This window comes from Myotis yumanensis, unplaced genomic scaffold (genome assembly GCF_028538775.1).
Source record: "Myotis yumanensis isolate MYYU_CA2020_CCGP unplaced genomic scaffold, mMyoYum1.0.hap1 SCAF_2, whole genome shotgun sequence".
Taxonomy (NCBI): domain Eukaryota; kingdom Metazoa; phylum Chordata; class Mammalia; order Chiroptera; family Vespertilionidae; genus Myotis; species Myotis yumanensis.
This window is the reverse complement of record NW_027223753.1, coordinates 95731886-95803974: the sequence shown is the minus strand read 5'-3', so window position 1 is coordinate 95803974 and position 72089 is coordinate 95731886. Positions and strand designations below refer to the sequence as shown.

Genomic DNA, 72089 nt, shown 5'->3' with positions numbered 1-72089 from the left:
AACTCCTTTAGCTTTTCCTTATCTGTGAAGCTCTTTATCTGACCTTCAATTCTGAATGATAGCTTTGCTGGATAAAGTAATCTTAGTTGTAGGTTCTTGCTGTTCATTACTTTGAATATTTCTTGCCACTCCCTTCTGGCCTGCAAAGTTTCTGTTGAGAAATCAGCCGACAGTCGTATGGGTACTCCCTTGTAGGTAACTGACTTTCTTTCTCTTGCTGCTTTTAGGATACTCTCTTTGTCTTTTGCTCTTGGCATTTTAATCATGATGTGTCTTGGTGTGGTCCTCTTTGGATTCCTTTTGTTTGGGGTTCTCTGCGCTTCCTGGACTTGTAAGTCTATTTCTTTGACCAGGTAGGGGAAGTTTTCTGTCATTATTTCTTCAAATAGGTTTTCAATATCTTGCTCTCTCTCTTCTTCTGGCACCCCCATAATTCGGATGTTGGTACGCTTGAAGTTGTCCCAGAGGCTCCTTACACTATCGTCATATTTTTGGATTCTTTTTCTTTTTGTTTTTCCGGTTGATTGTTTTTTGCTTCTTCGTATTTCAAATCTTTGACTTGATTCTTGGGATCCTCTAGTCTGCTGTTGGATCTCTGTATAATATTCTTTATTTCAGTCAGTGTATGCTTAATTTCTAGTTGGCCCTTTTTCATATCCTCAAGGGTCTCACTAGATTTATGGAGGGTCTCACTAAATTTATCGGTGGTTTCTAGAAAATTCTTGAAAAACCTTATAACTGTGGTTTTGAACTCTATATCCAGTAGTTTGCTTTCCTCCATTTCTGTCATTTGTGACCTGTTTCTTTGTCTCCGCATTTTGGCTGCTTCCCTGTGTTGGTAGAGTGGCTTTCTGTCTAGGTGTCCTATAGGGCCCAGTGGCTAGCCCCCCTCCCCCCCAATTACCTGAGGTGGACACTCTTGGTGAACCCCTTTGTGGGCTTTGTGCACAATCTTGTTGTGGTTAAGCCTTGATTGTTGTAGGTATCACTGGGAGGAATTGACCTCCAGGCCAATTGTCTGTGAGAATCAGCTGTGTCTATGGTGGGAGAACTTCTGTCCTGGAAACACCCTTCTGGGGCAAGACTTGCTTCAGTGGGGCTTTGGTGCTCACTGAGTCTGCCCCCTGATTTTGTCCCTTATGGATCTGAGGAGTTGTAATCTGGATGGTCCCACTCTGACCACTGGGTACACTGGCTCTTAGATCTAAGGAGGTGCTAATTTAGCCTCTGCCTGAGGCTACCCAGCAGGAGCTACAGAGAGATCTGCAGATTCCTTTTCTTTGTTTGGAGTTTGGAGGTGCCTAGATGAGGCCCAGCTGTGAAGCAATGCAAGCTGCTGTGGGGCCTTGGGCCTTCTTTTGGATGTTCTGGGTCTCTCAGACCCAGCTGCAGTTTGTTAGGTAATTTTAGATTGCAAAGGGCCAGGGCATTCATATGCAAAAGCCTCTGCACACAGCTTGGGTGGGGCGGAGTCTCAGAGAATCAACAGGTCGAAGCAAACAGCTATGGCTGATCCTCAGTCCTACCCTAAGAGGGCCCGGGTCTCACTGTTCTGTGGTAATCACTGCAAGCGCTTCTGAGAGAAAGTTGCCCTAGAGTTCTGCCCGCTGCCAGACAGTCCAGTTTCTCCCCATATAAGTCTGGGTCCCCAGAGACTCACCCGGAACTGGAATTCAGAGCAGTCGGGAGCTTGTGTCTCCCTCCTGATTGAAAAAGACAACAGTGTCCTCAGTTGCCAGCCCTTTCCGCACGCGCCTCCGTACCTCTGCACTTTACTTCCACACCACACCTCCTCTGAGTCTCAGTGTGCTTTTCTCTTTCCTTCTAGTTGTAGAATTTCCACTCAGCCAGCCTTCCTGTGGTTCTGGATGATGTCCATTTTGTCTTTTAGTTGTTTTTTTGAAGTGGCTGTGCTAGGCAGCAATTTCCGGTGTTTACCTATGCTGCCATCTTGGTTTTTCGAGAATAACCCAATTTTTAAATTATTATTAATAATTGATTGTTCTGTACAACTATTTCCTTTTGTCACAGGCCTTTGTCCATGATGAAGCCCTACAGGAATTTACTCCTACTATGGTTCACACACTTCTGCTCTGATTTTTCTAAGAACGTAGGCTTACTCACTACATCCAAAGGTATATCAAATACCAGTGCTACCCTCCTGTCCTTGTTTCTTCTTATGTCTCTTTTTTCTATATATGTGTGTATATATGTACAGAAATATACATATGTGTATATAGATGTATATATCACAAATTCAGAATAGCTAGTATATCATTTTTCTGTTATCTACACTTTTCACCTCTAGATCAGTAGGGCTTAGACTTTGGCTTGCATCAGAACCCCCTGGAGAACTTGTGAAAACACACATTTCTGGGTTCCAATGCAAAAATTATAATTCTTTAGCTCTTGGGTAGGGCTCGAACACTTGAATTTCAAACATGTTCAAGGTGATGCAGATGATGCTGGCCCAGAGCTCGCACTTTGAAAGCCATTGCCTGAGAAGAATGACTTCAAACTCTGCCAATGAATCACAATTTTAAACAGACAATTTTTTTAAAAGTCCAAACTATATTCAACTGCAGAAAAACCACTGTCTTAACAATAAAAATGATAAAATAGGACAAACACTTTAGTAGACGGGCTTTGTGGTGAACTTCCAAAATCACTCTCACAGTAATCACTGCTGGGTGGTTTGGAATAAGGACATCTTTGGCTTATAGAAGTAACAGGAAAAGTGTTTAAAATTGGCACTAATGTTATAAACTGCCACATATAGTTGTCCCGCCCACAGATTTCCAAATCCTGAGGGCAGCCCTGCTCATGAGAGATGTGTCACTGAGTTGCCTGCTGACACTATAAAATGTGATCACTGTCATGAGAGAAAACATGTGGACCTCATTAGTTGTTCAGCTAGGACAACAGCTGGCAAATGGCATAGACTCTGCCCCAAAGGTTGCTAACATGGTCACAACTCCAGTGACCTGCCAAATTCTTCAGGTAGAGAATGGGCAGCTCTGACGTCCTCATGGTCCTCCAGGCTCAACACAGGCCTGAGTCACCATCCCAGCACGTTCACATCTGAACTGCAGCCCTCACATGCTGGCACTGTGAATCTCTCCAGAGAAGGGGTGACTTGGAATGTGTCCTTAACTCACATCCTATCAGTAGCAGCATCACAGCCCACCCTTCTCAGCACCTCTCAATTTCACAACAGTGTTTATGATTAAAAACTTGATCCAGGCAATGTAATGGACAGTGTGATTGTCTTGAATGTAGCACCATTTAAATAGTGTATTTGCTGTAACCAAAAGAAAAGAATGTGTGACCTTGAAGGGAAAAGAGATACAAAAAGTGGTAAGAGAAACAGCATTACAGAGCAACAGCATGGAGCACAGCCCTCAAAAGACAGCGCCATGCCCGGATGCTGCAGTGAGATTTCCGGGGGACAGTGAGCATGCCGGGTCTGTCAGGACCCATACACACCTGCCAAGGAGCAGATCCATCCGTGCAGAGTGGACTTGGTGTCGGGAAAGCAGAGACTGATCAGGGCTTCCCAGTGACAGCCAGGCAGGTGTAGCAGGAGCCTCAGGTATGCAGGGGCTGCTCTCCAGCTCTTCTCCCTGGAGCCCCTCCTGGAGCCTGTCAGTCTCCAGCACAGGCAGGGCCCCCACATAGTAAAGCAGGGGCAGGGCAGGGCAGCACAGCACCCTGGGCTTCCCTGTAACCTCCTCTCAAGAGTCAAGTGCATCTCTTTGAGGGCTTGACTAAATATTTTAGATGGTCACTTGAAGGCTGAGTACACAGGACAAGGCAATGTCCTGCAGTAATCCAGCAAGACCTCCACAGCACAAGCCAGACCTCTGTGAACAGCCCTCCCTTCCCGTCATTGCATCCTGAAGATTCCCGGTGCCTGGAAGGCAGCACTGGGTGCAAGAGGCCCTGCCAATTGTTCAGGCCGTCTCTGCTGTACTGGGAGCACCGCTGGGCACCAACTGAATAGCTCATCTCTCTTGAGTCTAAAAAATAGTCTTAACAAACATGGAGAACCAGTACAACGTGTAGTTTTTTGAACTATGAAATCTTTGGAGATACATTAATAATAATAATACCATGAAAAAGTATTGATATGGATATAACAGAGAAAATGTTAAATGTAAAACCCCTTAGGATTGTAGAATAATGGATAGCTTTATCCTTATAAATACTTGTTAAGATAATATTCTCTTTAGAAATGGCAAATGTAAACACATGCTCCCCACGGCCTCTGAAAGAATGCAAAACTAATAGAAAGTTAATAAGCTGTCTCACTGCAGTCAATTTCGACATCCCCACTGTCCTCATACAGATGGCCCCACACTCAGAGGAAGATACAGACTCATACCTAGGGACTTTAGGTTGTTATGATTTCCAAAAAAAAAAAAAAAAAAAAAAAGATAAATGGATACCAACATACATACATAAACACATGGATTCATTCTGTCTCCAACTTTTCTAATTTAAAACATCACGAGAAGCAGCTTTTTGGCTTCTTCTCGAATCTCTGTATGGTTCAGTCTGCTCTCCTCTATTCCAGCCTCCACCATGTCCACATGGGTGACCCAGAAGACCTACAAGGTGTCCATCTCTGGCCCCGGGCCTTCAGTAGCCAGTGGGCCCGGCACCTTCATCAGCTCCTCGGCCTTTTCCCGGGTTGGCAGCAGCTACCGGAGTGTCCTGGGCACCAGTCTGAGTCTGGCTTGGGGTTATGGTGGGGCTGGGAGTATGGGGAGCATCACAGCTGTACAAGTGAACCAGAGCCTGCTAAGCTCCCTGAAGCTGGAGGTGGACCCCAACATCCAGGCCATGCACAACCAGGAAAAGGAGCAGATCAAGACCCTCAACAACGAGTTTGCTTCCTTCATCAATAAGGTACAGAGCCTGGAGCAGCAGAATAAGATTCTGGAGGCCAAATGAAACTTCCTGCAGCAGCAGAAAAGGACTCACAGTAACATGGACAATACGTCCAAGAGCTACATCAACAACCTTCAGCGGCAGCTGGACACGCTAGGTCAGGAGAAACTGAGGCTGGAGGCAGAGTTTGGCAACATTCAGGGACTGGTGGAGGACTTGAAGAATAAGTACGAGAATGAGATCAACAAGCGCACAGAGATGGAGAATAAATGTGTCCTCATCAAGAAGGATGTGGATGAAGCATACACGAACAAGGTAGAGCTGGAGTCCTGCCTGGAAAGGCTGACCAATGAGATCAACTTCTACAGGCAGCTGTATGAAGAGGAGATTCGTGAACTGCAGTCCCAGATCTCCGACACATCTGTGGTGCTGTTCACGGACATCTGCTCTCTGGACCTCCACAGCATCATCCCTGAGGTCAAGGCCCAGTGGGAGGACATCGCCAACTGCAGCCAGGCTAAGGCTGAGACCATTACCAGATCAAGAATGAGGAGCTGCAGACATTGGCTGGGAGGCACGGGGATGACCTGCATCACATGAAGACTGAGATTTCTGAGATGAACTGGAACATCAGTCAACTCCAGGCTGAGATCGAGGGCCTCAAAGACCAGAGGGCTTCCCTGGAGGCTGCCAATTGCTAATGCCGAGCAGCGTGGGGAGCCATCAAGGATGCTCAGTCCAAGGTCGCTGAGCTGGAGGCCGCTCTGAGAAACACCACGCAGGACATGGCCCTGCAGCTGCATGAGTACTAGGAGCTCGTGAACGTCAAGCTGACCCTGGACGTGGAGATCGCTACATATTGCAAGCTGCTGGAGGGTGAGAACAGGCTGGAATCTGGGGTGCAGAACATGAGTATCCACACCAAGACCACCAGCAGCTACTCAGGTGGGCTGATGAACCCATCTTATGGGAACCTCAACTATGGCCTGGGCTTCCAGGCCCACCTGGGCTCTGGCAGGAGCTTTGGCTCCTTCCACTGCACCGGCTCCTCCAAGACGGTGGTTGTGAAGAAGATTGAGACCCGTGATGGGAAGCTGGTGTCTGAATCATCATTTGTTTGTTTTTCAAAATAAAGTCTCAGCTGGTTCTGCCAAAAAAAACAAATAAATAAATAAATAAAAATAAAACATCATGAACACCCCTCTAAGGCAAGAGACATAGCTCTAACACATTCTTCTGCGAGGTTTCCCAATAGCCTGTGATATAGATGTTCATGGCATATCACTCTTGTTGATGAGCCATCATCAAAAGAGTATGATATTGTAAGGTTGTTTTCAGGTTTTTGCTGTTAAAAACAATGTAGACATCAATATGAATGGCAGAGCAATGACCTCCAAATACCCTCTCCTTCATAACAGCAACAAAAACACTTGCAAAAAAAATAGTCATTATCAACATTGTTTGACCTCTGGAAATCAGCCAAGGTTTGAAATCATTCAGGCATCCTTTATTCAGCAGAATCTCAGTAAGAAAAGAGAGGTTCATGGCGTTTTAAACTGTCCTTTTCCGCCAGAACCGGTTTGGCTCAGTGGATAGAGCGTCAGCCTGTGGACTCAAGGGTCCTGGGTTCGATTCCTGTCAAGGGCATGTACCTTGGTTGCGGGCACATCCCCAGTAAGGGGCATGCAGGAGGCAGCTGATCAATGTTTCTCTCTCATTGATGTTTCTGGCTCTCTATCCCTCTCCCTTACTCTCTGTAAAAAATCAATAAAATATATTTTAAAAATAAATAAATAAATAAACTGTCCTTTTCCTCCTCCTTATATTCATGCAGCCTTGAAAACAAACAGCTCCAAATCATGGTGAAACAGGCAGCCTGGCAACTGCTGACTGAGGCTGAAACTCCTTCAGAGTTCCAGTCTCAGAGAATTGACATCATGGGGCTTCTTGGGTGATTCTCTGAAACTTTTTCCTGGGGTCATTTGTGAAAGACAAATCAGTAGCAATTCTATAACATCATGACTGCCCGAAATAGTGGTAAAAAGTGGAGCAAAAATCAGACAAACTAAAAAATTAAAAGGAAACGCTGGAGACTGAGTTGTCTGTGGGAGGCTTTGAAAAGCTCTAATGTATTCCAGAAATGACCTGAGAAGTTCCTAAATTCTCAGCTCTGCTGACCTTGAGGCTCTTTGCGAGCAGCGAGCGATGGCAAAGACAGAGATGTAATTGGCTCTATTGGTATTAAAGGTGTGCCCCAACACACACAAAATGCCCCTAGACCAGCGGTTCTCAACCTGTGGGTCGCGACCCCTTTGGGAGTCGAATGACCCTTTCACAGGGGTTGCCTAAATACATCCTGCATATCAGATATTTACATTACAATTCATAACAGTAGCAAAATTACAGTTATGAAGTAGGAACGAAAATAATTTTATGGTTGGGGGTCACCACAACATGAGGAACTGTATTAAAGGGTCGCGGCATTAAGAAGGTTGAGAACCCCTGCAAACGGGAAGACTTCTTGCTTGGAGGCACTTACAAAATTGCTATTCAACGGTAACCTGATCACTGAGCCAAGATTTCAGTGGCTACACAAGACAGAGAATACCAATTTTACAGAATAAGCACAGAAATTCACTAAACAAACAAACAACAAACCCTAGCCAGGGGAGAATTTTACTTATAGCGTTGCCACATTGTATTTAAAAATATCTAGTTTTGAAAAAAAAATTACAAGGCATAAAAGAAACAAGAAATTATGGCTCTCACACAGGGAGAAAAAGCAATCAAAAGAAATAATATCTGAGGAAGCCAGACAGTAAACTTACCAGACAAAGGCTTTATTTTATTTGTTAATTACAGTTGACATTTCATATTATTTCATATTGGTTTCAGAGGTATGGCATAGTGGTTAGAGTATAACTTATGAAGTGATCCCGCTGATAGATAATTCTAGCACCCACCAGGCACCATACATAGGTATTACAATATTATTAACTATATTCCCTGTGCTATACTTTACATTCCCGTGATTATTTGTAACTGCCAATTTATATTTCTTAATCCCTTCCCACTTATCACCTAGTCTCCCGACCCCTCTCCAATCTGGCAACCATCAGTTTGTTCTCTGTATCTATGAGTCTGTTTTGTTTGTTTATTTATTCCGTTCTTTAGAATGCACATATAAGTGAAATAATAAGGTGTTTGTCTTTCTATGTCTGCCTTATTTCATCTAGCATAATACTCTCCAGGTCCATCCATGTTATTGCAAATGGTAAGATTTCATTCTTTTTTTATGGCTGAGTAGTATTCCATTGTATGTGTGTACCACATTATTATCCACTTGTTGATTGATGGGCACTTGGGTTACTTCCATTTCTTGGCTTTTGTAAATAACACTGCAATGAACATATATCTTTTCAAATTAGTGTTTTGTATTCCTTCAGATATATACCCAGAAGTGGAATTGCCAGGTCATAAGGCAGTTCTATTTTTAATTTTTTGAGGAACCTCCATACTGTTTTTCATAGTGGCTGCACCAATTTGCAATCCCACCAACAGTGCCCCAGGGTTCCCTTTTCTCCACATCCTTGCCAATATTTGTTGTTTACTGATTTATTGATGAGATCCATTCTGATAGGTGTAAGTTGATATCTCATTGTGGTTTTAATTTGTATTTCTGATGATTAGTGATGTTGAGCATCTTCTTGTATGTCTATTGGCCATCTGTATGTCCTCTTTGGAGAAGAGTCTATTGAGGTCCTGTGCCCATTTTTTAATTGGATTGTTTGTCTTCCTGTGTTAAGTTGTATGAGTTCTTTAAATATTTTGGAAATTAACCCCTTATCAGATGCATTATTGGCGAATATGTTCTCCCATACAGTGGGTTCCCCTTTCTTTTATTTTTTAAATACGAGTTTATTGATTTTTAGAGATAGAGGAAGGGAGAGAAAAGAAAGATAGGACATTGATGCAAGAGAAACATCAATCAACTGCCACTTGAACTTTCCCCACTGGGGATTAAGCCTGCAACCCGGGCATGTGCCCTGACCGAGAATCAAGTGGAGACTTCTTGGTGTATGAGATGATGCTCCACCAACTGAGTGACATGGGCCATGGCCCTTTTCATTTTGTTGATGGTTTCGTTTGCTGTGCAGAAGTGTGTTAGTAGTCCCATTTGTTTATTTTTCCCTTTGTTTCTCTTGCCCTAAGAGATGTATCAGTGAAAATACTGCTATGTGAGATGTCTGAGATTTTTACTGCCTATGTTTTCTTCTAGGATTTTTATGGTTTTGCAACTTACATTTAAGTCTTTTATCCATTTTGAGTTTATTCTTGTATATGGCGTAAGTTGGTGGTCTAGTTTCACTTTTTGCATTTACCTATCCAATTTTCTCAATACCATTTATTGAAGACACTACCTTACTCCATTGTATGCTATTGCCTCCTTTGTCAAATATTTTTTTTTATTTTTATATTTCTTTATTGATTTCAGAGAGGAAGGGAGGAGAGAGAGATAGAAACATCAATGATGAGAGAGAACCACCGATCGGCTGCCTCCTGCACACCCCCCAGTGGGGATGGAGCCCGCAACCCAGGCATGTGCCCTTGGCTGGAATCAAACCTGGGACCCCTCAGTCCACAGGCCGACGCTCTATCCACTGAGCCAAGCCAGCTGGGGCCTTTGTCAAATATTAATTGATCATAATGGCATGGGTCAATATCTGGGGTCTCTGTTCTGTTCCATTAGGATATATATCTGTTCTTCTGGCAGAATCAGACTGTTTCGACTATGGTGGCTTTGTAGTTAGTTTGATATCTGGTATTGTGATCTCTCCAACTTTGGTCTTCCTTCTCAAGATTGCTAAGGCTATTTGGGGTATTTTTTGTTTCATATAAATTTTTGAAATATTTGTTCTAGATCTGTGAAATATGCTATTGTTATTTTAATAGGAATTGCATTGGATTTGTAGATTGCTTTCAGTAGTATGGTCATTTTAATGATATTAATTCTTCCAATCGATGAACACATTGTATGCTCCCAGTTGTTTGTATTTTCCTCTGTTTCTTTGATTCAATGTCCTATAGTTTTCTGAGTACAGATATTTTACCTCCTTAGTTAACTTTATTACAAGGTATCTTATTTTTCTGTTGCAATGGTAAATTGGGTTGTTATATTAGTTTCTCTTTCTGAGAAACTAATTGGTATATAAAAATGATATTGATTTCTGAATTGTTATTGTTTAATAACATGCTATTTAGCCTGGTGTATTTGAATGTTTTCTGGATGTTAGTTTTGTATCCAGCTATATTGCCCTATTTATTTATTAAATCTAGCTGGGTTTTTTTGTAGAGTCCTTAGGGTTTTCTATGTACAATATCATGTCATCTGCAAATAACAACAGTTTACTTCCTCCTTTCAAATTTGGTTGCCCTTTATCTTTGCTTCTTGTCTGATCACTGTGGCTAGGACTTGCAGTACTATGTTGAATGAGAGTGGTGAATGTGGACATTTCTCACTTGTTCCTGTTCTTAGGGGAAAGGGTTTTAGTTTTTGCCCATTGAGTGTGATGTTCGCTGTAGGTTTGTCATATATGGCCTTTATTATGTTGAGGTATGATCCCTATATTCCCACTTTAATGAGAGTCTTTCTCATAAATCAGTGCTAAATTTTGTCAAATGCTTTTACGCATCTATTGATATTATCATGTGACTTTTGTCTTCCAGTTTGTTTATGTGATGTATCCTATTTATTGATTTCTGAATATTGTACCAGCCTTGCATCCCTGAAATAAATCCCACATGGTCATGGATATAATCTTTTTAATGTATTGCTAGATCTGATTTGCTAATATTTTGTTAAGGATTTTAGCATTTATGTTCACCAGGGATACTGGCCTATAATTTTCTTTCTTTGTAGTGTCTTTATCTGGTTTTGAAATTGGGATAATGTTGGCCTCATAAAAATACCTTAGAAGTCTTCCCTCTTCTTAAATTTTTTTGAAATAGTTTGAGAAGAATAGGTGTTAATTCTTTTTCTTTTTCTTTTAGGTGATAATTCTTCATTGGCTATTTGGTAAAACTTCCCTGTGGAGACATCAAGTCCAGGACTTTTGTTTCATGTGAGATTTTTTCTTTAATTACTGCTTCAGTTTTGTTAATTATTACCAGCCTATTCAGGTTTTCTGATTCTTCCTGATTCAGTTTTAGAAAATTACATGTTTTTAAGAATTTCTTCAATAAACCCAGGTTGTTCAATTTGTTGGCATGCAGTTGCTCATAGTATTTTCTTACATTCCTGTTCTGCCAGTTATTACTTCAACTCTTTCATTTTTTATTTTATTTGAGTCCTCTCTCTTTGTTTCTTGATAAATCTGGATACAGGTTCATCAATCTTATTTATCTTTTCAAAGAACTAACACTTGGTCTCGCTGATCTTTTGTATTGTTTCTAGATTGTCTCTATGTCATTTATTTCCACTCTGATCTTTATTATTTCCTTTTTTCTACTTACTCTGGCATTTTCCTGGTTTTTGTTTGTTTGTTTGTTTGTTTTCTAATTTTTTAGGTTTGGAGTTAGGTAGTTTATTAGAGATTTTTCTTGTTTCATGAGGTAAGCCTGTAATGCTATGAACTTCCTTCTCAGGACTGCTTTTGCTGTGCCCTATAGATTTTGGGTTGTTTTGTGTTCATTTTCATTTTTTTTCCAGGAAGTTTTTAATTTCTTCCTTGATTTCATTGGTAATCCATTCATTGTTGAATAACATGCTATTAAGCCTCCATGTGTTTGAATGTTTTTGAGTGTTTTTATTATAGTTGATTTCTACTTTCCTGCCATGGTAATCTGAGAAGATAATTGATATTATTTCAATCTTCCTGAATTTGTTAAAACTTATTTTGTGTCCTGACATGTGTTCTATCTTTGAAAATTTTCAATGTGCACTTGAGAAGAATATATATTCTGCAGCTTTGGATGAAATGTTTGGTAAATATCAATTAAATCCATCCTATCGAGTGAGTCATTTAAGGCCTCTGATTCCTTGTTGATTTTTCTTTGTCTGGAAGATCTACCCAATGATGTTGGTGGGGTGTTAAAGTCCTCCATTCTGACTGTATTGCTGTCAATCTCTCCCTTAAAGTGTGCCAAGAGTTTTCTTAATACACAGGATATCCCAAGAAAGTGTATATACACACTATGAATAATTATAAAGGCAGTGTTTATTAAAATGCATTTCATTTTCATTTAATAGCTATTAGCTGTTAAAGTATGTCTACATTTTGGGGACACCCTGTATTTAGGTGCTTTTATAATGAGTGCATATATGTTTACAATGGTTATATTTTCCTGTTGGAGTAATCCCTTTAGTATTATAAAGTGACCTTCTTTGTCTCTTTTAGGGCCTTTTTTTTTTTTTTGGAAGTCTGTTTCATCAAATATGAGTATTGCTGCTGCCCTAGCTCATTTTTTATTTCCATTGGTAGGGAATATTTTTTCCCATCCTTTCATTTTCAGTTTGTGTGAATCTTTTGCTTTGAGATGGGTCTCTTGTATAAGTCATGATTTCTTATCCAATCAGCTACCCTATATCCTTTGAAGCATTTAATTCACTTACATATAAGGATATTATTGATAGGCACTGCTTTATTGCCATTTTTACCCTTTATATTATGTTCCTCTCTCTCCATTTCTTCTTCTTCTTAAAGAAGTCCTTTAACATTACTTATATTGCTGGTTTAGTGGTAATGTATTCCTTTAGCCTGTTTTTTTTTTTTTTTCTTTTTTCTGGGAAGCTCTTGATTTTACCTTCAATTTTAAATGATAGCCTTGCTAGATAGTGCAATCTTGGATTCAGATCCTTTCTTTTTTTTTTTTTTAAATATATTTTTATTGATTTTTTACAGAGAGGAAGGGAGAGAGATAGATAGTTAGAAACATCGATGGGAGAGAAACATCGATCAGCTGCCTCCTGCACATCTCCCACTGGGGATGTGCCCGCAACCCAGGCACATGCCCCTGACCGGAATCGAACCTGGGACCCCCTAGTCCACAGGCCGACGCTCTATCCACTGAGCCAAACCGGTTTCGGCTCAGATCCTTTCTTATCATTACTTTGAATAATTCATGCCACTCCCTTCTGCCCTGAAGTGTTTCCTATGAGAAACCAGCTGACAATCTAATGGGAACTCCCTTACAGGTAACTTTGTGTCCCTCTCTTGCTGCTTTTAAGATTTTTTCTTTGTTTTTAATCTTTGTCATTTTAATTATGATGTGTCGTGATGTGGCTCTCTTTGTGTTCATCTTGACTTGGACTCTGTGCTTCCTGAGCTAGTGTGAATTTTTCCTTCACCAAGTTAGGGAAGTTTTCTATCATTATTTGTTAAAACAGGTTCTCATTTCTTAGCTCACTTTCTTCTCCTTCTGGTACCCTATGATGTGGATGTTTTTATGCTGTCCCAAAATTCTCTTAAACTATCCTCCAGTTTTTAAAATTCTTTTTCTGCCCTGCCTTCCAAGTCACTGATTTGATCATCCGTTTTATCCAATCTATTTTTTTTAAATATATTTTATTGATTTTAGAGAGGAAGGGAGAGGGAGAGAGAGATAGAAACATCAATGATGAGAGAGAATCATTGATTGGTTGCCTCCCGCACACTCCCTACTGGAGATCAAGCCTGCAACCCAGGCATGTGCCCTTGGCCGGAGTCAATCCTGGGACCCTTCAATCTGCAGGCCAATGCTCTATCCATTGAGCCAAACCAGCTAGGGCTATCCAATCTATTTTTAATTCCTTCCAGTGTATTCTTGATGTCAGATATGGTATTATTCATTTCCAACTGGTTCTTGTTGGTTTCTATTTCCTTTATATGCTGTTGAAGTTCTCAGTAAGTTTCTGTAATTCTCACTAAGTTCTGTCAGCATTTTTATAACCATTACTTTGACCTCTATATCTTATAAATTGCTTGTGTCCATTCCATTTAACATCTCCCATGACTTTCCCTGGAAAGTGGGGGGGATGGTCCAAGCTGAAAGCAAGTCACTAACAACCCCTGAGACTGCCCTGCCTTTTAAGCCCCAGCCTATGCTGCTGACTCTTCAGTTGGGACTTAAAATGCAAGGAGGGGCAAGGAGGATTCCAGATGGCTGGGTGAGAGGAATGCTGAAGGGTAGGAATAGTTGCTTTCCCACTAGCTGATGCTGCTTGGAGTGAATTGATTGTTCCTCCCCCAAAAAATGGCTGCTGTGGTATTAAAGGATGATCTAACACAGCAATCCTGGTGGTTGCTCCCCCATGCCTTTCCCCAAAGCCAGCCACCCACACTCTCCTCAGGTGACTTTAGTCCTTTCCACCCTCCCTTCACCTGTGCCCAAGGTGAGTATCTTGGAACAAAAGTTTTGCATGTGTGGACCCTTTAAATGAATGGTTTTGACTCCAGTGGCTCTTGACTCTCCTTGACAAACAATAACCCTGCCACCTTTCACAGCTGGATGCTACATGGATGCATGTTCCTGGCTCCAGATACTCCAGGCTGAGGAGCCCAGGCTGGGGACTAGGCTCCCCGCCTCTCAGAAAAAACCTTCTGCAGCTGAGGTACCCCTCCATAGCCTCAGCAGGTGTCCTGGGGGTGGGGCTGGCCTGTTTTGTGACTGCCATTCCAACTGGTCTTGATGTGGCTTCTACAGTCTTTGGTTCAAGATCTCCTCCTCAGTTTCCAGTTAGTGTTTCAAGGAGATTTTTTTCCCCCAATTTAGCTGTAACTTACAGTTTGATTCTGGGAGGCACTGTGAGCAAGATTCCCCTACTTCATTGCAATCTTGTACCCCCTAGAAATAAATTTAACCATAGAGGTAAAAAACTGAACTCAGAAAAATTTAAGACATTGAAGGAAAAAATGAAGAAGCAAATAAATGGAAGCATATACCATACTCAAGTATAGGAATAATTAACATATTAAAATGTTTATACTTCACAAAGCAATCTATAGATTCAATGAAATCCCTATCAAAATACCAACAGCATTTTTCACAAACAGTAACAAATAATCCTAAAATTTATATAGAACCACAAAACACCCCAAATAGCTAAAGAAATCTTGAGAAAAAAGAACAAAGTTGTAGATATCACAGTACCTGATATCAAGCATATTACAAGGCTATAGTAATCAAAACAGCATAGTACTGGCATAAAAACAGACATAAAGATCAATGGAACAGAACAGAGAGCCCAGATATAAATCCATATCTATGTGGTCAATTAATCTATGTATGACAAATAAGGCAAGAACATACAATAGGGTAAAGACGCCCTAACCAGTTTGGCTCAGTGGATAGAGCATCGGCCTGCTGACTGAAGGGTCCCAGGTTCGATTCCAGTCAAGGGCATGTACTTTGGTTGTGGGCACATTCCCAGTGGGGCATGTGCAGGAGGCAGCTGATCAATGTCTCTCTCTCATCAATGTTTCTAACTCTCTATCCCTCTCCCTTCCTCTCTGTAAAAAATCAATAAAAATATATTTTAAAAAAATAGGGTAAAGACAGTCTCCAATAAATGTCCTGGGGAAATTGAACAGATATTTACCAATAAAATTAAACTGGGCCACATTTTTTTTTACCATTTACAAGAATAAACTCAAAATGGGTTAAGACTTAATTATAAGACCCGAAACCTTAAAATTCTTAGAAGAAAACATAGGCAGTAAAGCCTTTGGCATTGCTTTTAGTAATTATTTTTTGCATATATCTCCTTGGGCAAGGGAAACAAACAAACAAAATAAACAAATGAGACTACATCATACTAAAATGTTTTTGCACAGCAAAATAAAACCATCAACAAAATGAAAAAAAAAACAATCAACTGAATGGGAGATGGTATTCTTTGAAGATACATCTGATACGGGATAAATATCCAAAATGTATAAAGACGTCATACAACTTAACATTAAATAAAATCCAATTATAAAATGGGCAGAGGACCTGAGTAGATATTTAATCAACTAGGACATACAGATGGCCAATAGACAAAAAGATGCTCAACCTCACTAATCATCAGAGAAATGCAAATTAAAACCATAATGAGATATCACCTTAAACCTATCAGAATAGCTCTCATTAATACAATAAGCAACAAATGCTTATTGTGCAGAAAATGCAAGAATGTGCAGAAAATGGAACCCTTGGGCACTTTTGGTGAGGTTGCAAATTGGTGCAGCCACTATGGAAAACAGTATGGAGGTTCCTCAAAAAAATTGAACTCCCATTTGACCCAGTAATCCCACTTCTAGGTATATATCCCAAGAAATCAGAAACACCAATCAGAAAGGATATATGCACCCCTGTGTTCATAGCAGCACAATTTATAATAGCTAAGATTTGGAGACAGCCTAAGTGCCCATCAGCAGATGAGTGGATTAAAAAACTGTGGTACATTTATATAATGGAATACTACACTGCTATAAAAAAGAAGGAACTCTTACCATTTGCAACAGCATGTATGGACCTGGAGAACATTATGCTAAGTGAAATAAGCCAGTCAGAGAAAGATGAATATCACATGATCTCACTCATTTGTGGAATATAATGAACAACATAAACTGAGGAACAAAAATAGAGCCAGAGAAAAAAATATTTTAGAATATAATAGACTTAATCCTGTTATTTGCAGATTTTTAATATGTCCTACAACTTTTGTGATATTATATTATGTTAGTACAGTTTTGGTCATATTATTATATTTAAAATCTTTTTTTCTTGAAATACTAATGTTTATTGCATGTAAATGGCTAATTATTTTGTATCTACAATCTGATATTAGATTCATTTTGTATATTAAAAAATAAAATTAAATAAAGAAAAAAAAAGAAGAAAGCCATTGAGGGCTTAAATACAGGAACAAAAAAGAAAAAGAAATATTAAAAAAATGAACAAACGAAACAGAAACAAACTCATAGATACAGAGAACAAACTATTGGTAGCCAGATGAAAGGGAGATAGGGAGCTGGGGGGAAACGGTGAAAGGATTAAGTTAAATTAGCAGTTACAAAATAGTCAGGGATATAAGTACAGCAAGCATGTCAAACTTGCGGTCCATGGACTGCATAAGGCCCACAATGAATATTTTTGTGACCCAGCCAATATAATGGTATGTAAGAAATGACTTTATAAAAATTTCATAACTTAATTTTTGCAATATCTTGTTATATGTAATTATTAGTAATGAAATACAACATTCACAAATGACTGATTACTATCATCATGTTGCATTCATTTCCCTTACGAGCCTTACGCACAGGCACACCATTTCTCTCCACTAATACTAGCAGCGAATATTTTAGCAGCCGATTGCCAGGTCATTAGTCTTGTACTGACTTGTTTGGTGTGAGCAACAGGAAATATTTCACTTTAGGAGAACAAAAAATAGGTTTATTTGCATTATGCTTATTAATTTGTGCAGTTATTCAGTGTCTGGTAAGTTAATGTTCAAGAAAAAATATTAATTTTTATTAAAACGTTTTATTATTTTATGTTAATGATTACTCATTTATTTCAGCCCTTTGTATTCAGCATGTCTCTATTGAAATAAACCTATGTTTCTATGAAAATTGAAGCTTTTGTTTTTTTGGCCCATGTTAGTGTTTGAGTTTGACATGCTTGAAGTACAGCATAGGGAATATGGTCAATAATATTGTAATAATGTATTACAATATTAAATTATCAGGGGGTCACTTTATAAGTTATGTAAATGTCTAGCCTCTATACTGTATATCTAAAACTGATATAATATTGAATGTCAACTGTAATTTAAAATGTTTTAAGTTTAATTTTAAAAAGTCAAACATGTTTAACAAGTAAAAAAAATCACTGAAATGTACACTTTAAAATGTATGGGAATAGAATGTGAATTGTGTCTCAATAAAAGGAGAAATGCAGTAATAAGTATTGTTATACACATCATGTATTGTTACATACTGTGGATTTCTTTTTTTTTTTTATTAAATTTTTATTGTTCAGATTACATTTGTTCCTCTTCCCCCCGCCCCCCATAACTCCCCTCCTTCCAGTTCCCGCCCCACCCTCCGCCCTACTGTGGATTTCTTTGTTGTTGTTGTTAATCCTCACCTGAAGATATCTTTTTTCCATTGATTTGTAGAAGGATCCAGGGAAGGGGTGGGGGCAGGGGGGGAGAGAGAGAGAGACAGAGAGAGAGAGAGAAATATCTATGTGAGAGAGACACATTGATTGGTTGCCTCCTGCATGTGCCCTGACCAGGACCAGGGATAAGACCTGCAACCCTGATACATGCCCTTGACTGGGAATTGAACCCCCCAACCTTAGGTCTACAGGCTGATGCTCTAACCACTGAGAACACTGGCCAGGGTTGTATTTTCTTTAAGGATAGATTCCAAAATATGGGATTGTTGTGACAAAGTTTGTGAGTTTTCCCCTAATTTTGGATATTGCCAAGTTGTTTTTCAAAAGTGGTGCACTAATTCACACTCTGAGCAACAATGTATTACAGAATTTATTTCTGTGAGTTCTGTCTCACTCTTTCAATGTTTGCCAAGCTGATGGGTTGAAAAAAAATCATTATTTAAACTACATTTTCCGAAAGAGAGAAACCAAGATGGCAGCATAGGTAAACACCGGAGTTTGCTGCCTTGAACAACCACTTCAAAAATACAACTAAAAGACGGAGCAGACATCATCCAGAACCACAGGAAGGCTGGCTGAGTGGAAATTCTACAACTAGAAGGAAAGAGAAAAGCATACGGAGACTCAGAGGAGGCGCAGTGCAGAAGTAAAATACTAAGGTGCAGAGTGCAAGCGGAGCAGGCTGGCGGCTGAGGACGCAGTTGTCGTTTTCAATCTGGAGGGAGTCTCAGGCTCTGAGCTCAAGTTCCCAGCGAGTCTCTAGAGATCCAGACTCATACGGGAGAAGCAGGACTGTCTGGCATCGGTCGGAACCCGAGGGCAGCTTTCTCTCCGAGGGGCTGGCAGCGATTACTGGGACACTGAGAAGCAGAGTCTCTGAGGGCAAGTCTGAGAGCAGCCATAACTGCTAGCCCCACCCTGTTGATCCCCGTGGGACCCGCACGGCCCAAGCCCTGCAGGGAGGCTTTTGCTGGATAGCCGCAGGAAAAGGCTAGATTAGCACCTCCCTAGAGATCCAGGAGCCAGGAAGCCCAGAGGTCAGAGTGGAACCATCCAGTTTGCATAAAGGACACACTCAGGGGGCAGACTCAGTGAGCACCAAAGCCCCATTGAAGCAAGTCTTGCCCCAGAGGGGTGTCTCCAGCACAGAAGTTCTCCCACTGCAGACACCGCTGATTCTCACAGCCAATTGGCCTGGAGGTCAATTCCTCCCAGTGATAACTACAACAATCAAGGCTTAACTGCAACAAGACTGTGCACAAAGACCACAAGGGGGTGCACCAAGAGTGTCCTCAGGTAATTGGGGAGGCTGAACCACTGGGCCCTAGAGGACACGAAGCACAGAAGACCACTTTTTCAACACAGGGAAGCATAAAAAATGCCAAGACAAAGAAACAGGACACAAAAGAAAGAAATGGAGGAAAACAAACTGCTGGATATAGAATTCAAAACCACACTTTTAAGGTCTTTAAAGAACTGTCTAGAAGCCACCGATAAATATAGTGAGATCCTCAAGAAATCTAGTGAGACTCTCGATGTTGTGATAAAGAACCAACTAGAAATTAAGCATACACTGACTGAAATAAAGAATATTATACAGACTCCCAACCAGACCAGAGGATCGCAAGAATCAAGTCAAAGATTTGAAATACGAAGAAGCAAAAAACACCCAACCAGAAAAGCAAAATGAAAAAAGAATCCAAAAATACGAAGATAGTGTAAGGAGCCTCTGGGACAGCTTCAAGCATACCAACATCTGAATTATAGGGGTGCCAGAAGAAGAGAGAGAGCAAGATATTGAAAACCTATTTGAAGAAATAATGACAGAAAACTTCCCCTACCTGGTGAAAGAAATAGACTTCCAAGTCCAAGAAGCGCATAGAACCCCAAACAAAAGGAATCCAAAGAGGACCACACCAAGACACATCATAATTAAAATGCCAAGAGCAAAAGACAAAGAGAGTATCCTAAAAGCAGCAAGAGAAAGAAAGTCAGTTACCTACAAGGGAGTACCCATACGACTGTCGGCTGATTTCTCAACAGAAACTTTGCAGGCCAGAAGGGAGTGGCAAGAAATATTCAAAGTGATGAACAGCAAGAACCTACAACTAAGATTACTTTATCCAGCAAAGCTATCATTCAGAATTGAAGGTCAGATAAAGAGCTTCACAGATAAGGAAAAGCTAAAGGAGTTCATCACCACCAAACCAGTATTATATGAAATGCTAAAAGGTATCCTTTAAGAAGAGGAAGAAGAAGAAAAAGGTAAAGATACAAATTATGAACAACAAATACACATCTATCAACAGTGAATCTAAAAATCAAGTGAATAAATAATCTGATGAACAGTATGAACTGGTGATTATAATAGAATCAGGGACATAGAAAGGGAATGGACTGACTATTCTTGGGGGGGAAAGGGGTGTGGCGGATGCGGGAAGAGATTGGACAATAATCGTGCACCTGGGGGAGAAAAAATGGTGGAGGCTTAGACGGACGTGTTGGTGCTTTGTCCCCGGAGCAGATAGGGGCGAGCAGCTGAAACGGGTAACAATCAGCCCGATCAAGCTGGGGAGGTTCAGCTGAGAGACAGTCTGCAGCCAGGAAAGACAGAGAACTCCTAAAAAATGCAGATGGTTAGAGATTGAGGCTGAAACCTCCCCCTGGGCGCCAGCGCAGCGGCGAGACCGCGCCATCTTGGGTAGCGGTTAACGGCATCCAGAGATCGGCTACTAACCCGGCAGCTACTAACCCGGAGGCAACGACTCACAAGCAGCGCGACTGCAAGAGCCCAGAGGAGACCTGCACCCCTCCACGGAAAGGTTAGACTTACCCCAAAGGTGCGGTTTGCAGTTCAAGTTGGAGCGAGGAACGCGCGCGGGGGCGCAGGGGGAAATCTGCGCCCTCCAAAATCCGAGCCCATAGAGGCCAGCGTGACTCGCAAGTGGGGAGGGCTCCCGCAGGGCTGCTGCCAGAAGGTAACACTATAAATGAGCCCATAGTTGGACTGGATGCAAAAGGGCTGCCTCAGAGTTTCCCTGATAGCCGGCTACTTGTTGCCAGGGGCTTGAGCGCGCGCAGACACTCCGCGCAGACACTCCACGCAGTTCTGGAGGGTGGAACCCTGCGAGTTCGAACAGCTTCCCAGGCTCTTGTTTGCACACTTCCTCTTACTTCTGTGAGTTTGATTGTTGACCCCAGTACATGTGATTGCCCAGATGGGGTCACTAGCAGAGCTTGTAGGGGAAGATTGTTTTTGGGGAGCCTGGGAAACAGAGCTGGGAGTGGCGCCTGGGGAACCAGCTCTGGGCGGAGCTGGTTCAGGTACAATAGAGAGCTCCTGGTCAGAGAGAACTTATAGCCTCGGAGGTCAATCCAGACACACTGCCACCCAGAGGCAGAGCCACGAACTGACTCTTCTGTAAATACAGATAAGGCAATAAGGGGATTTTACGGCCGGCCTTAAAATCAGGACTGTGGCTTACAACACGGAGGAACAGTGTATCAGAGGGAAACTCAACATTCTCTTGAATTCCGGGCATGCCAATAAGAAGAGTAGAAGATCTGAAGCACCTGCATTACTGCACATTTTTATTTTTATTTTTTTAAATTACTTTTTCTCCTTTTAACTAAGAAAACATTTTTTTCTTTCTTTTCTTTTTTCTTTTTCTCCATCACCTGATTTTTCCCTTTCAGCTACTACATTTTTATTTTTAACTAGTATTATTACCGCTACCATTTTACCATTTTTTAAAGTGTCATTTTATTTTGTCTTTATTTTATTTTGGGACTAATGTTCTCCATTCTATTTTCATCGTTCCTTTAGCAACATTTTTCTCTACCTCAATTTGCCTCTGTGCTAAACAATCTTCCCCACTTTTTCCCTTTTTCTGTCCTGTTTCTCTTACCCTACTCCAGCTTTTGATTTTCCCTATTCTTTTTACCCCCCGTCAAAATTTAACCCTGCTTATATATCCTACGTCCAATCCCCTGTTCTAAATCCTTATACACCTTTCCCTTATCTTCCTTCACTATCCAATTTTTTTTTCTTTTTTTTTCTCTTCTTCTTTTCTCTCTCTATTGTTTTATTGTTGTTTGCTTGATTGACGAGTATATTGGTTTTTTTTTTTTTTAGGATTGTTTGTGAGGTTAGACTGCTTATTCTTTTTATTTTCCTGCCCCTCCCTCTCCCCCGCGCCCCCCCCCCCCCCCGGTTATTTCTGTGCTTCTGTTTCCCCTTGCGTCGCTTGATATTATTGGTTGTTTGTAGTTTGTATTCATCTCCAGGAATCTGTTGCTGTAATTTGTTGGTATTAGTGGCGGACCTATAGGAGTTTTCTCCTCATATAAATAGTCTCTTCCCCTTTTATACTTCATTCTCTTTTCTCTCTTACATTTTTTTTTCCTCCTCTTTTTCCCCTCCCTTTTTCCAATTTCATTTTTGCACTCCTTTTTTTCTTTCTTTCTTTTTTCTCTTCTACCTTTTTCTCTTCTTTCCCCCTTATCTCCCAACTCTCTTAGCTGGGGTGGCCACCTTTATTTGGGGTTAGTAATATCGTAAATACAATAGTGTTCAGTGCCTGGTACGTTGTGCCTTGTTGTGTTGTATTTTGTGCCTTTAAATCAATGCAGCAGATTCAAGCAACAGCGGCCTCCTGATCACCACACGCTTTGCCTGGGGAACAGTTGCTGTGTGTGAAGCCTCCCTCCACCAGCCAGAAGAGCCACCACAACTGTGAACAGCACCCACCAGAGGCTCTGCTATGAACAGAGGAGCCGCTGCTACCACAACCTCCCAAGGAGCAACCACAGCCCGAGGAGCCACTGCCACCCAGGGAGCAGCCACTGCCACCCAGGGTCCAGCCACTGAACGACTCAACAACTAGTCATGTCAGTGAGATCAAACATGGGTAGACAAAGAAACCCCCAAAGGAAAGAAAAGGAGGACTCGCCAGAAAAGCAGCTAAGTGAGACAGAGATATGCAACATGACGGAAAAAGAATTCAGAATAAGATTCCTAGAGTACATGCACCAGATGTTCAAGAAGCAAGAAGAAACAGATGAAAAACTCAACTACTTATGCAAGAAGCTAGAAGAAACAGATGAAAAAATCAACAACTTAAGTAAGTCCCAAGAAGAAATGAAGAGCGACATAGCTGCAATAAAAAACACCATTGAAAGTATCAACAGTAGACTGGGAGAAGCGGAGGACCGAATTAGTGAATTAGAAGACAAGGAAGCAAAACACACTCAAACTGTACTGCAAATGGAGAAAAAAATCAAAAGACAGGAGGAGAGCCTAAGGGAACTTTGGGACAACATGAAACGAAACAACATACGAATAATAGGGGTGCCAGAACAACAGAAAGATGAACATGGATTAGAAAACCTATTCGAAGAAATAATATCAGAAAACTTCCCTGAGGTGGGGAAGAAAAAAGTCACACAAGCCCAGAGAGTCCCAAACAAGGTGAACCCGAAAAGACCCACACCAAGACACATCATAATTACCATGGCAAATGTTCAGGATAAAGAGAGAATCTTACAGGCTGCAAGAGAGAGACGGAAAGTAACATACAAGGGATCTCCCATTAGATTATCAAATGATTTCTCAACAGAAACACATCAGGCCAGAAAAGAATGGACGGAAATCTACAAAGTGATGCAAAGCAAAGGACTGAATCCAAGAATACTCTATCCAGCAAGGCTATCATTCAAAATTGAACGGGAAATAAGAAGCTTCACAGACAAAAAAGGGCTAAGGGAGTTTATCACCACCAAGCCAGCCATGCAAGAAATGCTAAAGGGACTGGTGTAAAAAGAAGAAATATCAAGCTCAGAAAGAAAACAGCCACACACACACAAAAAAAGAAATGGCTACAAACAAGTACCTTTCAATAATAACTTTAAATGTAAATGGACTAAATGGCCCAATCAAAAGACATCGAGTGGCTGAATGGATAAAAAAACATGACCCATACATCTGCTGTCTACAAGAGACCCACCTCATTAGAAGGGACTCACACAGACTGAAAGTGAAGGGATGGAAAAATATCTTTCACGCAAATGGAAAGGAAAAGAAAGCTGGGGTAGCAATACTTATATCTGACAAAATACATCTCAAAGTGAAGGCCATAACCAGAGATAAGGAAGGCCACTTCATAATACTAAAGGGATCAATACAACAAGAAGATATAACCCTGGTAAACATATATGCACCCAATGCAGGAGCACCCACATACATAAGAAAACTTCTGGAAGATATCAGGGGATAGATCGACAATAATACAATCATAGTAGGGGACTTTAATACACCACTGACATCACTGGATAAATCCGCTAGACAAACAATCAGCAAAGAAACAGCAATCCTAAATGACTCACTAGATCAGATGGACTTAATTGACATCTTCAGAACACTTCACCCCACAGCTGCGGAATATATATTCCTCTCAGGTGCTCATGGGACATATTCAAAAATAGACCACATATTGGGTCACAAGCAAAGTCTCCACAAATTCAAGAAGATTGAAATCATAAAAAGCATCTTCTCAGACCACGATGGCATAATGTTATAAATAAACTACAATAAAAACAACCCAAAATACTCAAACACTTGGAAGCTGAATGGCATGTTATTAAATATTGACTGGGTTACCAATGACATCAAAGAAGAAATTAAAAACATCCTGGACACTAATGACAATGAAAACACAACAATCCAAAACCTCTGGGACACAATGAAAGCAGTCCTGAGAGGGAAGTTTATAGGTCTACAGGCCTATCTCAAAAAACAAGAAAAAATGGTAGTTAATCATCTAACTCTACAACTCAAAGAATTAGAAAGAGAGCAACAAGAAAACCCCAGAGTGAGCAGAAGGAAGGAGATAATAAAGATTAGAGCAGAAATCAATGAAATAGAGACCAAAAAAACAATACAGAAAATCAATGAAACCAAGAGCTGGTTCTTTGAAAGGATAAACAAGATTGACAAACCCCTAGCCAGGCTCACCAAGAAGCAAAGAGAGAGGTCCCAAATAAACCAAATCAGAAATGATAGAGGCGAAATAACAACAGACCCCACAGAAATACAAATGATTGTTAAACAATACTACGGGCAACTCTACTCCAACAAACTAGACAACCTGGAGGAAATGGACAAATTCCTAGAAAAATACAACATTCCAAAACTCAATCAGGAAGAATCTAAAAACCTCAATAGGCTAATAACTATGGAAGAAATTGAAGCAGTCAACAGAAAGCTTCCAGCAAACAAAAGCCCAGGGCCAGACGGCTTCACAGGGGAGTTCTACCAAACATTCAAGGAAGAACTAAAACCTACCCTCCTCAGACTACTACAAAAAATTCAAGAGGAAGGAACACTTCCAAGCTCATTCTATGAAGCCAGCATCACCCTAATACCAAAAGCAGGTAAAGACATCACAATGAAAGAGAATTACAGGCCAATATCCCTCATGAACATAGATGCCAAAATCCTCAACAAAATCTTAGCAAATCGGATCCAGCAGTACATCAGAAGGATCATACACCATGACCAAGTAGGATTTATCCCAGAGATGCAAGGATGGTACAACATCCGTAAATCTATAAATGTGATACATCACATAAACAAATTGAAAGAAAAAAACCACATGGTCATATCAATTGATGCAGAAAAAGCATTCGACAAAATCCAACACCCATTTTTGATAAAAACTCTCAGAAAGGTGGGAATAGAAGGATCGTACCTCAACATAATAAAAGCCATATATGACAGGCCCACAGCCAACATCATACTCAATGGACAAAAACTAACACCATTTCCCCTAAGAACAGGAACAAGACAGGGATGCCCACTCTCACCACTCCTGTTCAACATAGTACTGGAAGTATTAGCCATTGCAATTAGGCAAGAAGAAGAAATAAAAGGCATCCAAATTGGAAAAGAGGAAGTAAAACTGTCCTTATTTGCAGATGACATGATATTATACATACAAAACCCTAGAGACTCCATCAAAAAGCTACTAGACTTAATACATGAATTTGGCAATGTAGCAGGATACAAAATTAACCCCAAGAAATCTGAGGCATTTCTATACACCAATAGTGAACTTTCAGAAAGAGAGATTAGAAAAACAATCCCATTTACCATCGCACCAAAAAAATTAAGATACGTAGGAATAAACTTAACTAAAGAGGTTAAAGACCTCTACTCAGAAAACTACAGGACGTTGAAAAAAGAGATAGAGGAAGACATAAAGAGATGGAAGAACATACTATGTTCTTGGATTGGTAGAATCAACATCATTAAAATGTCCATACTACCCAAAGCAATCTATAAATTCAACGCACTTCCCATTAAAATACCAATGGCCTTCTTCAAAGATCTAGAACGAACTCTCCAAAAATTCATCTGGAATAAAAAAAGACCCCGAATAGCTGCAACGATCCTGAGAAAGAACAAAGTAGGTGGGATCTCAATGCCAGATATCAAGCTGTATTACAAAGCCACTGTTCTCAAAACTGCCTGGTACTGGCACAAGAACAGACATATAGATCAGTGGAATAGAATAGAGAGTCCAGAAATTAGCCCGAACCAATATGCTCAATTAATTTTTGACAAAGGAGGCATGAACATACAATGGAGCCAAGATAGTCTCTTCAATAAATGGTGTTGGGAAAATTGGACAGATATATGCAAGAAAATGAAACTAGACCACCAACTTACACCATACACAAGAATAAACTCAAAATGGATAAAGGACTTAAATGTACAACAGGAAACCATAAAAATTCTAGAAGAATACAAAGGCAACAAAATCTCAGACATATGCCAAAACAATTTCTTCACTGATACAGCTCCTAGGGCAGTTGAAACTAAAGAGAAACTGAACAAATGGGACTACATCAAAATAAAAAGCTTCTGCACAGCAAAAGAAACCATCAACAAAACAACAAGAAAACCCACCTCGTGGGAAAACATATTTGCCAACGTCTTATCTGATAAGGGCTTAATCTCCAAAATTTATAGGGAACTCATACAACTTAACAAAAAGAAGATAAACAATCCAATCAAAAAATGGGCAAAGGATCTAAATAGACACCTTTCAAAAGAGGACATTCAGAAAGCCAAGAGACATATGAAAACATGCTCAAAGTCACTAATCATCCGAGAGATGCAAATCAAAACAACAATGAGGTACCATCTCACACCTGTCAGAATGGCCATCATCAACAAATCAACAAACGACAAGTGCTGGAGAGGATGTGGAGAAAAAGGAACACTTGTGCACTGCTGGTGGGAATGCAGACTGGTGCAGCCACTATGGAAGGCAGTATGGAGGTTCCTCAAAAAATTGGAAATGGAACTCCCATTTGACCCTGTGATCCCACTTCTAGGAATTTATCCCAAGAAACCAGAAACACCAATCAGAAAGGATATATTTACCCAGATGTTCATAGCAGCACAATTCACCATAGCTAAGATCTGGAAACAGCCTAAGTGCCCATCAGTAGATGAATGGATTAGAAAACTGTGGTACATCTACACGATGGAATACTATGCTGCTGTTAAAAAGAAGGAACTCCTACCATTTGCAACAGCATGGATGGAACTGGAGAGCATTATGCTAAGTGAAACAAGCCAGTCAATGAAGGAAAAATACCACATGATCTCACTCTTTCATGGATAATTAAGACCATTATAAACTTTTGAACAATAATAAATACAGTGGCAGAGCTGCCTCAAACTGATTGTCGGACTGTAGTGGGAAGGCCAGGGAGGGTTGGGGGACAGGAGGGAGGGGAGTAAGAGATCAACCGAAGGACTTGTATGCACCCATATAACCATAACTAATGGACATAAGACACTGGGGGGTAAGGGAGGGCAGGGGCTTGTCAAGGGTGGGGGGGAAAAAAGGACACTTATGTAATACCCTTTGTAATACTTTAAGCGAAACATAAAAAATAAATAAAATAAATAAAAAAAAAATAATCGTGCACCTATGGAAGAGGACAATGGGTGGGGAGTGAGGGCGGAGGGAGGGGTGGGAACTGGGTGGAGGGGAGTTATGGTGGGAAAGAAGAGGAACCAATGTAATAATCTGAACAATAAAGATTTAATTTTTTAAAAAAGTAAAAAATAAAATAAAATAAAATAAAATAAACTACATTTTCCTATTTCAATGATTGCACTGCATTTCCCTAACTATGACTTGCCAAACTGTGTTGCCTATTTTTCTATTGGGTAGGTTGTCTTAACAATTTATAAGAATTATTTGTACATTCTCTATATTATTTCTGTATCTATCTTACACATTACAGATTTTACTCCCTTTTATTTATGGTGTCTATATTTTTAAATGTCAATGTATATTATTGAAATATTGTTTGAATAATTTGTAAAAGCAAGAAATAAGCAAGACTATTTCATACCTCCTCTTTCTTTAAACTTCCGTACCTTCCCATCTCTTTATTCTCATTCTGAAAGTACAAACCACCCAAAAAGACAGTCCTCATCCCACTAACAAACACACCAACTTGCCTGAATCTGCACCTATACATGCTGTGCCTTCAATTCCCAGAGTAGCCAACCAGTCTCTTGGGATCCAAGGACCACCCAACCCCTTGTATAACTACTTGAAATTTACACTCAAACTTCTGGCTTTGTACCATCACTTACCTTGACAGGAACTTAGTAGGAGTCAAGAAATGCTATTTGAATTGAATTAACAGGTTTGGGTCAAGCCAGGTTAGGAGCTGCTCAAAGATAAGTCTATTTCCTGAAGTTAGTGGGACTAAACTTGACCTGTTCTCATCAAAGTCCTAGAACTTTGTTTTCACACTTTGTCTGGGGACCTCTTCACACTTAAAACTTTTTGTTGCTGTAAATAAAGTCCCTCCCCCCTTATTTTTATACTAAATGTCCTGGTCAGTACCAATTGGTTTGATGTTGAATCCCTTGGATTTTCTATGTATACAAGTATTTCCTTTGTAAATAAAAGTAATTTTACTTTTTATTAATAGATCTTTAAAAATACTGAATACTAGAAATTACAGAAGATATCTCTATCTAATTCCTGATTGTAAGAGAGATAATCTTAATATTTCACAATGTAAGTAACTTTTTAAATTTTCATCAGAGGATATGTTTTTTAATTGATTATTAGAGAGAGAGATGGGGGGGGGAGAAAGCCTCCCACAGGCACCCTGACTAGGATGAACCCACAACCAAGGTGTGTGCCTTGACTGGGAATTGAACCCGCAACCTTTTGGTGCACAGGACGACACTTTAATCAACTGAGCCCCCTGCCAGGGCTTCACAATGTAAATCATTTTAATGATAGCTTTAGCCAAAGGAAACTTGAGATTTCGAGAATTTATGAAGATTTTGGCAAGTATGATGAAAAATTAATTAGTAAGAACACAGAAGTACTGAAAACTGAGTTTATCTCTAAAAATGCACACATGTACATCTTAACCCTACTAATTTAGAACATTCTAGAAAACATAATACATGAATGCATATTCCATTAGACATATTCAGAATGTCACTTTCACATGCTGTGTAGCCCCTGGAAAATCATATCATGCACTGTGTGAGAACAATAGTGAAAAGAGCAAATATTGTCTTAATATTTTATTGTGAAAATAGTTTTGGCCTTGCAGACCCCCTCGCAAAGGGTTGCAAAGAACCCAGACGTTATCAGACCACATTTTGAGAACCACTGCATAGATGACTCCCTCAATTATAGGCTCATTCCCCAGCCCTGGTCCAGGTGGGTACAGAAGCCAACCAATCCATGTGTCTCTCTCACATGGATATTTCTCTCTCTGTCTGTCTCTCCCCCTCCCTTTCACTCTCTCTAAAAAAAAAGTCAATGGAAAAATATCCTCAGTGATGATTAACAACAACAACAAAGAATAAACAATTGGTATCTAGTACGACCTCTCCTTCCTTACCCTTAAGCATGGCGGTCTGAGGATAAGGCCCAGCACATGATGTCAGTTCCATGCTTCAGCTGTGCAGTAATGACTTGAATGGAACTGGCAGCGAAAGCAGTAGTGATGTGTCACTTTATGAATCGCAGGCTTGGTTGGCAGATGTTAGCGTTTACTCACACGTACTTTGTATACAGTATTGATTTGAGCCACAAGGTGACAGTGACTGCCATCTGACCCTTTATGTTTAGGAACTATTTGCCTTTCTGTTTCATGAGGGAGCTTTCTACCTGTATCACTTTGCTAGAGCTACCATAACACAGTGCCACACACTGCGTGGCATAAATAACAGTTTTCTGAGTTCTGGATGCCAGAAGTCCCAGCTCAAAGTGCCGACAAGGCCGTTTCCTCTGAGGTCTCTCTCCTCGGTGTGTGGATGGTGTCTTCTCCGTGTGTGTTTACAGGGTCTTCCCTCTGTGCCAGTGTCCTGATCTCTTCTCTCTTAAGGACACCAGTCATGTTGGATGAGGGACTACGGCATGACCTCATTTTACCTTAATCACCACCTTTTTAATTTTACAAAATTTACTGGGGTGACATTGGTTAAATTATATAGGTTTCAAGTATACATCTCTATAATATATCATCTGTATATTACATTGTATGTTCACCACCCAAAGTCTAGTTTCCTTCCCTCACTATATATTTGACCTCATTTACCCTTTACTACCTTCTCCCCAACCCCCACCCCTCTGGTAACCACCATACTGTTGTCTGTGCCTATGAGTTTTGTTTGTTCATATTGTTTGCATGTTTGCTTTCTGTTTTATACCCCACATGAGTAAAATAATATGGTTCTTAACCTTTTCTGACTTATTTTGTTCAGCATGACAGTCTCAAGATCCATCCATGTTGTCGAAAGTGGTAGTATTTGATCTTTCTTATGGCTGATTAGTATTCCATTGTGTAATGTTCCAATTTAAGGTCCCATCTCTGGCTGGCCGGTGTGGCCAGGAGGTCACAGTTCAATTCTAGGTCAGGGCACATGCCTGGGTTGTGAGGATCCCCAATAGGGAGTGTGCAGGAGGCAACCTATCAATGATTCTCTCTCATCATTGATGTTTCTATTCTTCTCTCCCTTTCCCTTCTTCTTTTAAATCAATAAACATACGTAAATAAATAAATAAATATCCCATCTCCATAAACAGTACCTTCTGAGGTACTGGGGATTAGGACTCCAACATATGAATTGGGGGCGACATGATTCAACCCAGACCACTGTCTCCCCTGCTATCCCTTTGGGATCCCTTGAATGCTTCCAGTGTGGGCCTAGCAACAAACAGATCTACCTTGCTCACCTCAGAGTCCACAGTGCTCATTAAAGGTGTCTGACTTGTAGAAATGGTTCAACAGATATTTGTTGAAAATATAAAAATTTTACGAATATTCACTTGTAGAGCCAGCAGCATCACAAACATAAAAGATAGCAAAACCTAAAAATCTAATCTTGAAGTGACTCAGTTCTATAATCTCTATATATAAAAGCCCAGTGACTGTTACAGTGGAACGACTGGAATGACCAGAATGACCGGTTGCTATGATGCACACTGACCACCAGAGGGCAGACGCTCAACGCAGGAGCTGCCACCTGGTGGTCAGTGTGCTCCCACAGCAGGAACACCGCTCAGCCAGAAACTGGGCTCAGGGCTGATAAGTGCAGCAGCAGTGGCGGGAGCCTCTCCCACCTCTGCAGCAGTGCTAAGGAGCAGCGAGCCAAGGGGTAAGGAGCAGCGAGCCAAGGGGTAAGGAGCAAGCAGGCGGGCAGTTAGGAGCCAGGCGGCCCAGATTGCAAGAGGGCACAGGCCAGGCTGAGGGACCCCTCCCCTCTCCCCCATGCACAAATTGTGTGCATCGGGCCTCTAGTATCATAATAACAATCATTTATTTTCATACAAAATATCCCAAAGCATTAGAGCCAATTATTTTCTTGGTGGTAACAAAATTATTCTATAAACTTAATTAATGTCTTTACTCTTATTTTTAAAATGAAAGAACTAAATAAGCTTTTAAAGTATAATTTTCAGAATGAGGGTTAAGACCAATTTCCAATGTTGCTAACTGAGTAAAGTTTATTTTCAATGGTGCCTTATATGGGCTAAAGCCGTCTATATTGACAAGTAATTTTGCATGCGAGTACACACTTTCTTAATCCAAAGCATATGCAGCTTAAAAGAAAATGAGTTTGGGTCAAAATTTCTTCACATATGATTCAATTTCAAGTGTAACTGAACTCCTTTCAAGCAAGTGTGTTTAAGTCAAGAAATTAAGCAAATCTGGTGGAAATTTTTCTCTCTTTCCCTCTCTCTAGGTCGGAAGAGAAAAAGAATCTTGCCTAGGCATCTGGACCAACACTTAAATGGTCTGTTCTGAGAACTCATAGCACATGCATGAGCATCTGCAGTTGCATGGCCCTTTACCTAAACTGAAAGTCATCCTCATACTGTGCATGGAAAATGATTCATCAAAAGGAAAAGTACTGCAACATGTAGCCAACTTCTGCAGGTCATGGAAAAAAATTTTTTTAAAAGAACTTGTTCTGAATTCCACAAAATTGGCCGGAAGCTGAAAAGTGCAGGATTTTTCTCTGCTGATGCTTTCATCTCCTTAAACAGCATAGAGCCTTAAAATCCCTCCATCAGGAGCCTCAGGAACAGAAACAACAGCCTCATGCTGGCCTCATGGGCTGTTGCTGCTGCACAGAGAGCCCGCAATCTCCTGGGCCACAGTCGGGAAAGGCACAATCTTAGGAAATGCAAACAACCTGGAGACCCAGTGACCTACAGATAACCTATTCAGCAACAATGAAGCATGAAAAAAAAAAAAAAGATTACAGTCGGAAAAGTAAAGAGGAAAAGAAGCTTTAAAAAATGCTTCCATATTTCAAGAACTAAGTCAAGGCGATTTCAGATATTTCAGATTTCTGCCTTAAAGGGTCTGCTCTGAGTTGGAAGCCTTGTTTAGGGAATTTTCCCAGAGTAAATAAGTAGCTGTGGAGTGAGGGCTCGCGCTTGGCTGTGAAGGGAGGAAGCAGTGTGGGTCCAGCTCAGCAAGTGGGTGGGCCGGGAGTTCAGTGTCACTCGAGCCCTCAGCACAGCACACAAATGGGCAGCCAGTTCAGTGTCACTCAAGCGCTCAGAAACTCCTCGTCAGACTGTTTGCTAAGTGCACATCCCCTGTAAAAAACAATAATAATAACAACACCACGAAAACTACCAAGCAGCCTGCAGACTTCCCAAGCTAAGACATGTTCTTAGAGAAAGAAAACAGCAGTACCTACTATGTGCAGACCACAGAGGCACAAATCCTGGCAAAAGAGAAGGAGATTAAACTATATCTGGAATTCTAGAATCCTCCCTCTGCTTTAGGGAAACGCCAATGGCTAGATGACCATTCATCTGAATTTCATTCAAAACAAAAAGTACTTGAAAAACTTATTTTTACATTCAAATTGTGATAACCTATAAAAGCAGGAAACCTTTGATTTCTTTGTTTGTTTGGTTGGGTGTTTTTTTTTTTTCTCTGTGTCCCTGATACAGAGGAAATTCTTTTAAAAATAAGGAACTTAGCAGACTTTCATCAAGGCATTAAAAACAAAGTGAGGAGGGTGGCTCTAGGCCTCAGAATAACAACCTGGAAAAACCACTGTTCTCTCTAGTTCAAAATGGGAAACAAAAATGGTGTAGGCTTTTTACAGGAGAGCATTTTGCAGTAAACAATGAGGACATTGAGGGAACAGAGCAGACATTGGACGAACAAGCAATGGTTGCATCATTGAGAGCCCAATACAACAGGACAAGAGATAGAGCAGCTTCCTCCAGCTGTCCCTTGTGTGGAAACCCATCACTATTGACCCCACACCTCATAAGGTGTTCAAATCTGGAGGAACATGACCCTGCCCAGCAGCCAACCCAAGAACAACCCAATGCACTGGAGTAGGAACAGGGCTCAGGTGCCTGTCACCTCCCCTCCCACTGTGGGGAAAGAGACCCCAAACCAGCCTCCCCATCCACACGTTATAAAGCTATGATCTGACTGCAGTCCGTAAAGGATGGACTCTTAGACATACATTTTCTATTTTCAATGGCAGATAAAAGACCATTTTATAATCTAGGAATTGCAAAACAGAGACTTTTTAAATAACATTTTAAGTGAGAAACATTATCAAGTTGGATAGGAAAAGAAAGAACTTATGCTCATTTGGCAATAAACCAATGTTTATATTCTAAGTGGTGTATGTGTAATTGTTGGACATTTTGTGATCAATGCCTCATAAATATCAGCAAGACTTACTTTTATAAACTCCAACCCATCATGCCAACCTTCACCTGTGTGCCAGGGCCTTCGGGGTTGAAAAGCCAAGAGGGATGATAGAGAATCCTATCCCTTTACCCTCTGTGCTCTCATCACTGTCCATTCAAAGATGAGGCTTCTTCCTCACATAGGAAAATTCTTAGTTTTCAAGACTAGTCTCTTTGAAACCTTTTCATCCTCACAAAAAAGACACATAAATACTAAGAATTAATACCCCATCACTAATTTCCAGCCCTTCCTCCACCTACCTTTCAACTTACATTTTCTTCACTCATTCCAATAAAATGTCTCAGGCTGGGGACAAAGAGCCAGAGAGAAGATAGAGGTCACCAGGCTTTGTTGGAGACCCGAGAAACTGGCTCTTCCTCTGTCACCCTGTTGGATTAGGATTGCACAGCTTTCTCTAAAACAATGCCTTGCACCCACAAAACGGAAGACATGCATCTAAACCAGGTGTTTTGTAATCCAATCGCATCTCATTCTAATAATCCTGAGGAGGTGGGGGAGGAAATGTCTTGAACCATGAAAAAGAGGCCTCACTGAAGACAGAGAAAAGCTGGAGAACATTTTATAGTAAGGTTTATAATAAAACCTTGGGCAAGGAAGGCGCGCTGTGCAGCCTCAGGGCATGCCTCTGATGAAAGTGCTGGCTAATTTGCTGTTTTAAGTGCCATAGTCCTAGGATGTCAGAATTCATTATGCACTGGGGGGGCTGGTTACTGTCTCATAAATGTGTAGACAAGAAATTGTTGGTGAAAAAAGTGGTTTCCAAAGCTAAAATGCAATTACTCATTCGTCAGTTCCCCAAAGACCATCAAGTCCATCTCAAAGGATTTTTCTGGCTAAAATAAGTCTTGCGTCCTGAGTAATAAAAACTTTCCTGCCTTGGTTTCATTTTGAATATTGATGCCAAAACTGGGCCACGGTTAGGTCAGAGTGTGTATCTCTAGGAGAAAAATACACATCCATGTTCCAGTGCCTGCAGTCAGTGGACATTTGGACACAGCGAAGGTGAGCAAAGGGGAAGGAGAGACAACGGGGAGGAAGGGGATCAGAAACAGAAAAGCACCACATTACGTCCTCTTGGCATGGGGGTGGGGTGCAGGCAGCCCACATAAAATCCAATTCTCTAAAACTTGCTTTAGACTGACAATATTTACTTGCCCCGAACATGTGCTAAATGCTACACTGTTGCTAGAAACACAGCACCCAGTAGTGTGCCTGGTACATAGTATGCACTCAAAAATATTTTCTGAATGGTGAGTAAGTTAGATGTCTTCCCCATTCTCCAGCCTAGAGTAAAGGTGATCAAGCCAAATGCCAGTCTTCTGAGAGCAAATGTGTGTGTCCGTGTGTGTCCAGCCCAGTGAAGAAACTACCTTACTGCAGGAGCTTGGGAAGTGTCCCTAGTCCATCAAAAATATTGTCCACTTCCTGAATTAACACCCTATTACTGAATCTTTTCCCCTTTGCATGAGAAGCTGCCCCCTTCATATTCAGCATACATTTCTGATTCTTTGAGTCAGAAAATAAGAAAGTATTCTTAAAATACTAAAGACTATATTTATCTTAAACTCAAGGCCAACATAATACTTAGTGATGAAATACTAGAAACATTCTCATTAAATCATAGGGAAAATAAAATACCCACTATAACCAATATCATTTACCATTGTCTAGACTTTCGAGCCAATGCAATAAAACATGACACAGAAATAAGAGGTACAATGTTTGGCAGCATTTCCCGAAAACATCATCCTTGGAACATTACTTTCCTGGAATGTTAAACAAAGTTAAACAGTTTCTTTGCAGTAAGACTTCCCAAAGCCTTAAATATCCTGGCACTTACTATGAGTCTCCAAGAGGGAACACATTCAGCACTTCCCAACATTTTAAACTTTGCATTGTTTGTTTTCTCAGAGACTTTGAGAAGTCTTGTGTTCCATGAAACACTGTTTGGGAAACTTACACTATATTTGTTTCTGTCAGATTTTTAAATTTATCTATTTAGCTAAATATATCCATCTTCTGAGAACTAAAACAGTAGTTTAAGAATTATTTTAGCCCTGGCCTGTGTTTCTCAATGGTTAGAGTGTTAGCCTGCACACCAAAGGGTCACAGGTTAGATTCCCGGTCAAAGACACATACCTGGGTTGCAGGTTCTATCCCTAGTGCACCAGGAGCATGCGGGGAACAACCAATCATGTGTCTCTCTCACACTGATATCTTTCTCTCTCTCTCTCTCTCTCTCTCTCTCTCTCTCTCTCTCTCCTCCCATCCCTCACTCTCTTCCACTGTCCCCCACCCCCCAAAAATTCAATGGAAAACATACATCATTGATCAGCTGCCTCTTGCATGCCCCCTACTGGGGATTGAGCCCACAACCTGGGCATGCACCCTGACTGGGAATTGAACCATGACCTCTTGGCTCCTGGGTCAATGCTCAACCACTGAGCCACACCAGCCAGGTCATTCCTATCTTTTGATTCAGTACTTTCACTTCTGGGGAAAAAATTACAATAAAGACGTTTTTGAAGCTTTTTTATAGTAATGAAATTTTGGAAAGGATATAAATGTCCATCAATAAGGTGCCAGTGAGATAACTCACATTACAGGAACTAGATATTTGTCACTTGGCTGTCCCTTTCGGATATTTCCTACTGTATATAGTCTTGAAGCCAAAACCTATCTTCTCCCCAGCATGCCCAGGGGCAGAAATCTGAAACAGGCCTGTCTAATCATCCTCTCTCTCCAGACTTTGAATCTTGTGCTGGTGAGAAATGATAAGTTTATAAATTATAAACCTGCTACGTTACCTATTTCCTGGTGTGTGTGTGTGTGTGTGTGTGTGTGTGGTGTGTGTGTGTGTGACAACAATGTTTTCTTAAGTCTTATCAGAGGTGTGTCTATTTGATTATTATTTTTAAAGAAAGATCTTTTGGTTTTTTAAATTGTCTGAATTTTACAGAGGAAAACTGTCTGTTTCACTGATTTCTGTCATTATCTTTATGATTTCCTTCCTTATCGAATGCAGAAGATATTTGCCATGTGCACTCTCATCCAAAGTCTCGCTAATTTCTCATACAATGCATTTTGTCTCCCAACGTGGAAGCCAGAATTTATAATCCCAGCCTCCCCAGAGCTAAACTTTCCATCTGCGACTTAGACTCTGACAATCAGACCTATCCATGTGAGACTTCTGTTTGAGAGAGAACTTGAGGAACCAGGTATCAGGCATAGAATGTAGAAACTCCTTTCTGTCCAGGGTGACCTCAGGGGCATTAAGTAGGCAAGAAGATCCTGACATCAAAGGTTGGTAATAGTGGTGCCCAGTGGTGGTGGCAATACAGAGGGGTCTTTCTGTAGCTGTTTTGTGGTTGGATTTGATGTTGCTCTGGTAATGCATCCTCCAAAATGGACTCTTCAGCCCTCCAAAACAAGAGAGTCTTTAAATATTTTTTTAATAAATGCACTTTCTGCTGAATCTAGCCAGTGTGGGCTCTGCTTTTTATAAGTAAGAATTCAGACCAATGCATTGTTTCTCTGGATTGTCCCACTATTGTACTCTCAGCTTCTTCAGTTGAAAACTTAACTTATTTGCTCTCAATCTTTCTTAATTTTTGATCATTGGTTTCAAAGCTATAAATTTCCCTTCAAGCAATGCTTTAGCTGCACTCTGACATGAAATGCTTTTTCTGTCATCAGCTCTCAGCATTTCATTATTTCCCTTTTGAAAAGCTTTGTAACTCAATCATTATATCATACATTTTTAATGTTCACAAACATGTTTTCAAGCTATCCTTTTTATGTCCTTATTGTAAACACCTAAATAGATTGCCTTGTGGTGAGTGAATATAGTTCATATGATGTTAACTCTTTGGAATTTACTGAGACTTCCTTTGTAGCATAGGTCATGGCCAATTTTTGTGAATCTTCCTTATGTGATAAAAAAAATATATATCCATTCTGCCCAGCTGCTATGGCTCAGAGGTTGAGTGTCAACCCTTGATCCATGCACTGAGGTCAATGGTTCCATTCCTGGTCAGAGAACATGTAGAGGTTGCAGGACCGGCTGGATCCCCAATAGGAGGAGTGCAGGAGGCAGCCTATCAATGTTTCTCTCTCATTGATGTTTCTCTCTCTCTCTCTCTCTCCATTTCCCTCTCTCTCTAAAAATCAATGAAAACATATAAAAATATATGTCTATTTTGTATTTATTTCCAGTGGTTTCCAAAAGGAGTACAGCCCACAGGCTACATCAGACTCATATGAATCACTGTTTAAAAACAGAGTGCCAGGATTCTCAGTGGTGGCCAGCAGGACTGGAGTGAGGGAGAGAGTGAGAGTGAGTAAGGGAGTGAGTGAGTAAGGGAGTGAGAGGGGAGTGTGTGGATGTGCGTAGTGAGTGTGTGTGTGTCTGTGTGTGTCTGTGTGTGTGTCTGTGTGTGAGGGACAGTTATATCTTGCAGGAGTCTCAGGAGCAGGCAGATCAGGCTCTCCTATACAAAGAACCCCTGCTACTGCCACAAGCACTCCCCTGACAGGTTCTGCTCCAGCTCAGAAACCACACCATCTTGAAAGGGGAGTGGCAACAGCTAGCAGCACAGCCTCCCCACCACCCAGATTAGCCTTGGACAATGCCCTAGACCATGCAGTGAGTCGAATGCCAGTGGGACTTTGCACTCACCCCCTGCTGCAGGCACCACCAGGAATTGCTAATGAGTAGGACCCCATTGTACCTCACATGCACCCCCACCGGCCCCCAGCACCTGCAGCTGACACCTGTGGGACCAGCCCCAGGGGGGAAGGGAATACTGTTCAGAACAGAGACAATCAAAGCATGAGACTCAAGGCAGACCCAGCCTCTGGGCTAAGGAGTCCCCGACCACTGGACCTCAATCAGGTTGCCCAGGGCCCGAAAGGGACAGTGACTCACATTCACTTGCACTAGAGCACCTTCCAGGAGGCACAGCATAGACACACCAAGGGATCAGATTCAATAACATCACAGCAAAATCCCGTGAGACCCACAAGTAGCGGACCCAAAGGTTTCGAGTGTGTGAGTGTATGTGGTTTTGTTTGTTGGTGACTGTGTGTGGGGATTTTTTGTTGCTGTTGTTTGTTTGTTTTTTGCCCCCTTATTTTTCTTTCTTCGTTGTTCTTGCATATTATTAATTTCTCTCTTCCTTTTGATTCTATTCTAATTTAGCCTATTCTTAATATTAGTTTTTCTTATTTTGTTTTGTTTTTCACTTTTTTTCTCATTTCTTTTCCATTTTACTTTTCCTATCTATATTGTAATATACACATTATTACTACACATTATTTTACATCATTAAAATACACATTATTTCATTAATATACACATTATGTTCATTTCACTATTATTATTTCATTTATTTTATGTTTCCTCTTCTTTTTTTCCTCCTATACATAAACAAATTGAAAGATAAAAATCACATGATCATAGAATAGATACAGAAACAGCATTCAACAAAATCCAGCACCCCTTTTTGATAAAAACTCTAATTAAAGTGGGAATAAAGGGATCATACCTCAACATAATAAAGGTCATATATGACAAACCCACAGCCAACATAATACTCAATGGCCAAAAACTAAAAGCATTTCCCTTAAGAACAGGAACAAGATAAGGATGTCCACTTTTATAACCTTATTCAACATAGTACTGGAAGTCTTAGCCACAGTAATCAGATAAGAAGAAGAGATAAAAGGCATCTAAATTGAAAAGGTGGAAGTGAAACTCTCATTATTCGCAGATGACATGATATTGTACGTAGAAAATCCTAAAGACTCCACCAGGAAACTACTAGACTTAATAAATTAATTTGGTGAAGATGGAGGCATAGGTAAACACCGGAGACTGCTGCCGCAAACAACCACTTCAAAAATACAACTAAAAGACGGAACGGACATCACCCAGAACCACAGGAAGGCTGGCTGAGGAGAGACTCTTCAACTAGAAGGAAAGACAGCAGCGTGCCAAGGCTCAGAGGAGGCGCAGTGTGGAAAATTTAAAGGTGCGGAGGTGCGCGCGCAGGGCGGGCTGGTGGCTGATGGCGCGGTTGTCGTTTTCGGTCGGAGTGAGTCTCAGACTCTGGGCTCCAGAGTCGGGCGAGTCTCTAGGGACTCAGACTCAGACGGGAGAAGCGGGATTGTCTAGCATCAGTTGGAACGTGAGGGCAGCTTTCTCTCCTAGGTTTGCAGCGGCTGCTGGGGTTCTGAGAAGCAGAGCCTCTGGGAACGGGACTGAGAGCAGCCATAACTGCTCCCTCCGCCCGCCCTGTTGATCCCGCCCCGCCCAAGCCCTGCGCAGAGCCATTTGCCGGATCTCCTCAGGCAAAGGCTAGATTAGCACCTCTCCAGAGGACAGAAGTTTTCCCACTGCAGATACAGCTGATTCTCACAGCCAGTCGGCGTGGTGGTCAAATCCTTCTAGTAATAACTACAACAATCAAGGTTTAACTAGAACAAGACTGCGCACAAAGACCACAAGGGGGTGCACCAAGAAAGCATAAAAAATGCGGAGATAAGAAAACATGACAGAAATGGAGGATATAGAGCTAAAAAACGCAATTTTGAGGGCTTGCAATAATGTGCTACAAGCTGCCAATAAACTTGATGAGAGCCTCACGAAATCTAATGAGACCCTTGATGTTGTGATAAAGAACCAACTAGAAATTAAGCATACACTGACTGAAATAAAGAATATTATACAGACACCCAACAGCAGACCAGAGGAGAGCAAGAATCAAGTCAAAGATTTGAAATGCGAAGAAGCAAAAAACACCCAACTGGAAAAGCAAAATGAAAAAAGAATCTGAAAATATGAAGATAGTGTAAGGAGCCTCTGGGACAGTTTCAAACACACCAATATCAGAATTATAGGGGTACCAGAAGATGAGAGACAGCAAGATATTGAAAACCTATTTGAAGAAATAATGACAGAAAACTTCCCCCACCTGGTGAAAGAAATGGACTTACAGGTCCAAGAAGCGCAGAGAACCCCAAACAAAAGGAATCCAAAGAGGACCACACCAAGACACATCATAATTAAAATGCCAAGAGCAAAAGACAAAGAGAGACTCTTAAAAGCAGCAAGAGAAAGAAAGTCAGTTACCTACAAGGGAGTACCCATACGACTGTCAGCTGATTTCTCAACAGAAACTTTGCAGGCCAGAAGGGAGTGGCAAGAAATATTCAAAGTGCTGAATACCAAGCACCTACAACCAAGATTACTTTATCCAGCAAAGCTATCATTCAGAAGTGAAGGTCAGATAAAGAGCTTCACAGATAAGGAAAAGCTAAAGGAGTTCATCACCACTAAGCCAGTATTATACGAAATGCTGAAAGGTATCCTTTAAGAAGAGGAAGAAGAAAAAAGTAAAGATACAAATTGTGAACAACAAACATGCATCTATCAACAAGTGAATCTAAGAATCAAGTGAATAAATAATCTGATGTACAGAATGAACTGGTGATTATAATGAATCAGGGACATAGAAAGGGAATGGACTGACTATTCTTGCGGGGGGAAAGGGGAGTGGGAGATGCGGGAAGAGACTGGACAAAAATCGTGCACCTATGGATGAGGACAGTGGGTGGGGAGTGAGGGCGGAGGGTGGGGCGGGAACTGGGAGGAGGGGAGCTATGGGGGGAAAAAAGAGGAACAAATGTAATCTGAACAATAAAGATTTAATAAAAAATAAATAAATGAATGAATTTGGCAACATAGAAGGATATAAAATCAACATCCAGAAATTGATGGCATTTTTATACACTGAAAATGAACTCTCAGTAAGAGAAACTAAAAAAGCAATCCCATTTACCATTGCAACAACAACAAAAAATAAGATACCTAGGAATAAACTTAGCCAAAGAGATAAAAGACCTGTACTTGGACAACTATAGAACATTGAAACAAGAAATAGAGGAAGATACAAATGGAAAAGTATACCATGTTCATGGATTAGAAGAATTAACATCATTAAAATATCTGTACTACCCAAAGCAATCTATAGAGTCAACGCAATCCCTATTAAAATATCAAAGGCATATTTCACAGAGCTAGAACAAATACTCCAAAATGTATATGGAATCATAAAAGAACCCAAATAGCTGCAGCAATCTTGAGAAAGAAGAATGAAGTAGGAGGGATCAAAGTACCAGATACAAAACTATACTACAAAGCAATTATCACCAAAACAAACCAATGAATCAGAACAGTGACCCCATAAATTGACCCAAACCATTACAGTCAATTAATATTTGACAAAGGAGGCAAGAACATACATGGAGTCAAGACAGTCTCTTCAACAAATGGTTTTGGGAAAATTGGACAGAAACATGCAAAAAGATGAAACTAGACCACCAATTTTTACACCATACACAAGAATAAACTCAAAATGGATAAAAGACTTAAATGTAAGGCATGAAACCATAAAAATGCTAGAGGAGAACATAGGCAGTAAAATCTCAGACATCGCACGTAGCAATATGTTTATGGATACATCTCCTAAGGCAAAGGAAACTAAGGAGAAAATAAACAAATGGGACTACACCAAAATAAAAAAGCTTCTGCACAGCAAAAGAAACCACCATCAAAATGAAAAGGAAACCCACTGTATGGAAGAACATATTTTCCAATGATAAGGGGTTAATATCCAAAATATATAAAGTACTCATGCAACTCAACAAAAGGAAGACAAACAATCCAATTTTAAAGCAGGCAAAAGACCTGAATAGACATTTCTCCAAAGAGGACATTCAGTTGGCCAAAAATCATATGAATAAATGCTCAAAGTCCCTAATCATCAGAGAAATGTAAATTAAAACCACAATGAGATATCACCTCACACCTGTCAGAATGGCTATCATCAAAAAATCAACAAATAAGTGCTGGTGAGGATGCAGGGGGAAAGGGACACTAGTTCACTACTGGTGGGAATGGAGATTGGTGCTGCCACTATGGATTCCAGTGATCCCACTTCTGGGAATATGTCCTAAAAACCCCAAAACACCAATTAGAAAGAATATATGCATCCCTATGTTCATAGAAGAGTTATTTACAATAGCTAAGGTTTGGAAATAGTACAAGTACCCACCAGTATATGAATGAATAAAAAGCTGTGGGACATTTACACAATGGAATACTATGCAGCTATAAAAAAGAGGGATCTCTTACCCTTTGGCACAGCATGAGGGACCTGAAAAATAGTATGTCAAGTAAAATAAGCCAATCTGAGAAAGACAAGTATAACATGATCTCACTTATTTGTGGAATCTAATGAACAGAATGAATTGACCAATAAAATAAGACCTAAAGCATGAAGGCTGCCCCTTGTTGGTCAGTGCATGTCATAGCAAGCAGCTGAACTCCCGGTCAAACTCCCAGTCAAAGGAGGGCCAGAGGGGACAATTTGCATATTAGGCTTTTATTATATAGGATAGGCATAGCCCATGATAAGGGCAATAAGCTAGTGAAGACATGGGAAGGTGGGTGGGGGTTGGGAGGAGGTGGACAAAGTAGGGGGAAGGGGCTATATCTATAACACTATCAACAATAAAAATTATATTTTTTAAAAGTTTCAGGTCAAAAACAAACAAAAAGAAATAGAGTGCCATAGACTTTACCCTAAAATACAACGTCTAAATCTCCAGGTGAGACTCTTGAATCTGTGTGCTAACCAGAGATTTCAGGTAAATCTAATGGTAATTTTAGGAAGCACACTCTTTTGCTTCTACCCTACCCTGCCCCCATATTCAGACCAAAGCAGAGACAAAACTACAGGATTCAGACAAATCAAATCCTATAATTTTAGAAAAAGAAATTCCATATCCTCCCATGCTACATTTTACCAGCATACAAAGTCATCTCTATTAGATAATTCTTCTTTCTATCTACCCTAAATGCCTCATGCATGCATTTCCCCTCCCTCCTTCCCTTCTAATGAATTCAGATTTCATTTCTTAATCCCATGACATGCACGAGACTCTATCACTCAGCAGAGATTAACCCCATTCCTAGCATCAGAGAGTTGTCATTAGTCCAAGTTGACCCCACTGTCCATGCCTACTATTGGCTTAGATGATCTGTGAACAATACTCCACTGGAAACTGTTACTGATCTGGAGAGAAGCAATTGACTTAAACTTCCCCTAAAAAAGTTAAGGAGAACGTTCATTCCACTATTGAAAATTTTTCCCCATATATATCCTTCTAAATGCAAAAAGTGAAGCACATAGCTCCAGTGGATGCTATCTTAACAAGTTCTAAGATGAAGTGGATTCCATAGGTAAAAAACAAAAACAAACAAACAAACAAAAAACAGAAAGAATTTGGGGCCTTGCTGGTATCACTGAGCTGCTAAAACAACCAGCTCCCAAAACAGCCCTACACCAATATTTCTGGCTATCTGAGATAGCACACTTAGTATATTAGTGAAGGTTTCTATTGCATGTGGCCTCAATCATCCTGATACCCTCTTGATTCCTTTCACTATAGTTTAAAAACTCACTTTTGATTTTCAAAATATGAATCTTTCACCTACTTAAAGACCACCAGTAAAATTCCTCTTCAGCTTTCTCAACTCTATTATCTTTTCATCGTGAGTGTCATCCTTCATCCCATTCATCATTCATAATTGTCTTCTGAACCAACTCCACTGTTACTGGTAGAAGTGGGGTATCCCTTTCCCCATTGAATGCTGGGGATGGTGTACTTGCGATATCTTGAGAAGAAGAATATTCTGAGACTTGCACAGGAGGATGAATCATTTTAATTTGTGTGAAATTACATCCCAGGGTTTCCAAAGTCTCATTTCCCTTTATCCAGTCCTAGAAGATGTGCACCTGAAGATTCAGTAGATATAAAAGCAAAACCAGACCCTAGCTGGTTTAGCTCAGTGGATAAAGCATCAGCCCTTGGTCTGAAGGGTCCGGGTTCGATTCTGATTAAGACATGTACCTTGGTTACAGGTTCCCTGGTCCTGGGGGGGGGGGGGGGGCATACAGGAGACAACCAATTGATGTGTCTCTCTCACATTGATGCTTCTTTCTATCTCTCCCTCTCCCTTCCACTCTCTCTAAAAGTCAATGGGAAAATATCCCAGGGTGAGGGTTAACAAAAAATAAAAGCAAAGTCAGTGGACAGAGTTTACATTGGAATTGGGTCTGGTACAGCATCAGGCTAGTTTCAGTCCATTAGTCCATTGTATGTGGGGTCCACATGGCTGTGAGCCACATGGGTGAATGCAAGGGAGCAGGAGCATGAGAGCCTGGCAAGCCAGGAGTCAACCAATAGGACCATGAGAGACCAAGAGCAATCAAGAATGAACCAAGAGAAACCAGGAGCACAAGAGCACAAAGCCAAGAGAGTGAACTTCTTTATTTAGGGCATTAAATATCTCAAATCTTTCTACACTTGCAGTGGCCATGCCTACTCTGGCCAATGACCTGCTCTCAGCAAAGTACCTTCCCCATTTCACCCAGACTATAGAGGCTGCATGTGTCTATTTTCCCCCAGTCCAGTCCCTTCCCCCAAGGTTTTGTGGGGAATAGACCAGTGCCTACCTGGGGAGTGTTAAACTGCAGCTTCCTGGCAAAGCTGTACAAATGACATGCCTATAATATTTGGCCATCCCTTTGCTCCTTTCCTGTTATTAATAACTAAGTTAATTACAACAGTATCTTATCAGGTCTTCCCCTAGCATTTAGAGTTCCAGACCTGCACATATTACCTTCCACAATTATCTGTACTAATTCCATAGCCAGACTTCAGGAATGATGTGACTGTAACTAAAGTGGGAAAATCAGCATATCTACAAACATATCCCACTAAAATGTGAGTGCCTCATGGGAAAAATAGAGAAAGTCTGGTGACTGGTAAAAGCATGATAATTAATGTGCTATATTGCAAAAAGTCTATGACAATGTTATGTTGCCATAACAATATTGTGGGTATTTGCAGGGTAACTGTCTAGAAAAAGAAGAGCTAAGAAGTTAGACTTTATCCTTGTTTGTTAGTGCTGTCTCTCTCATTCAGACACCTTGGACAACTCGATATCCTTTGAATGTCCTAAGATCATTCTTTGGAGCCTGTGTATCTTCCCTCCATCTGCCTAGATCATCCCATAGCTGGCTCATCTCAATCAAATCCCATATCAATGTCATCCCAAGGAAGACTTTCCTGGCCCACCAACAGCCCTTCCTCTATTGTGTCACCCTATTATATTATCTTGACTTCTTACTGAAGGGGCACAGACTATGCCCGCCCAAAACATGCCTCTTTGACATAAAGATTATTTTGAGCTGATTACTTCGAAGAAACAGAAGGCACAGAAGACATTCTGACAACTGAGCAGAAGTTACCCTGTGTGATGGACATTTCCACGTACAAGGCAAATATCCATCGTGTCTCCCTCTCTGTACCAGAAAGAAAGGGGTGATACTAAATCAAAGAAACTCTTCACACTGGAGAAGACACCTACTTAAACCTCCGTAACAACCTTACCCTTGTTCCCTGGGATTTTAAAAATAATATCCCTCCACTGGCTCCCCCACCCCAGAACATCTTTCTTTTGTCTTCAGCTAAATATGGCATTTAATATGGTGGCTTGGGCCATTTCAGGGAGCACTCGTTTCCTGGGTCTCTCTCATGTATACAAGAGGTGTGCATGTTGTTAACTTGTGTTTGTTTATCTCTTGTTAATCAGTCTTTTATTAAGGAGGGTCTCACCAAAAGAACCTAGAAGGATAGAAGGAAAATTACTTTTCTTCCCCTATATTACCATTAGAAATTTTCTCATTTATGCATGAACTTGTTTACAGTCTGTCTTCATACCACTTTCTCCACCTTTTTTCTATATTTGTTTGTTGTCTCTCTCCCTGTCCTCAAATTTAAGCTTTGAAAGTGGAGACCTTGACTACCTTCCCCTGAATGTTTCCCCCACACCTAGAATAGTGTCTAGCACAGAGTAGCACTCAAAAATGATGTGTGAAATAATGGAACTGGCTGATTAAATGAGAACTCCAGGGCCTGGCCAGCCCCTCATCTCCAACAGTGCTGTCAGCCCACACTCTCTCAGTCTCCTCTGCTTCCTTCCTGGGTTGGTTATTTTCTATTATAAATGGGCTCTGCCAAGGAGCCAGAAAAGTGACAAGATGGTCACAGAAAATTCCAAGGACACATCCTTCCGATTCCTGATCTAGGGAGGGAAAGGTTGAGCCTCTCTCTTATCTTTAGTACTAATAACCCCAGGGAAGGACTCTAAGTGACCAAGGTTCACCCCCTGTCTACACTCGGCCAACCAAGTGGCCAAAGGATGGGTAATACAGACAGGCATAGGTCATATGACCCCACATCTGACAGTGTCATTGCAATGTGATGGGACCAGGATGACACTGAGTGAGAAAAAGGGAGCTCTCCTTAAGGATACAGAGATGCTGTCATCAGTAGCAGGAAGGAAAAGATGCTAGGCAAACTAAAATAGAAACCAAAAAACATATATCTAGAAAGTTCTCTAGCAAGTTTTTTTAAAAATATATTTTACTGAGTTTTTACAGAGAGGAAGAGAGAGGGATAGAGAGTTAGAAACATCGATGGGAGAGAAACATCGATCAGCTGCCTCCTGCACACCTCCCACTGGGGATGTGCCCGCAACCAAGGTACATGCCCTTGACCAGAATCGAACCTGGGACCTTTCAGTCTGCAGGCCAACGCTCTATCCACTGAGCCAAACCGGTTAGGGCTCTAGCAAGATTTTTAATGCATTTTTATCGTATTCTCCAACACACTACTTTCTTTTGAAACTCTGAGTTATTAATGGAAGTGTCAAACTGTATTGACCTCAGGGTTTACTGTTAATCTTCCAATGACTCCATTAGCCTAGTTTAAAAAGTGAGGATGTGTTTACGTCTCCCTCTTTAAATGATTAATAGGTTAATAGACATTTGCAAAATTGTTCATGTCCCCTCAAAAAGACAAAGTGAATCATTGCAAGTAAATACAATGCAAGCAAGCTATCACACAAAAATAAAAGTGAAGTTTAGAATTTTTAAAATTATTTAAATTTTCAGAGTTAATTCTTTTTCTTAAAGTAATATTTAAAGCTTTAAGAAGCATTTTAGGTAAAGGTAACTTTAATTATGCAAATGAAATATCTGCATTATTTGAGTAACATTGTTTATTCTATTCCCACCAATTGAAATTCCACATTTAACTCAAGGTATGAAGGTAAATTGCACTGTCATTATATCAGAAAAGCAAGTGAAAACTGGAAGAAAAAGTACAAGTAATGCAGGCCAGAAAAAATATTTTTAAGGGGTGTTACCTACACTGCCCAACTCTGATCTTCACTTTGTAGGCACATCCAAAATCCAGACATCAATCAAATCTTGGCCTCGAAACAATTTCCTAGTTAGAAAGCCATATAATGAACTTATTATATATTATAATAAATTCAAGACACTCAAATTATTTATTATTTTCACATCACTATGAATGTATACATGCTAATGTTAGAAATTTCTTCTGTAGTCACACTTATCTGCTATATGCATCCGCATTCTTTTCCTTTTGGTTAAAACCCTATGTCCATAAAACACACTAAAATTCCATTTCATTGTGTTTTGTAACTGATTTACAGATGGAAAGTTCTTCAGGCTCAGATCTTTTCTGAGAGCACTCCAACTGCAGAAGTTTTCCATAGGCAGAAACCACAAAACAGAAAGAAGTTTATTAAATTTGGCTTTTGCTGAGCTCAGAAGGGCAGGTCCCCTCAGCCTGATGCCAACACCCACCCTCTACCTACATGAAGCAGCAGACCAAAATGGGTGATGCTTAAACCTGCTTTTCAGGTTTAAGGGCCTGTCATCAAACACTGTTAATCAGTCTTTTATTAAGGAGGCTCTCACCAAAAGAGAATCTATCTCTCCCTACCTTCTTTACCTTGCCCCTCTCTGACACTTGTCCAGACCCACAAATGCATCCTATTCCCTTATTCAGATGAGCATCACTGTCCAAATGACCTACATACCCCCCTCCTCCCCAACCACCACCCCCAAATCAGGCCTGCCCAATTGGCCTGTTTAACTTAACACACCAATTTTGTCCCAAAACTTGAGTTCTAGAGGTTTAGTTTTTATTTTCATGTCCCCAAACAAAATTTCCTTTCACTGGGAGAAGAAAACTTTAAGAGCCTCTCTTTTGCTGAATGAAAAGTTGACAAATGGAAATAACTCGGTCTTTTTTAAAGCTGAGAACTAATCATAGCTGAGTGTCTCATTAGGATACCTGCAGTGGAACAGTCTCATTTGCTAGTTAATAACCAACAAGTAACAAACAAAAGGAACATTTGCTTTTTCCCAAAATATACATTAGCTCTCTCATAATAGGAAAAACAATATTCTAAATCTGTCCTTGACAAGGAAAGTGATGTGGGACGTTACAATAGAACAGACAGCAAAGTTACATATAGAAATACTGGCCACCAATCTGGAGATGAAATTTTAGCTGCAAAAGCCAGTAATGAAAAGAAGGAAGAAAAAGATCTGATAAAGAAAAGCTGTTTTGTGCCAGATGGTTTTAGGAGTAAGAGTTTATGAGAATGATTTATTTAAGTGGCTATTAAACTATGAAGGTGTTTATATATGTAAAATATGCATATTGGAGGAAGTCAGCTGTTAGCTTCATGCTCCTGAGGGAAAATCCAAAATTCATTACCAATCGTTGGTCTACTGTAGGGAAGGCGGCAAACCCCAGGGGCCTAGAATTCTTAAAAGGCCATTCAAGCCTCAGGTGGACTCGGTTGTTTCTCCATTTTCCCTGTCCTTCCGCTTTTCTTTCCTTAAAAAACTTCTTATAGGATTTGCATTTGAAGAGGTTCAAGAGGTCACTTCCCTCTCATTCTGCCCCTCCTGGCCCAGCGGAGCAGCCGCGTCCGGACCCCCTCCAGAACGCCGTCTGAGTTCCCCTGCCCGGAGCCGAGGCTCCACCTGAGGTTTTGCGCCTTGCGCCCTGCCCTGCGGCCACCACGGGGCTGATTTTGCCTTCGGAGTCCAGCCTGCCCCTTACTGGGCCCCACACCTCTTCCCGAGTCCAAGGCCCGCGCTAATCCCAAGAAGCAGAGCGGCATTTATTGTGTGCCTTTCCAAGCAGTGTTCCATGACAGGCCTGACCAAGATCAGACAGGGGAGAGTCCGAAGGCACTAAAAGGAAAATATTCTCCCTGCTTTCCACCCCCAGCTTCTAAAGTTGTCGCCCTCTGAGCCTCGTTTCCGTTACACTCCTACCCGACCAGGACACCCTTCCACTCTGAGGGCGCGGTAGCGCACCGCTGCCCATAGCACCCATCACCCCAAACAATTTGGTCCGCATCGAGCCGTTGGGACGATGCAGCCAAAGCACCGCACGTTGCGCTAAATCAAGTTGGATGCGGGTCACCAGACCCCTTCTTAGAGAGCTGGCGGGCCTCGATGCCGAGGAGCGCCAGTCGCCTCCCGCTCCCGGCTGCACGCACCTGCTTCCCGGCACGGCTTGAGCCTTAAGCAGGGGTCCTGCCCGGGACTTTCCGTACTTTCTCTTAGCTCCGTTTATAACTCTTAATTCTTAATCTTATATTAAAACTGAAACCAAGCCCAGGAGTTTGGTTGTGGCTGGTCCCGTTAGCCCTTGGCCCTTCGGACCACAACTGGAAGTCACCCCTCGGGGAAAGGAGGTCCCAAGTCAGAGGAATCTTCCTGGTCAATTTCATGGCTGATGTTTGTTGAGCAACCCCCCTCACATGCTGCTTGCTATTCTACACTCTTGATGTGGATTAATTAATTCATTTAATCCTCCTAGCAACTTTATGAAGCAGCTAGTATGATCCCAATGATAAAATGAGGAAATTGAAATCCCGAAAAATAACTTGTTCAAGGTCTTGTAACTAGAAGTGCAGGGTGTATTGGGGCGGGGAGGTACACAGAAAAAAAAAAATTAAATGGGCAAAAAGCATTTATGACTTTAGTATTTCAAATCGCAGATTATATTTCAGAATTAGAATTGCCCGAAACTCATGGGGTTAGGTGGGGGGTGCCGGCCGTGGCCCTTTGTTTCCCGCCAAACAGGAGGCTGAGGGACCCACGCCCGCCGCCCAGGGCTCCCGGGCGCTGTGGTTCGGGTGGATGGTGAAGGGTCTTTGCCTGCCTTGTAGCCTCCCACAGGGCGCTCCAGAGCCTGCGTTTGGTGCAAACGGGAAATGGGCGGAAAGGAGGAAATTTCCGCCTGAAACCAATTCCGCCCGCTGCTTTGCTTTCGGCTCAAATCCGCGAGCAGCCCACCAGGCGCCCTTGCAGCATGCGGGCAAGTGTTTCTTGCTGCGCTTTCATGCTTTCTCGGAGATATCTCAGGGCAGAGAAATTCCTCAAGTGCAGATCAGCGGTCTGTGGCTCGACCCCCAGTGAGCGAGCCCAGATCCCACACAGCCCTCGCCTGTGCCTGGCATTATTCCGCAGGTGTTTCCCGGAGGCACACTTTGCTCAGGACAAATGACGCTCTACACACACACACACACACACACACACACACACCCCGCCTTGGTCGCTGTGCCCATCGCGATCGGAGGGCGAGCGCCCAGGCCCGGATGATGCGAAACAGTCAGATCCCGCCTACGGCTGCGTGAACCCCACCAAAGGAAACATTGCCCCCTTCCCCGCGGCGCCCCGTGAGAACTCACGCGTCTTGGTTGTGCCCCGCGGTCCCGCCCACACCCGGAGAGATCCCCGGAGAGACCCATGCCCGGCAGAGGTAAGCTTAAACTTACAGACAATGGACATATCTTTTCATTATTAAGGACAAAAAACAAAATGCATATGAGAGAGTTCTCTGGGGAGGAAAGATCCCATGTACGGTGAAACTTAGAGTACCTTAAAACAAATAGCGTTTTTGTTCCTTTGGGCAAAAAACAATAACATAAATGTATATGTCAATATATGTTAATGCGTTTTGCAATTTTTTACATATATTTTTATTGATTACAGACAGGGAGAGAGATAGAAACATAGATGATGAGAGAGAATCTGATGGCTGCCTCCTGCATGCCCCACACTGGAGATAGAGCCTGCAAGCCCCGCCCTGACCTGAATGAAAGGTGACCTCCTGAATCATAGATCTATGGTCAACCACTAAACCACGCGGGCTGGGCACTTTTTACAATTTTTATTTCACCTTTATAGTCACTGTGGGAGAGGGCCTGTTACTGTTTTTATAATTTACAATTTACCAAAAAAATTTAGATGCTGAAGCTCAGGGACTTACCCAGGGTTACAGGAAACAGGTGCATTGTCAAACAAAATCTAGGGCTATCTATGACCACCACATAGCTATTCACCTGATCAGGGTTGCATTGAAAAAGAGGGAAATGCTAAGAACTACGGTAACATGCATTGTGTGGTGGTGCAGAAAAATCAGACAACTCAGTAAAATATTTGCACAGAGGCACAGTGTGGACTGGTGGTTGAGAGTGTGGGCCAACCAGTGCCTCGTGTTCCACCCCCCTCCTCCCAGATACCTTCACTTTTCCAGCCTAGTCCAACATCCTCCTACAGGCATTTAGAAACAACACAAAAAGTCTTTCCTGGCTGCCCACTGCCAAAACAATTTGGAACTACTCTATGGTCCACATGGACAAATATACATACACAAATATACACATGTATAGATCTACGCAAAGGAACGTGTAATCTTGCAATAAAATTAATGTCATATGTATGATCTGGTATGAATGTATGGAGGCGGTGTGGCATCAACTCTGGGGGCTGAACAGAGGAGCACCCCCTTTTCACAGCCTTAGCCCTGGTGAGGATGGGGAAAGGACAAAGCCTGGAAAAAGCCAAGAACCACGGCTGGAAGTCACTTGGGGGGAGGAAGCAGCAGGATGGACAGTTCTGTTTGTAAAACACACATGCAGAACAATTTCAAACTTCCCCAAGGAAATGTGCTTGTCTGTGCCAAATGTAATTTTAGGTATGGAGAGCTAGAACTGGAGAGCATGCGGGAAAGTAATAAGGTTTACTTGTAGAACATGATGTCTGAATTTGCCCTAAAATATTTCAGCAAGAAATGAAAATAGAAAAGAGATAAATGAAGCAAGTATGGCATATCCTTGATAATTGTTAAATCTAGGTGATGGGTATATGAGGGAGGACTAATTGTATACCCTGTCCACTTATGTGTACTAAGAAATTTTTTCATAATACATATTTTTAAAAATAAAAACTCAACATCTTCACTTAAAATGGGTGTGTTTTATTGTATGTAAAGTATACCTCAATAAAGTTAATTTTTAGAAGCTGTTTGGTTTTTTTATAAAAGTCAGTTACTATGAAGAATGCCTTCTTGTTTTCTGAAAGATAAAATCTAGTTGCTTCTGTTGCAGAGGATGATCTGACCAGTGGGTAAGTCTTGGTCTGAAGTTTCAAATCTAGTGCCGCTGGCTTTCTTGATTGCCAAGCCTACCTCTACCTGGCCTGCCATCCCTCCCCACTTTGTATCCTCCAGGTCCCAAAAGAGCCCCCAACATTCCTTTTTATCTTGCAGACTTTAAAAAGGACAAGTTTAGGGGGCAAAAAGTTGTCTTCCGGTCACTGTAGACCCAGAAGGCAAGAGTAGTTTTGGAGTCACTTCACGATGAGACCCCTGAGGTCCAGAAGGGAAAGGCTTTCCCAGTTCCTCGCTCCGGAAGCGGCGGAGCTGGCTTCTCCCGAGGCTCTGGTCTGTTTTCTACTAGATCTCAGGACAGCTCCAGGAACCAAAATAACTAAACTGAATCCTGAATTTCTTCTACAAGTTTGAAGAAATTCAAACATTCCTACGCGTGTGTGCAATGGATAGAGCTCATTTCAATAGCTGCGTACAAGTATGTGGCTAATTTTCTACTTCTTTATTTTAACCGGGTGGAGGCTTAGAAAAAGCAGAATATGTCCTAAGGTGGTCAACCGAGTACAAGGTAAGCAATATTTAAAGGCATCTGTTCACCTGAGGACCAAACACTGACCGGCTCGAGGCCAGACCTGGGCCGGGCACGCAGAGAGCCTTAGGCAGGTGAAGGGGAATGGAGGGAGTGCACCAGAGTCAGCCTCGCCGAGCGCGATTCCCGAGAGCCTGGCGCCACCCAGCGGAAGCGAGGAGAACTCTAGCCTCTACCGGGAGGTGCCTAAGGGAAAAGGGAGGCACAGCGGCTACACAGAGAATGGGAGGATTCTCGTCGGGAAGGGAGGTAATGCCCATTTGACAACCGCAAAAACACAGGCCCGGCCCTCGCAGTTCGCCGCTCTCCACCAATAAAGACACCATGACTAAGGCCCCAAAAGCATGTCGGCCAAGCAGAGACTCTCCTCCTCCCTGGAACCCCAAGATGACAAGTGCTTTCTCCTAGATGCAAACAACCCCCACGGAGAAGCGTTTGGTGTTAAGGTTCAAGGCAGAGCGGGGGGGGGGGGGGGGGGGGGGGGGGGGGGGCGTGCGTGGCCTTGCCGGCTGCGTGATGCAGGCACCGGGAGAGTCTAAGCAGGGGAGTGGGGGAGAGGGCGAGGGGGGCTGCGTAAGTCATTTGGAGGGATTTTTGGCCCGAGTCCCTGTTTCCGAAAGGTTGCGGGATGGCTTTGACGTTGATTATATAGCTGTTCTCTTTTCAAGTGCGCGCCCCTCCCCACCGCAGCCCGTCTGGTGTGCGAGGATTGTGTTTGAAAGGGAGGAAGCATTCTTGAAGTGGTGGGTGATGGATTGTCTAAACCCTTCTGGGACATTTTGGGCGGTGGTTTTTGAGGCAGCTCATCAATAAGACCCCTCTGAGGGGAAGAGAGAGAGAGAGAGAGAGGGAGAGAGAGAGAGAGAGAGAGAGAGAGAGAGAGAAAGAAACAGCCTCCACCTCGCAGCCCCAAGGCCCCAGGACTGGAAAAGAACCTTTGGGGGGGGGGGGGGAAGCGGGATGAGAGAAGGGCAGAGCCCCTGCAGGTGGAGACTTCGCCTTGCCTGGAACCCTCCGCAGCAGCAGCCTTTCAGGCCGCCCGGTGTGGGTGACCCGGGGTGATTTATTTGGGGAGGGGATGGGAACAGCAGACAGGCTGGTGGGTTCTCAACATCAGGGTGTCAGGGGAGCAGAAAGAAAGTGGAGGTGCCAGAGGCGATTTCAGGCCTTACTCCACACTGTGTTCTACTTTCACCTTTTAGGTTCTTCCGCCAACTCCTCAGCCACACTCGCTGCCTGTGGTTTCCCGTGGTATAGATTTCTTTTCGAAGCCCCGACCAAAACCCTGTCCACCTCTCCCAAACTGGAAGAGGGAGATGGGGGGAGGACGAGGATGACTTGGCTCAAGTCTTCCAGACGGTCCGTGGGTTCAGAACCCCTGTAATCAAGCCGGGGACACAGCCTGTGACTCTGCCCAGCCTCTTCCTCCTCGTGGAGCCCCAGCTTCCAGAGATGGTCCACTCGGGGGTCTCTCAGCCCCAAACATGGTTTCCTCTGGGCCTGTCCAAGGCGAGGCTGCCCTGGGGTTGAGACCCCCGGTGTGGAACCCAGTGGTAGCCAGGTAGGACTCGAAACCTCGTGGGTAAGGCCCACCTGGAGCGGCCTTGCCCGCCCACAGAGCCGCGGTGCCCCCTGCTTTCCTGGCCTCTTCCGTCCTAGTGCCCGCGCGCCGCCGCGTAATCCCTTCCCCTCAAGCCGGCCTCGCGGGCCTTTTGCCTTCTAAGGCGCCGGGGTTGCATCTAGAAGCTGCCTTCCTCCCTCCCGCACAGGGGTCGGGCCGCCCCCCGGAATAGGGACTAACTGCTGGCTGAGGATGGGGGGGCGGGTAGGGGAATGTTGGGGGATGGGTCGGAGGGAAGGCTCCCCAAAGGCAGCACGTCCCGAGGACCAGTCTGGACGCCCCCAGGTCCCCAGTCGGGCTCGGGGCGCCTAGCAGGTTTTATTTATCCCCACAGAGGATGCTGGAGGACAAAAGAAAGATTTGGACGTCAGAGCTGATTTATATTTTTGGAAGAGCTACGTTTCCTTTTCTGAAGAGAAGCGAGCGCGCTCCGTATCCTGAGCTCAGCGGGGAGGAGTAGAGGGGAGTTTTGACGCTACAGGAAGTTCATCTACCTCGGCGCCCCTCGGAGTCCGCAGCCCTCGGAGATATTTATTTATTTGGGGGAGGGGCGGCGGGTAAGAGGAGTTCGGCCAGACACCAGAAGAAAACCCGACTCTAGCTGGGTGGGGACTTCCAGGGAGCTCCTCTGCCCGTGACCCCTACGTGGGCAGGCCTCTCCTCCCCAGGCGCGGCCTTGGACTTGCGGACGCGTTTAGCTGGTGCGTTCCGCAGCCCTCCAGGCTTCCCCCTCCTGGTCCCGCGAACCCTCCGGGGCTGGGCCCGGCCCCTTTGCCAGCCCTGCCCGGCGTGCGGGCTGGGCCCCACCACATTCCTCCCAGCCTGGGGAGGCAGGCAGAAGCGGTAGGCACGAGGCCTCCCTAGGCTTGGGGCCGCGGGCTCGGTGGCCACCCGGGCCAGACGCACAGCCTGGTGGGCACAGGGGAAGGGATGCTGAGCTCCAGATGCGGCCTGCCTCCGCGCGTTTCAGTCCCATCAGGGGTGATTTTCCTCCCAGCAGCACAAGTGGACCTAGAATTAACGTGCTGGGAGGCACCAGAACACACAGTTGCTTCTGCCTTTATTGCTCCGGAGACTGAGACTATGTGGTACAGGCTTCCCTCCTTGTCTTTTGCCAGTGGGAGCCCACTCATTCCAACCCCCACAGGAGACGCAAATTGTGTCTATTCCAGCGCGGTGTCATTTCTCTCCTTCTCGAAGGCATACAGCTGCCTTTTAAGGGGAATGACCGGTCCTGCCATGGAAACCCTCTTCTCGATGTCCAGCCCCCCCCCCCCCCCCCCCCCCCCCCCCGCCGCCTCCTCCCCCCCACACACACAAATAAACCTGCAGGCTGTGGGTGATGCCTAAGGCAGGTGTCTGGTCTGATACCTCCTCACCCACACCCTGAGTCAGGGCCCGCTGGCAGCTGGGTGGACTGCCTGTCAAGCACTCCAAAGTTGTCTCTCCCCACCAAGGGGAACGAAATCTGGTAAGTGCTGAGGTAGGAAGAGGCGCCGTTTCCCCGTGGAGCTCTGGTAAATTGGACTTCTTTTTTCTCCCTCTCCAAACACCTCAGACCTGACCAAGTGGGGGATCGAGTCATGCCCACTCCAGACCCAGGAGATCTGGGGCTATCCGCGGACCGCTCCAGCTATATAAAAAAAAAAAGAGCCCTGCCCGGGACACAGGCGTTTGGAGAGCGGAAGAATCTATCCAAATAAACATTTGGAATTGGGTGGCTGATGTTCAAACCCGGAGGTCTGGGGGTTTCTGGACGGAGGAAGCAGAACAGACGCTGAGAAGGATATAGAATTCACAGTTGCCCCTCCTCACCAAGTTCTCTCCGACTCCAGTCTAGGCGTCTCTTCCTGGCCTCCTGGATGGATTTTCTATCGTAAAGTTTCTAGAGCGGACCCTGTGGCGCGCAGGCTCCTGGTCCTTTGAGGTTTCTTCAAACAGTTGACACCCCCTAGACCTCAGCACTGAATCCCCACATTCCCCAAGTAGAAAGTCCTCCTGGGAGTTAAGAATCCTCTACAAACGTTAACTTTCTATCAAAACACAGGGTGAACAGAGTGGTTTCAAACTGAATTGAGAAGAGACTTTGCTCTGGCCTGGCTGGTGGAAGAAAGGGAGGGGCAAGAAGAAGTACCCAATGGAGGCGAGTTCATAGATGCAGTAAACAGCGTTGATGCAGACGCGTCTCTGGTGGGTTACTGGTTTAGTCTAAGCCCTTTCATGTAAAACCCACGAAGCATGGGAAGCATGCTAAAAACACAAAATTTAAACCGCAATAATGAAGATTTCCTAGAATAAAATGCTGATTGCAAAACAAAATCGGAGAAAACCAAGCATCCCAAAGTTTACACTCCCCTGCACATGAGCAGAGGTGGGCCTTTGGGGTTTGGAGCTGGTAAGGAACCTCCAGTCCAGTCCCAGACAGTCGCCAAAGGGGAGGAAGAGCACGGGTTAGGAGAGGGGACCAGCTGCACTGAGACCGTGTATCTCTGGTTAACCAAGGAGCGCCTGGGCTGATCTATACTCACTTTAATGACCCATACCTTTTCTTCCCTAAGAAAAAGAAATCAAGGCTTTTGTTTGTAAAGAGGTGAGGGTTGGTCGGGAAGATCTCACGACCATAAGACCAGACTCAGAGAGGGAAGCATCCTAAGCAAGGATGCTTTATCTCTGTTCCAGAGACAAACACGACTTCCCTTTAAACCATCTGCTAAGCAGAAATTGAGATATTCTTGCCAGGGATAAAGAATTTGACATAATTTGTTACCACAGGCATTCTTACCCAGGAGGTTTCTATAAATTGGTAATTAAAACAAAGTTCAGAGAGGTTTTGCTGTGATGTAGTGGAAGCAGAATGGGAGTGGACACCTGGGCCTGTGCTACAGGTTCCTTTGTCACTTGCTCAAGTGTGACTTTCAGGTAATCAGCTGGTCTTTCTAAGCCTCAGTTTCCTTACCTCTAAAGGGTGGATGAGGATCATGTGCCAGTGCCATGATGTGAGTAGAAAAGCATGTACCTGTGAAGTCTATAAGGAACAAATGCAGGGATTTAGTCTTTGTAGATGTGGGGGTCTCTGCCAGGGGCACAGTTTCCACAGGCAGAAATAGGATCTCCGAGAGAGTTTTGACAAAGAGCCCTTTCCTGCTCAGGAGATCACCAACCTTTTTATCTTTTTGGAGTGCAGAGCGATATTGAGACCCCTAGGAAGAGAAAGACTTAAGTCAGCTGACCTGCTCCTGGCTGGGGCTCTCACTGCTCTTGTCCATTGTCCTTCCAGGACTTGTCTAGCATCCTGTAATACCCATCAAACTATAAGTGGCATTTCTTGCAAGTTTAGAGAAATAGATACCACTGTCACTTGAATGAGGAAGGGAGCCTTTAAAAATCCCTGATAATTTACCCATTTGAATTGGTAGAAACTAACAATGTATAGAGCAGGTGTTTGTTTGTTTGTCTTAAAGAGTGTCTGTGGACCCCCCAATATCATGGCACAATGGGAGTATTCTGTGAATAGTCTCCAAAGCTTCCATCATGTCTTCAAAAAGACTCCTGACCCCCAAACTAGAAACTACTGGTATACAAGGTTATTCCAAGCCGTGACTGGATTTTAGGTTTGATGCTATTTATGGTTCAGTCTCTGGGTCTTAAAACCTTTTAGGGCCTAACAGCCAAAGTACATAGAATCCCCCAAGTGCAGAAAATCAGAGAGGGTCTAGTGACAGTGATATTCACTTGCTGAATTTTCCCCCAAATCCATTGCCCACCACCCCATCTACAAATGAAATAATTGCCTTCTTTCTTTCTAGGCTTCTGGCCAATTATCTTCCCAACACACACACACACACACACACACAGAGAGAGAGAGAGAGAGAGAGAGAGAGAGAGAGGAGTGCCTTTAATATTATCAGTCCTGGCTCCACTTTCTATTTTATTTATTTTTCAGACACTTAAAGCATTGATTTAGTGAACACACTATATTCACTTCTATATTTAATTACTTATATTTAAATTATTCCATGCAAAATGACAAAAAGAAGATAAGAGGAAAAAGCTATAAAATAAATAGGGACCCATCCCTAAAAAAAATAAAATAAACAAAACAAACACACACAAAAACTGCTCTCCAGTCACTCAGAAAGAAATTCTTAGAAGTGGAAACTACTGCAAACCCCTACCCCAACTCAATCAAAACATCCCATCCGGAAAAGAACGACTTGTTTCTTTTTTCTATTGGAAATGGGCGGTAAACTGAGTTCATTTTGGCCATGTTTTCTTAGCTGACTCTGGGCTACAATCAAGCCATTTTCGGACACATTCCCATGTAGGTACCAGGGGTGCTCTGGAGGAAGCTGTCGACGCCTGTTCAACTAATTTAGGTTTTCTTTGTCTAATTACTGTGGAGCTTAGGGAAAAGGAGCCCGGCTCAAGGCAGTAAACTGACACTCAGTCTCTGTGTGTGGTATCCAGGCAGGGTTTGATGGAAAAAGCCTGCTTCCACTCAACTTCAGGTCACTGTCTGGGGCCAGACCCAGCCCAACCCCCAGCCTCCCCCTCCCACCCTTCCCACTCTTCTTTTCTACAGCCCCACTGGCACACTCAGCCAGGAGCAGTCCCCCAGGCACTCTAGGGGCACAGATAGCTAATGCCAGCCCCAAGAGGCCTGGTTTGGTTCTGTTCCACCCAAGGCTCTTTGCTGCCCACCATTCACAGGATCTCAGCACAACTCCCCCTTCTCCTGACCTAACATTTCCCCAGGTTTCCCAGCACTCAGGTTTGCACCTTGGTCCTTTCAGAGTGGAGGCAGAGGTGTGCCCAGCCCTGCCTCCCATGTGGTCCTCTGCTGTCTCCCCCCTCCCGACCTCCCCCCTCAGCCCTTGTGTGGCCGGCCAGCTCCCAGGCCCGCTGCTCTCCACCTCCCATGTCCAGCCCCTGTTCCTGGTCAGACTACATTTCCTTGCACGTGCAATCCAATAACTAACTGTCCAGTCTCAGGGGAAGTAATTCCTCCCAGGGCACAACTTCTCTCCCAGGCAGACTCTTACTCAGAGAGGAATTAGCCACACTGTGGTGGTGTATTCGCCCAGAAAACATACCTTCCCCATAATTGTGTTGGTGGACAACTTGAGACTGAGGATGTAAATCTAGTTGCAGTAACACACCCCGTTCTGGACAGAATATAAATACAGCTCTCTCACTTATCTCACTCAGCACCAGCCTTCTTTTTGCATTTTTTACAAAGCATCAAGTGAAAAACATAAAGGAAGTGCAAACAAATGCAAAATGAGTCCTATTCGACCAGACTTCCAGCTTCTCTAAAGTTTTCTCTATCTAAACCCCTCTTCTCAAAGTTCAGCAAATGCTCATGATTGCCCCAAGCCATAACCCTGGGGCGCTAGGGCGCCCTGGCTCCTTGCCCCGTCCTCTACTAACAATTGTGGAGCCTGTAGGTCCTGTCTGAAAGAGAGAGGACTGGCACGTTACCTTTGGGCGTCTGGCACCCTGGAGTGCTGAGTGCTGCAATGTCTAAATGAAGTTGACAGATGGTGTCAGTGCGGGCACCGGAAGAAGACAGCTAAGAAGGCTCCCAGCCGCGGGCGGCGGCACCAGTGGCAGCACCACTAGTCCTGGGACAGGCGAGGAGGAAGAGGAGGAGGAGGAGCGGGAGGGGGGAGAGTAAGGAGAAAGGGGAGGGAGGATGGGGAGAAGGAGGAGAAGGGGGAGGAGGGAGAGGAGCGATAGGTCCAATCCACTGAGGTCAGCTAGTGTCTGGGGTAAGCGGCCAGGGTGCTGTAAGGGGCAAAAGGAATATTTCTTAAAGCCATAGGTGGTCGAGGTCTGCTTGGGGTGAGGGTCATCCTAGCAAAAGGGGGAATAGTCTATGATCGCCTCCTTTTAAGGAAGGTGGGTGGGGGAGAGGGAAAAAGGCCCTGAGAGGAATTGAAAGACCGAGGGGGGCCCTGTAGGGCGAGGAAGGAGATAAGAGAGGAACCCTGCCGCCAGGTTGGGAGTGGGGGGGAGGCTGAGGGCCCGGGAGGAGCGTGCCCTCCCCGAGGCGGCGGCGCGAGGAGGGGACAGGGCGGGGTAGGGGTGGAGGGAGGGAGGGAGGGAGGAAGGGAGGAAGGGCGGCCGTGGGGAGCGGCGGGAGGGAGGAAGTCTAAGAGACAGAGCGAGGAGCGCTCCTGAAGGGAGGCATCGGGCTCGTCCCCCGGGTCCCCGCAACAGTCCCTGCTCGCGGGCTCAGCTGTCCGGCGTCCGGCCACTTCGGCTCTGCAGCCCGGCTGGCCCTTGCGCAAGGCAGGGGCGCGAGGCTCGGGGGAGTGATGCGCCGGGCGTTGCCTCCAGCCCGCCGCCGCCGCCGCCGCCGCTGCCAGAAGCCCCAGCTGAGCTGAGGGAGTCGACACCGAAGCGCTGGCTCGGAGCGGTCACGGCTACAGCCCGGGTGGCGGGCTAGGGCGCTCGCCGGGCTTCTGGGCCAACCCCGCTCCGGCGCCTCCGCTCCCGGCCCCGGGCCCGCCCCCGCGGCCCGGCCTCTCTCCCGGGTCCCAGATGACCACCGAGGGCGGGCCGCCGCCGCCCCCACCGCGCCCGCCGCCCGCTCCGCTCCGCCGCGCGTGCAGCCCGGCTCCCGGCGCGCTCCAGGCCGCCTTGATGAGCCCGCCGTCCGCAGCCGCCACCCCGGAGACCACCTCGACGTCGTCGTCCTCGTCCGCCTCCTGCTCCTCCTCCTCCTCTTCTTCCTCCTCCAACCGCACCAGCGCCTCCACGGCTGCCTGCAAGAGCGCGGGCGGCGGCGGCGGCGGCGGTAGCGGCGGCGTGGGCGCCGGGAGCGCGGTCTCCAAGAAGGCGAGCTCCGGGCTGCGGCGGCCGGAGAAGCCGCCCTACTCGTACATCGCGCTCATTGTCATGGCCATCCAGAGCTCGCCCAGCAAGCGCCTGACGCTCAGCGAGATCTACCAGTTCCTGCAGGCGCGCTTCCCCTTCTTCCGCGGCGCCTACCAGGGCTGGAAGAACTCCGTGCGCCACAACCTCTCGCTCAACGAGTGCTTCATCAAGCTGCCCAAGGGCCTGGGGCGGCCCGGAAAGGGGCACTACTGGACCATCGACCCCGCCAGCGAGTTCATGTTCGAGGAGGGTTCGTTCCGCCGCCGACCGCGCGGCTTCAGGAGGAAGTGCCAGGCGCTCAAGCCCATGTACCACCGCGTGGTGAGCGGCTTGGGCTTCGGGGCCTCGCTGCTGCCCCAGAGTTTCGACTTCCAGGCACCCCCGTCAGCGCCGCTCGGCTGCCACGGACAAGGCGGTTACGGCGGCCTTGACATGATGCCCGGGGGCTACGACGCTAGCGCGGGTGCGCCGGGCCACGCACACCCGCACCACCACCACCACCACCACGTCCCGCACATGTCACCCAACCCGGGCTCCACCTACATGGCCAGCTGCCCCGTGCCCGCCGGGCCTGGGGGTGTAGGCACGGCCGGGGGCAGCGGCGGCGGTGGGGACTACGGCCCGGACAGCAGCAGCAGCCCCGTGCCTTCGTCCCCTGCCCTGGCGAGCGCCATCGAATGCCACTCGCCCTACACGAGCCCAGGGGCGCATTGGGGCTCTCCCGGCGCCTCGCCTTACCTCAAGCAGCCTGCCGCTCTGACGCCCAGCAGCAACCCCGCGGCCTCCGCAGGCTTGCACTCCAGCATGTCCTCCTACTCCCTGGAGCAGAGCTACCTGCACCAGAACGCCCGTGAAGAGCTGTCAGGTAATGGATCGCGCCCGCTGGGGGCGTCGCCTCTAGGCCTCCAGGCTCCAAGGCTACTGCAACTTGCAGCGGATCGCGGCAGCCTAGGGGGTCTGAAGGCGCTGGGAGAAGCTGATGCTGGGGGAAGCTGGCACTTTATTCATGGAGGGAAGAGGATTCGGTTCATACCGTCCTCCCCCATACCCTTAGCCCAGAGGTGGGCCTCTCGAATTTACATTCCTAGGAGGGTGGTGCGAAGTCGCCAGCCTAGGGTCTCTGATGACCTTATGGACTGCAGGTCTCAAGTCTCAGGCCTGACTTAGCTTAGAGAGAAAGCATGTGGTTTTGGGGGACTTTGGCCAAGGAGCTGTAGCTGCTTCCTCTTGTCATTTGTAAATTTTGTTTGGTTGTAATTTGCCCAAAAGTAAATATCAGAAGGTCAGTTCTGTATTCTGAGGGTGTAGGTTGGGAGGAGCTGCACCTGAGCAGGTGTTGAGAGGAAGAGAAGGACGGAGAGGAAAGCAGTGGGGTGCCAGGATCTTTCACAGGCTGTTAAGTCTCCTGCCTCCCCACACAGATTGAATCGCTTGACCCACCTTGGTGACACTTAAGTCTGTCTTAGGTCAGCAGGACCTGAGGTCCACATTATGACTCCCTTGAGAAATGCCTGCCTCTTGGAGAACACTTGTGTTGCTGGTGTAAATTGTGTTGGTCAAGGAATATGAAAATTTATTGACTTGCCAAAATGGTCAATAGGAGGGGACAGATAGGATGGAGAAGAACTTTGAATATTTAGCCAGGTTTATCAAGAAAGTGGAGATAAACTCTTATATTAACCTCCTCTGGGGCACCCCGGCTGCAGATTAAAATCCGGCTGGGCTGCCCATCAACTGGTGCTCTGGCTTACATTTGCCTCCCCGCCCCCAATTAGCAAATGGGAGGAAGGATAATGCAGACATTATATGTTCGTGAATCGTGTGCCCTAAGAGCATGAGGGGAGAAGGGAAGCCCAGAAATGGGCAAAACATGTTGGTTCCCTGAATGGTGAAATTTCCCAAATAGGCCTTTTAAATGCGGGTCTCAGAGGTTAACTAAACAAAGACAGTCTCGGCAGGACCACACCGGAGAGGATTTTAGCCTGACTTAACCCACTGAAAGCAGAGTCTTGTTCAATTTTATGGGAATTTCTGCAAGTAACCAATACAGACAACCCTCCGCTCTTATTTTTTTAATCCCCGCGGACTGGCTGTCAATCACCGCCCACCCCAGGCGGAGCCCGGTTGTCCACTGGAGTCCTGGCAGGGCCTGCCCAACGTGAACTCAGTCGCTGAGGCTTCGCAGCCGCCGTGAAGAAGTACCTTAAAAATCAAAAACAAGAAAACACTCAGGAAAGAGACTTCTGATTCTTCTGAGTGGCCATCCTCTCCCGACCCCACACACAGGGGGCACGCAGATGCCCCCAAAAATGCGAGGGCCGGGAAACACAACTCTTTGTCTTGGAGAGAACGGAGCAAGCGGGCCTCGCCTCCCTGGGAGCCTCGAATGACCTCTGGAAATGCCAGGGAGGCCATGGCTCGGCCCAAGCCAGAACGGGACGCTCTGCGCCTTCCTCCCCGGCCCTCTGGCTCCGGTACCTCTGAACTATTACCCGCTGCCCCAATGCTTGTTGGCATCTCGCAGGCGGCGATGCGCGTCGGCCTTCGGGTTGGGAATGTGCCGCCTTCCCGGCCGGGGGCCTACTGAGAGTCTGAAGCCCAAGCCCAGCGAGAAGCAGCAGGGAGGTCAACAAGGGCTGAGGCTGTGGGACCCAGGCGCACCCCAACCCCAGCGAGCGCGCGCGCCCGCGCGCGCGCACATACACACACACACACACACACACACACACAGCACACCCACGCGGGGCGCGCCTTCCCACTCGGGATAGGGCGGCCAAGGCCCGGGAGGTGCTCAGAGAGGCTCTGCACCCTTCGGTAAATCCTTTGAGCCTTTCAGAAAGGAGCCAGGGCTTTTATCATACTTCCCGTCACCTGAAAGCGCTGGCCGCGGTCTTTCGTGGAGGTGTGAGCGCTCGCTCTGGGGTCCAGCCTGGGCGACTGCGCTCTGGCGCTGCTCCGTGCTCTAACTTGCTGGGCGAGCGCACCTGTGTGCAGAGCCACGCGCGCACATCGGGGACGCGTGGTTGCTGCTTTGAGAGCACTACAGCGCACGTTTGCCAACATTAGGTGTCACTCGGCAATAGCGTAGGCTGAGTGGCCAGCTATCTAGCAACCTGACTTCTCGATAGAGCTGGGATGCAGCCAGGCCCAGGCGATGCGAGCAGGGCACACGCGCAGCCGGCGACAGTTCTGATTTTCACTCACTCAAAAACGGAATCAGGTCTGGCACCAATGGGCACCTTATGATTCCCACACCGCACGGGTTACTAGAAAGACTCAGGCCAACAGGCTTAACCCAACCTGGCCCAGAGACAGGCCCTGTACGGGAGGAGTCCAGGTCCCAGCTCGAGACAGACACCCCTGGCCCATTGCGCCCAGGGCTCGCACACAAGGAGAAAGCAAAAGCAAAGGGCAGTGGCTGGTTGGCGCCCAGTGGCTCCGGTTCTTGGGTTCTTGGACGAGGAGCAGCCCCGGGGAAGAGGAGTGCGGGCCTTCTCCATCCTCTCTGAGGGCCTCCCTGCACTGCCAGACGCCTCCGTGGGTAGCAGGATCTCCAGCTGAACTCTTGTGGGAGGGCTTTCTCTGCTCCCTGGAGTGTTGGCTTTCTAGAGGAAGTGTAAGGCGTTCAGGACCTACGAAGACGAAGATGTATGCTTTCTTTCCCCAGCCTTTCTCTAGTGCCCGGGTTGTTTTCTGTCCCTCCTTAAGGCACAGGAAATATCCCTGCTGTGGCCTGCTTTTCTGACCCGGCCAGTAAGTTGGGAAACAAAATGTGAGGGCGACACTAGTGTTTCGTGTGGGTGTTTGGGTTCTGGAAGAAGCCCTGTGCTCAGAGACCTGGAACAAGAGACTGGGTCAGATTGTCCCAGTGTCCCTGCTCCTCTGTGAGCACTAATAGGGGAATTTAGGCACAGAACCGGGGTAGCCCTGGCCGGTGTGGCTCAGTTGTTTAGAGCACCCTCCCATGCACTGCAAGGTTGCCAGGCACATACAGAGCTGCCGCTTGCAGTTGGACGCCCATACGGAGGCAACTGATGGATAGAGATGCCTGCCTCTCTCTCTCTCTCTCTCTCCTATCCCCTCTCTCTAAAATCAGTAAAACATATCATCAGATGAGGATTTTAAAAAAAGAGCCTGTTTTAGAGGGGGAACAGGCACTCTGTGGCTCTGTGTTTGTGGGTACATCAAAACAAAATTTAATGATTCCAGAATTATCCTATGACCTATCGTTTAAAACTTTGAGAAACTGCCAGAGCTAGGTTTCCTCTACCAGTTTTATAGCAATAGACCTTAATAAGATTCCAATTAAGGTACCAATTAAGATACCAATTGAGTTAAAATTTGAAAGTTAACAGGCTCCATCCTCACCTGGGCAAATTTGTTTCTGAAAAGAGTTTTTATTTTCTTCCTTCTTTCAGTGGGACTGCCTCGGTACCAGCATCACTCTACCCCAGTGTGTGACAGAAAAGATTTCGTCCTCAACTTCAACGGCATTTCTTCTTTCCATCCCTCTGCTAGTGGGCCATACTACCACCACCACCATCACCAGAGCGTCTGTCAGGATATTAAGCCCTGTGTCATGTGAATGGAGGGAGGCAGGCCATGCCAAGGCCACTTTCTCCTTGTGGGGGGGGGGAGGGTGAACTGAGATGGACTCACATAAAGTGCACCCCATAGCTGTAAGTAGCACACCATTCACTTAGAATCCCTAGGCCTGTGTGCTCACTGACACTTATCTACCATTGGTAGAAGGACAAGCCCTGGCATGGTAACGTCCTAAATGTGTGCAGGCTCCACTGAAGGGAAGAGCTGAGAGCTCAACTTCTTAGCGAAGATGGTAAAAAGTTACCACATGAAAAATATCAGCATGTAACTCTGGGATCTTCATTGCCTTCAGTAATCAGGGTCTGAAAAATGCAGACAAGTTGTCTGTGTGTTTTTCTTTGTCTATAAAAATGTATGTGCTTTTTAAAAAGGCAGTGCTAAACGCAAGATTTCAAGAAAGCTGCATCTCATTGCCTACCTAAGGAAGGAGTTCTGTTTCGCCAAACACTACCTTTGGATATAAATGCCAAAGAACAGTATTAAGAAAGTATTTAGAAACAATGTGTCTAGTTTAAGAACACGGTTTTCAGTATTGTGACAATACAACGTTTTTTACAAGGTTATTTTCTACCACGGTATTTTAAAGATATTTTTATCTCATGTATACTCACACTTGTATTTCAAAAAGAGGATATATTTGCACTTATGTATACTTTTACAGTTTGCCAAACTATTTTGATGTAAAATGTTTTCAATAAAATGTATGTAACAAATAGTCATTTTAGGGAACTATTTCCTCCGAGGCATCCTGAAATCGCCAGGTTGTCTCCACCAGCCAGCAATGCAACTCTACACTTCTCCCCCCAAGTTGTGTAATTGACATGGTGTGGGGTCTGCGCCTTGAGTAACACAGGCCAGATTCTGATTGTGGGTCTTCTCAGAAGAGAAAGAGAAGAAGGAACATTTTCTGTTCTTTCTTTCTTTCCTTCACCCTCGCTCTTTCTGACTAAACAAAAACCAGAAGTTGAAAGGAACTTAAAAGAAAACCAGGCAAGATAATGAAAGGCAAGAGTTTGTTGGATTTGAAGCAATGAAGTGCCCTTTTTGTTCCCTTTCCTGTGCTCAGGGAGAGTTTGCCTTTTGCTCTTTCCTCTTACCTACCAGCATGGAGTGACAGGCCAGGCTGAGCAGCCAACAAGGATTAGGTGCCAAAAAACACGACCTGCTTCCCCTGTGCAAGTCAAAGGTTGGAGTGGATGCGGATCCCATTTTGTTAGCAGTTGGTGGTCAGATCCTGAAGAGTCCAGAGGGGGAAGGCAGTGGGCAGAACCCAGGATCCTGGTTTCTTTTATTTCCTTGGAGAGGAACAGAACCTGGCCCTCACAAGATGTTCTGTACCAGCTCTCTGCCTCCACCCTCCAATTCAGAGCCTTGCTCACCCTGCTTAGCTTTGGCACCCACTAACCTATACACTTCTCTCCTTTGTGCCCACATACTCCCTCCTTCCTTTTCAGGAGGGATTTGATGTTTTCCCTTGGGGATCCCCTCACAGCCCTTGTTACTTTCTTACTCAGCCTCCCAATGCTAGCCATAGGGCTGGTAAAGCTATGAATGACAAAGAGAGAAAACGGGCCCACTCAGCAGGAGGACTTGTTCTTACCCAGCCCACCTCATCTGGTCTGACCAGCCCTTCAAACTCCTGGAGGTGGCGAGGGTAGATCTGAGAAGGGTAGAGATTCTCTCCCACAGTCACGCTTTGGGTTTCCTCTCCTACTCGGGGCTGGGTTTTTGTTTTGTTTTTGCTTTCGTTTTTGAAAACTCTCCTTTGTCCCTGTTCTCTAAAAGGTCTTTCTCCCAAACAATTACCAGGCATTTAATACCACTCAGTAGATATCTGCACACAGGTTTTTGTATTCCAAGTGAATTTCAGGCCAAGGAGTCTCCCTAGTCAAACTCTTGTCTTAAAAAGTCTTAACTATCTTCCTAATCCTTATGCTTTCTTTCTGTATTTCACAAAATTAAGCAGTTATTTAAGCTTTTTTGTGTGTCTCCATTATCATATTTGCAGTTAAATAGGGCTTTTTTTTTTATACTGAGCTACTCAGGGCCTGCTATAAATTATGAAGTCAGTTTCAGAGTTTGCTCCGACCACAGTGCTGTGTTTACATTCCTTCCGAGGCTGCCGGCATGGTCGTAATTTATATCCTAAACACTTGAACGTAACTTGTTTATACAGAGAATGACAGGACCTCAAAGACAAAAACGCTGCGTCTCTCAGAGTGACCGCATTGGAAAGGCCAGCGCGCCCCCTAGTGGCGTGAAGAGACACACAGCTCCTTTCCCCCTCTTTCCCTGCTTCAGGTTTTTTTCAAGATGCCCCAGACCCATTTTGTGGTGCTTTTCCCATACCCCTATGATGTGGGGATGTTGATCCTATTTACAGGTCTGCACTAGGTCGTGGCTATCAGGGGTTTCAGTTTATTTCATAGGGTTTCCCAACATCACATATAAGACCTTTGCATCTGACATCGCGGGCATAAAGGCGGTCTTCACTCTGAAGCAGGGGTTCTTAAACGGGACGTGCATCAGAATCACTTGCAGCGCTTGTTAAACACAGGATGCCGGGCCCACCCCTGTTTCCGATTCAGTCTGTATAGGACAGAGCTCACGTTAGTATTCCTAATAAGCTCCTAGGGAACGCTGATGGTGGTCCAGGGACCACACTTTGAAAACCACAGGTCTAGAAAGGCAGTTTGAATTAAAAATATTTCCAGGTTCAAATGGGTGGGTGTTAAGGCTTATCTATTAATTAGTTAGGCAAAGATCTAAAAAGGTTTTTCTAAAATAGCTTACCCACCCAAATATCCCTGTGATTGATTACTGGCCCCTGGGGAAAAGCAAGGCCTAATTTTGAACCCTGCACCAGAAAACAGAACCTCTCTGTTTTTATTCAAATCAATGAAGCCTCTTATTTTATTCTAGTAAACTCTGCAAAGAAAAGTCAGATGGGCTTTAGCTGGTTTGGCTCATTGGTTAGAGGGTGGGCCTTTGGACTGAAGGGTTTCAGGTTCGATTCCTGTCAAGGGCAGGTACCTCAGTTGCAGGCTCCATCCCTTTCCCTGGGTGCCTGCAGGAGGCAACCCATCGATGTGTCTCTCTCACATCCATGTTTCTCCCTCTCTGTTTCTCCCCCTCAGTTCCACTCTCTCTAAAAATCAATGGAAAAAATATCATTGGGTGAGGATTAAAAAACAAAAGGAAATAAAAGTCAGGTGGAATCATTGAAGTCTGCCTGCCTCAGTTGAGCAATAAGTCAAGGTACTTAGACCCAGCAATGTCAGAATCCTCCAGACAAAGGAGGTGGTGATTACAGCAGGTGAGAAAAGAAATTCCTTCATTGGTTATAAAATCTTTTGAGGGTAGAACAGAAAGAAGCCAAAGAAAGGGGACTGCAGTCTCACAGTCTCAGTGTATACAAATAATGATCCTTAGATACAAATAGGTAAGGCAGAATCATGGTGGGTGGGGGAGAAAAGAGAGAAACAGAGGGAGAGATACGGATGGGGCGGGGGCAGAAGGAGGAAGGAGGGAGAGAGAAGGACAGGTGAACAAAGAAAGATAAAGAGGAGGGAGGGAGAGAGGAACTGGGGGAGAAAGGGAAGGAGGAATGGAAGAAGAGAGAGGAGAGAGGTAGGAAGGAAAGGGGAGGGAGTAAGAGACACAGGGAGACAGAGAGAGATCTAGAGGGGAGGAATCCAAAAAGTATCTCAAGAGTTACTGTCCCAAAGTTAGCAAAGCAGCCTTTGAAGCTGGGCTGCTGTCCTCTGAGGCCACAGTTATCTCTCAGAGTCTCCAATGCCAGGCACTGGTTGAAAGGCGCACGTACTTTTGTTTTACTTGGCTTCTGCTTGGATTCTGGGGAAGTAAGAGAATTCTCTAGCTGTGCATGCTCAAAGTTTCTCAACTGCTGCAGCAACTTCTAGAAAATTCAGGAAGAATAAGAGTTAACATTTTAGAAAGTGGAAGTCTGATTTTGGGGGAAAATCTTCAGGCCCATAGTATATGCTACTGTGCTGTATAAATAGAATTAGTACTTTCTTCCTGTAAGACAAATTCTCTTCTTTATTCATTTATATCTAATTACTTTGTATCAAGGTGATTAATTCAAAACAGGCACCAACTTATTTAGAATGGAAATATATTTTAATATATTTTATCGGAACGGAAATACATTTTACCAAACCTGCTTCTATGAAACACTATCTGAGCAGGAAAAACACTACAGACATAGACACTGGGCCAGGGACAGCCACAGCATAGTTGTCAAGATTCATCTGGGAAAAAGAAAAGTCCTGGAAGTCCTTTTGGAGTTCGGAGCGCCCTGAGTCCACAGCAATCCGACTAATAAATATTCAGCTTCCAGTTCCCAGGGGACCTGTCCATCCCAGGCCTGAGTCACCAGTCCTCTTGGCATAAGTTTGTGCAAGAGACCAGAGGATGTCTGAGGAGCAGCTGGGAGGCCAGTGCCCTCAACAGTGTTCCTTCCGGAAGGGCTCCATCCTGCCCTTGCAGCCTGGGAGCGGCTGTCTCACAGATAAGAAGACACCCAAGGGGCCTTGGCCAGAGCCCAGCAGGGACTTCACTCCCCAGAAAGAGCACGCCACC

General features: G+C 44.1%; 2 protein-coding genes and 1 pseudogene across 2 annotated transcripts; 2 read left to right on the top strand and 1 right to left on the bottom strand.

Annotated features, from left to right (window-relative positions):
- Positions 1–4584: 4584 nt before the first annotated feature.
- LOC139001988 (keratin, type II cytoskeletal 8 pseudogene) lies at positions 4585–6026 on the top strand (annotated as a pseudogene).
- Positions 6027–51405: 45379 nt separating this feature from the next.
- LOC139002493 (uncharacterized) lies at positions 51406–51961 on the bottom strand. Its single transcript, XM_070403732.1, is given in 5 exon segments — positions 51406–51561; positions 51563–51682; positions 51685–51767; positions 51770–51840; positions 51939–51961. Coding segments are annotated over 5 exon segments (453 nt in total).
- Positions 51962–62199: 10238 nt separating this feature from the next.
- FOXF2 (forkhead box F2) lies at positions 62200–68146 on the top strand. Its single transcript, XM_070403470.1, has 2 exons — positions 62200–63744; positions 67298–68146. The coding sequence occupies exons 1-2, from the start codon at positions 62544–62546 to the stop codon at positions 67462–67464; spliced, it is 1368 nt and encodes a 455-aa protein (XP_070259571.1). The 5' UTR covers positions 62200–62543; the 3' UTR covers positions 67465–68146.
- The last annotated feature ends 3943 nt before the right edge of the window (positions 68147–72089 follow it).

Bases quoted from the DNA above. Each gene is read 5' to 3' on its own strand.
- FOXF2 (XM_070403470.1), top strand. From the start codon at position 62,544: ATGACCACCGAGGGCGGGCCGCCGCCGCCCCCACCGCGCCCGCCGCCC. The intron at 63,745-67,297 runs GTAATGGATCGC...TCCTTCTTTCAG, and splicing joins CGCCCGTGAAGAGCTGTCAG to TGGGACTGCCTCGGTACCAG.